The sequence below is a fragment of the Pleurodeles waltl genome, chromosome 2_2 (assembly GCF_031143425.1).
Source record: "Pleurodeles waltl isolate 20211129_DDA chromosome 2_2, aPleWal1.hap1.20221129, whole genome shotgun sequence".
NCBI classification, from domain to species: Eukaryota; Metazoa; Chordata; class Amphibia; order Caudata; family Salamandridae; genus Pleurodeles; species Pleurodeles waltl.
In genome coordinates, this window is record NC_090439.1 from 1,153,329,371 (window position 1) to 1,153,401,459 (window position 72,089).

A 72,089-nucleotide genomic window follows, 5' to 3' on the forward strand; every position below is an offset into this window, starting at 1 on the left:
AGAGCAGCCCCCCTAGAAACATAATCCATCCATCCGACTGTGTTCTATCTCCCTGTTTATCAAAGAACCAGTATGGTATTCCTGAACAGAAAGCGGAGTTAGCTTTACTGTTCTGGAACATTGCAGATCTGACCAACAACATAGGCAATGAGACCTGGGTGAACTTCATAGAAGAATATTAATGCATCTGTCTCCAAGAGACATGGTTATTAAGTCCTCTCCATATTAATGGCTATAAAACATTTCACTTGCCAGCCGCTCAGTCCAGATACGGTAGACCAAAAGGGGGTCTATGTATATTTATTTCTAACAAGTTACGAGTACAGAATCTAGAGATGAAATTTACAAGCTCGTTCTATCAAATGATAGAGGGTAACTTGGATCATAAGACCCATCTAGTCATTATTAACTTTTATAATAACGCAGCCCCTGGTGAGCTCTCCAATATTCTAACGGAGATGGGAGATAATCTAAAAAAAATAAGTGCAAATAATAACCGTGAGATCTTCATGATCTGGGGGCGACGATTTTAACGTCCACCCCTGTAAAGAAACCTCAGATAAGGTATGTGGCTGGGATCCTGAAGGTGTTGGTTTAAGACTTCATTTTGCTCATAACACCCAAGGAGATGCAATGAATTCACTGGCTCAAATCCATAGCCTATCCTTTGTAAACAAACTATATTCTGATGAAACACATTTTAAACCAACTTACAATGGAAGGGGTGCGAATACTGTGATTGATTATGTTTTAATGTCAACTCACTTTGCATACTACCTCATGAATTATGCTATGCACGACATCGCAATTAGCGACCATTATCCCCAGAGTCTGAACCTCTCATTAACTTCCCTCAAACCAGACAGGGATGACAGGGCCACTCTGGTAGATGACATTGAATTAGCACCGCGCAATGGATATACCCTGAAATGGTCTCAGACAGACTCCAAGTCTCTGTTGAAACAGTTATTATGTGACTGCAAGCTCGCTTTTGAAGACTGTTTAAGTGAGAATCTAGATACAGGGCGATGCATAAGTGCTTTTACATTGATCATGCAAACCATAAAAGAAGCCCTTAGTATCAGAGGTGGTAAGCCGGGACAAGCACATAGGAATCTGAAAAAGGCTCTAACAGCCCCAAATAAATCTACAACAGACATACACCGGTGCAGACAAGAATACAAAACAGCAATGAAGGAAAGGAAATTGACCCTAAAAAAATCTCTGTTGGAGAATCTACACACAGCTAGCCGTACAAAAGATAACATCCTCTTTTGGAAAACAATCAATTCTCCCGTGTTTGGGGACAGAGATTCACCAAGGATGGAAATAGCTATTTCAGAAGAGGATTGGATTGCATATTTTCCTAAAATATATTCGCTAAATAGCGATTTGAGGCCTACAGTTCCTGTACACAATCAAGGTCTCCAGGAAGGTACACGTCTGACCATAATCCCGCAATTTAGCCTTGAGGAGGTAGAGGAAGCCATAACTCTAAGTAAATCAGGGAAAGCTCCGGGCCCCAATGGCGTTCCGATTGATTTATACAAGCCAAATATCCAGCTATGGGGGCCCGTATTGACGCGGATATCGAGGGCTATCTGCATACGAGGTCCCTTACCATCCTGGCGAGACTCCAATATCATTCCAATATATAAAAAAGGTGATCGTTTTAACCCAGCCTGTTACAGGCCAATCTCCTTGTTGGACACAACGGCTAAACTAGTAGGGAGAATTATCTTGAACAGGTTGCAAATATGGGCGGAAGAAAAGAATGCTTTATCTTCTGTCCAGTATGGTTTCCGGAAAGGAATTGGGACAGTGGAGCAAAGCCTGAACTTAAGTATTATTATTGGAAAGTATACAAGGATTAGAGAAGGCAACCTGCATCTGGCTTTTATTGACCTAACATCGGCATTTGACTCTGTACTACATGATAAGTTCTGGGATATCTTCAGCAACATGGGGGTAGAACCAGACATAATTCAGTTTATATGTGAAATGTACACCGGGTGTCGAGCAAGAGTGAGGTATGGGCTAAAAGGGGAATGTACTCGCCCTTTTGCCATACCTAGAGGCGTGCACCAAGGTTGTGTTCTTGCCCCGTTCTTGTTCTCAATGTATATAAATAATTTGGAAAAAGTATTGGCTAGTGACTGCAAAGATCTCCCCCAAATAGGTAATTGCGCTGTCCCGGTACTACTCTACGCAGATGACGCAGTTTTAATGGCCAGAACCCCGCTAGCTCTTCAAAAACCTTTAACTACTTGCATCACATTTATGTCACAATTGGGACTCACCGTCAATCGCTCAAAAACGTTTATTTTGAACTGTGGCGGGAAACGCGGCAAGTCTTATAATATTACTACCGCGGATGGGAGGGTAGAAACCGCGCAAACCTTCTCATATCTTGGCATAATGTTTGACAAACAGGGCTCCTGGCCTAACTGTAGGAAAATGAAACAAGCCCAGCTTATCAAAACAACGGTGGCCTTAAGGCTTTTTTCTAAAAGGATAGGGGGTTACCCCACCGAACATGATAAAAATGTATAAAGCTAAGTGCACCCCGTCCGTTATGTACGGGTCTGGAATTTGGGGATATACTAATTGTACCCAAGTGCAGACGGTGGAAAATGATTTTATAAGACAGCTATTGATGGTACCAAACGGTTCATCATCATACATTGTCCACTCTGAACTGGGGCTCCCCTTCATCACAGACTTGATAAAGATTCAACCATTACTGTTATGGCATAAAGTTTGGACCTCGGAATATACTGATCTAAATAAGGCCATCCTGACTGACTGCATGAAGTCCACATACGCAGCAAGGGTGCCTTGGTTAAGATATATTATGACATTCTTGGAAAATATGGGAAACAAAGTTTTTTATACAATCCCAGCTTCGCTGGGGAAAATCTCTAGGGAGGACCTGAGTGCTCTGGTACTAAAATATCTAGAAGATTCACGATGGGAGGCTGAATCAAAAAAGCCCACCGTCATTCACAATCAAATAATTTTGTCGACGGAGGGCATACAGCCTTATTTGTCGAATGTGGTAAACCCCCGCCACCGTTTTGTTCTCACCAGACTGAGGTTAGATATATTTCATCGCCTAGTAACCTTCCCTACTATGAACAATTGGAGTACCACGCTGAAGCCCTGTCCATGTGATGCAAAGTCACCTCAAACTACAATTCACGTGGTCCTATTTTGTAAATTTTATGCTAAGCAGAGAAAACGCCTAGTAGTCCCCCTCTTAAGGATAATCAACACGCCTCAGTGTCGCGCCGCGTATGCCAGTCTCCAGGTGCTATCCTCTATTGAGATGTGCGGAACCTTGGCTAAATTTTTATGCTCCGTATTAAATACAAGGAAGCTTATGGGGGTAGCGTTGTAATTTTATATCTAGTTTATTAATGGATTGCAACTATGTTTTTTTTTTTAAGATATCTTAATTTCGCTGATTGTATGTATCCTTTTATTATTTTAATTTTAATTTTATCTTATTTATTGCATACTGAAATGTATAATATTTGATACTTTTATGACTTGTTGAAAGTCGAATAAAGTTTGTACTACAACTATTAACTGACAATTTGTCTGCTTGAAGCTTAAATACGCTAATTATCATTAGCCGGCCTGTTGTTTCCTTTCCATTCAGCACTGTATTCTTGATGAGAAGTGAAACTGCTCTTAGAACAGAAAGAATGGTTTGAGCCTTTTGGTATGAAAACCTGTTATAAGGTATGTTACTCATGCTCTTCAAGAAAGGAGAGCTGGGAAAGGTTCAGGATCTTCAATAACTTGTAAAGGATCAGGGTGAAGTTTACAAGTTGAAAGTAACATGTCCACTGGCACCGGAGGAAAAGATGTCCTTGGATCCCGAAACCAATATAGCCAACCTGGTTCCAATCCAGTGAGGTGAAGAGATGGTCCCAGATCCAATTTTGTTTGGTTGAGAAAGAGCCAACCGCCCATTTTCCTATACACACTCCTGGCTCAGGAGCCTATTCCTGTGACAGAGTAATTCTGCCATGCTGGAATTAACTAGGAATAGTACAATGTGGGATAGCGCAAACAAGATGTACTGAAAAATAGGGAATGTTTGCCCTTGGAACTTATTACCCACTGGTCAGGGACTATTGATGAGTCAACCTACCCAATGTCTCTTAGTTTCAACAAGGTGGCTCTTGACTGACTGCAAATGAGAATTTTTTTAGACCTGTGGAAGTAGAAAATCATACTGCACATCGTATTTGTGACCTGCCAGGACCGCTGAATGACTCTACTTGTTTTCCTTTACACGCATGACTAAGAAGTAGATTGCATTTCTCAGATGTCTGACCTCTTGTATGCCTGGAGGGACATCAACATTTGCAAATGATCTTTTCCTCAAGTGACCAGCTGAGCACTGTGCACAAAACCTCAGAAAAACGGCGTACACATTTGAAAGTTTCAAACGGCCAAATTGGGTTGAGTATTTCCAAGAAGTAATGGGAAAGGTTGCAATTGGATGTCCAACAAGTAGTTATTAAACTTAAAATGTATCTTAACAGGCTTTTAATGGCATGAGCTAGTCTACTACAAATAAAAAAGCACCCAATGTCATTTGCATGCAGTTTGCACTGCCACATACTGCCCACTGATACCTCAAGTTTAAAGACATTTGAAAAAGGAATGGAAAGGAATGGAAGTCCGATGACCTCAAGACTGTAGTGACTTTTAGTTAAAGTCCTACATTTGGTGACAACACATGTTATTAATAAGTCTTCGAGGAACATGATACAACATCATTAGAGCTTAGACAGCAGACTGTGGAGTGCATAGGGATAGAGACACTGATTTGCACTAAACAATATAGATACACTTATGATATAAAGATAATTTCAAGGACCTCTTGAAAAAAAAAAAATGGATAGGATGTTAGTTGACCTACAGTTAACTTTCTTCCAAGGTGGGGTTCAGCAGTCGTGCTCTATGGACAAAACTGGAACATTGCTTTTCATATTGAAGGTCATCTTAGAGGCTAAGTAGATAGTTTGCTGGCATTCAACCATATCCCATACAAGGAAAAATCAGAATCAAAGAGGATCCCTAACATCAGACAGGTTGTATTTTCTTGGAGTCATCATATTAAGATTTTTATATACGTAGTGTGTCAAAATTGAAGAAAATCCCTGCATGTTTGTAAACTAGCAGGGAGATATCAAAAATAGCTGTCCCGCCACACCTAAAACTACTGCAGCAATCCACTATGATATTCTGGTCTCTGGCAGACTTTGCAGTATTTGCTCAGGTACTTTAATTCTTTGCCTGAGAGAGAAACACACTAAGGGCAGAACAAGAATTTGTTTTTTTTCTAAAAAGTCCATACTCTAAGTCTGAATGTTGTAGTGTTTGATATAAAAAAACTTACAAAGTAGCAAATGGTGATACATATACAATAAACACAATATTTTATATGAATACTGTTAAGTAGTTATTTCTAATTCACGCTAGATAACTTCTGAGCTGTCCCATCAGGATATTCGGTAAGCAAACAATGGAGGGGACTAGATGCACAATTTTGCAAAGGACATCTGGAAAAGGCTAGCTGTAAACTTATTCAGGACAATCAGACACATTACATGCCATATGATTCTATGTCGCTGTGTAATATAAAACATTCATCCCTTTATTTACTCTGAGATGCAGTAGTTACCTGCTTTCTGCACTGTTGCTACTTTTCTAGTAGTTGGAACAACTAGATCACCCGCAAAGAGGGAAACAGAAATTTAATGCAAGATGTTGAGATTCCAAGCAATGTATTTAGATGAAAATATTTTATTTTTTTCAACTATTTCCAGGCCAGTCTAGAATGGATTTTAGGTTGAGTAGAAAAACATAGATGGTTCTAAAATACTCCGTCTATAATCAGAACTGATGATAATACAATGATTAATGCTGTTATTACTTTAAAACGAATGTGGCAAAGATCATAGAGCAACAGAGAATGTGGAACGTTACAAAGTTTTTGGACAACCTTTGGACACTGTTTAATTTTGTTGGAGACAATCTTTGTAATGTCTACAATGCATTTAAATCATCAAAAATGCAATCTACTAATAAAGAGACCGGGAAAGCATGAAATATGTACATGTAGTTATGGGCATATATTTATACATCTATTTGTATATACACATGCATACTACTATATAGACTTATTACAAATAGAGCCTCTGTCTCTCTGTATTAAGGTGGGCACAACACTTCATAGGAAAGCTAAACTTGAAATTTCATAAACTTTTACCTCAATTGACCAATTTGCACAAATTATCTGCTGAACTGTATTTAAAATTACTACTTTGAAAGTGCTAAATTTGTAGTATGTTCTCCATGGTGAAAGTTTAAACTTTGACGTGGGATGTTAGGCAAGGGAGCAGTTAGAATTCACACGTGAAATTGCATGGGTACATTCTTGGAAAACATAGCAAGTGTTTTATGAAAGTGTACCAGCTTTCATATGCATGTGGTTCTCTATGCCACAAAGAGCCTGCTTACATTTTTGGATTTAACCTCTGTAATGAGAGAACATGATGGTAATTGCCCACAGCACTGTGGCCTGAAGTTGTTTTCCTGTACTTGGTAAAAACAGTGATTATAGAACAAGTTTTGGGGATATCAAACAGGATTATGTGAGCAAGCACAGCAGGTGGCTGTGTGCATCTTAACATTGGATCCAACCATGCACAAAACAATGGTACTGCATGGATGTCCTAATGGCAATACCAAATACTACTTAAAAGTGGAACATAGGAAAGGAGTTAGCCTTTCCTGCAGTTTCTTTTTTCTAAAGTACTCAGTATGAATCCTGTGCTACTAAGAAATTTGGAACATTATGCCACTTTTCCAACACTGTTTGAAAATTCATTTTTTGTGTGGTCACCAGTTCATTTGCTGACTGGTATTTCTTATTCTTCTTCACTGCACACGCAGGCACTGCTGGTCATGTCTCAATGTATGTGCTTTGACCCTTAAATATGACAAAATTGGCTAATAACCAATTTGCCCATTTGACTTACCAGTAAGGTCTTATTATATGGTGCAGGAGATACACCAGTGACATGGACGTTATTAATGACTGGTGAACGAAAGCACACACATTGTCATTCACTAGGCTGATAAGCAGAATATGGGTTCAGGCCTACATGGGTAGGTTGACTGGTGCTGCATTTAAACCTGCTGGTGAATCTGTCAAAATAAACTTTTTTGACAGAAAGAGGTCTTCTTTGATATATTCAGTAACGCTACATGTGCGTTTTAGACTATATTTTAGGTTGCTATAATTCAAACGACGGAGATGTAAACATTTCCAATTAATTTCAGTAGTTGGATTTTATATAAATACACAGGAAAGAACCATTTATTAACTGACAATTTGTCTGCTTGAAGCTTAAATACGCTAATTATCATTATCCAGCCTGTTGTTTCCTTTCCATTCAGCGCTGTATTCTTGATGAGAAGTGAAACTGCTCTTAGAACAGAAAGAATGGCTTGAGCATTTTGGTAGAAAAACCTGTTATAAGGTATGTTACTCATGTTTTTAAAGAAAGGAGAGCTGGGGAAGGTTCAGGATCTTCAATAACTTGTAAAGGATCAGGGTGAAGCTTACAAGTTGAAAGTAACATGTCCCCTGGCACCAGAGGAAAAGGTGTCCTTGGATCCCGAAACCAATATAGCCAACCTGGTTCCAATCCGGTGAGGTGAAGAGATGGTCCCAGATCCAATTTTGTTTGGTTGAGGAAGAGCCAACCGCCCATTTTCCTATACACACTCCTGGCTCAGGAGCATATTCCTGTGACACAGTAATTCTGCCATGCTGGAATTAACTAAGAATAGAACACTGTGGGATAGCGCAAACAAGATGTGCTGAAAAATAGGGAATGTTTGCCCTTGGAACTTATTACCCACTGGTCAGGGACTATTGATGAGTCAACCTACCCACTGTCTCTTAGTTTCAACAAGGTGGCTCTTGACTGACTGCAAATGAGAATTTATTTAGACCTGTGCAAGTAGAAAATCAGACTGCACCTCGTATTTGTGACCTGCCAGGACCACTGAATGACTCTACTTGTTTTCCTTTACACGCAAAACTAAGAAGTAGATTGCATTTCTCAGATGTCTGACCTCTTGTATGCCTGGAGGGACATCAAAAGTTGCAAATGATCTTTTCCTCTAGTGACCAGCTGAGCACTTTGCACAAAACCTCAGAGTAACGGCGTACACATTTGAAAGTTTGAAATGGCCAAATTGGGTTGAGTATTTCTAAGAAGTAATAGGAAAGGTTGCAATTGGATGTCAAACAAGTAGTTATTAAACTTCAAATGTATCTTAATAGTCTTATAATGGCATGAGCTAATCTACTGCAAATAAAAAAGCACCCAATGTCATTTGCTTGCAGTTTGCACTGCCACATACCGCCCACTGATACCTGAAGTTTAAAGGCATTTAAAATATGAATGGAAAGGAACGGAAGTCCGATGACCTCAAGACTGTAGTGACTTTTAGTTAAAGTCCTGCATTTGGTGACAACATATGTCATTAATAAGCCTTCGAGGATCATGATACAACATCATTAGAGCTTAGACAGCAGACTTTGGAGTGCATTGGGGCAGACACACTGATTTGCACTAAACAATATAGATACACTTATGATATAAAGATAATTTCAAGGACCTCTTGAAAACAAAAAAAAATGGATAGGATGTTAGTTGGCCTAAAGTTCCTTTCTTCCAAGGTGGGGTTCAGCAGTCGTGCACTGTAGACAAAACTGGACCATTGCTTTTCATATTGAAGGTCATCTTAGAGGCTAACTTGATAATTTTCTGGCATTCATCCATATCCCATACAAGGAAAAAACAGAATCAAAGAGGATCCCTAACATCAGACAGGTTGTATTTTCTTGGAGTCATCATATTAAGATTTTTATATACGTAGAGTGTCAAAATTCAAGAAAATCCCTGCATGTTTGTGTCCTAGCTTGGAGATATCAAAAATAGCGGTCCCTCCACACCTAAAACTACCGCAGCAATCCAGTATGGTATTTCTGGTCTCTGGCAGACTTTGCAGTATTTGCTCAGGTAGTTTAAATCTTTGCCTGAGAAAGAAACACACTAAGGGCAGAGCAAGAATTTGTTTTTTTTCTAAAAAGTACATACTCTAAGTCTGAATGTTGTAGTGTTTGATATCCAAAAACTTACAAAGTAGCAACTGGTGATACATATACAATAAACACAATATTTTATATGAATACTGTTAAGTAGTTATTTCTAATTTACTCTAGATACCTTCTGAGCGGTCCCATCAGGATATCGGTAAGCAAACAATAGACGGGACTAGATGCACAATTGTGCAAAGGATATCTAGAAAAAGCTAGCTGTAAAATTCTTCAGGACAATTAGAGAGCATTACACGCCATATGACTCTGTGTCGCTGTATAACATAAAACATTCATCCCTTTATTTACACTGAGATGCAGTAGTTACCTGCTTTCTGCACTGTTGCCACTTTTCTGGTAGTTGGAACAACTAGATCGCGCACAAAGAGCAAAACAGAAAATTAATGCCAGATGTTGAGATTCCAAGCAATGTATTTAGATGAAATTTTTTATTTTTTTTTAACTATTTCCAGGCCCGTCTAGAATGGATTTTGGGTTTTGTAGAAAAAACATAGATGGTTCTAAAATTCTCCGTCTATAATCAGAACTGATGATAATACAATGATTAATGCTGTTATTACTTTGATACAAATGTGGCAAAGATCATAGAGCAACAGAGAATGTGGAACTTTACAAAGTTTTTGGACAACCTTTGGATACTGTTTAATTTTGTTGGAGACAATCTTTGTAATGTTTACAATGCATATGAATCATCAAAAATGCAATCTACTAAAAAAGAGAGCAAGAAAGCATGAAATATGTACATGTAGTTATGGGCATACATTTATATATCTATTTGTATATACACATGCATACTACTATATAGACTTATTACAAATTGAGCCTCTGTCTCTCTGTATTAAGGGAGGCAAACACTTCGTAGGAAAGCTAAACTTGAAATTTCATAAACTTTTACCTCAATTGACCAATTTGCACAAATTATCTGCTGAACTGTATTTAAAATTACTACTTTGAAACCGGTAAATTTGTAGTATGTTCTACATTGTGAAAGCGTAAACTTTGACGTGGGATGTTAGGCAAGGGAGCGGGTAGGATTCACACGTGAAATTGCATGGGTACATTTTTGGAAAACATAACAAGTGTTTTATGAAAGTGTACCAGCTTTCATATCCATGTAATTCTCCATGCCACAAAGAGCCTACTGACATTTTTGGATTTGACCTCTGTAATGAGAGAACATGATGGTAATTGCCCACAGCACTGTGGCCTGAAGTTGTTTTCCTGTACTTGGTCAAAACAGTGATTATAGAACACGTTTTGAGGATAAGAAAACAGCATTATGTGAGCAAGCACAGCAGGTGGCTGTGTGTATCTTAACATTGGATCCAACTTTGCACAAACCAATGGTACTGCATGGATGTCCTAATGGCAATACCAAATACTACTTAAAAGTGGAACATAGGAAAGGAGTTATCCTTTCCTGTAGTTCCTTTTTTCTAAAGTACTCAGTATGAATCCTGTGCTACTAAGAAATTTGTAACATTATGCCACTTTTCCAACACTGTTTGAAAATCCATTTTTTGTGTGGTCACCTGTTCATCTGCTGACTGGTATTTCTGATTCTTCTTCTCTGCACACGCAGACACTGCTGGTCATGTCTCAATGTATGTGCTTTGACCCTTAAATGTGACAAAACTGGCTAATAACCAATTTGCCCACTTGACTTACCAGTAAGGTCTTATTATATGGTACAGGAGATATACCAGTGACATGAAAGTTATTAATGAGTGGTGAACGAAAGCACACACATTGTCATTCACTAGACTGATAAGCAGAATATGGGTTCAGGCCTACATGGGTAGGTTGACTGGTGGTGCATTTAAACCTGCTAGTGAATCTGTCATAATAAACTTTTTTGACAGAAAGAGGTCTGCTTTGATATATTCAGTCACGCTACATGTACGTTTTAGAGTATATTTTAGGTTGCTATAATTCAAACGACGGAGATGTAAACATTTCCAATTAATTGCAGTAGTTGGATTTTATATAAATACACAGGAAAGTACCATTTATTAACTGACAATTTGTCTGCTTGAAGCTTAAATACGCTAATTATCATTAGCCGGCCTGTTGTTTCCTTTCCATTCAGCGCTGTATTCTTGATGAGAAGTGAAACTGGTCTTATAACAGAAAGAATGGTTTGAGCCTTTTGGTAGGAAAACCTGTTATAAGGTATGTTACTCATGCTCTTCCAGAAAGGAGAGCTGGGGAGGGTTCAGGATCTTCAATAACTTGTAAAGGATCAGGGTGAAGCTTACAAGTTGAAAGTAACATGTCCCCTGGCACCGGAGGAAAAGGTGTCCTTGGATCCTGAAACCAATATAGCCAACCTGGTTCCAATCCAGTGAGGTGAAGAGATGGTCCCAGATCTAATTTTGTTTGGTTGAGAAAGAGCCAACCACCCATTTTCCTATACACACTCCTGGCTCAGGAACCCATTCCTGTGACAGAGTAATTCTGCCATGCTGGAATTAACTAAGAATAGTACACTGTGGGATAGCGCAAACAAGATGTGCTGAAAAATAGGAAATGTTTGCCCTTGGAACTTATTACCCAAAAGTCAGGGAATATTGATGAGTCAACCTACCCACTGTCTCTTAGTTTCAGCAAGGTGGCTCTTGACTGACTGCAAATGAGAATTTATTTAGACCTGTGCAAATAGAAAATCAGACTGCACCTCATATTTGTGACCTGCCAGGACCACAGAATGACTCTACTTGTTTTCCCCTACACGCAATACTAAGAAGTAGATTGTATTTCTCAGATGTCTGACCTCTTGTATGGCTGGAGGGACATTAAAAGTTGCAAGTGATCTTTTCCTCAAGTGACCAGCTGAGCACTTTGCACAAAACCTCAGAATAAAGGCGCACACATTTGAAAGTTTAAAATGGCCAAATTGGGTTGAGTTTTTCCAAAAAGCAATAGGAAAGGTTGCAATTGGATGTCAAACAAATAGTTATTAAACTTAAAATGTATCTTAATAGGCTTTTAATGGCATGAGCTAATCTACTGCAAATAAAAAAGCAACCAATGTCATTTGCATGCACTTTGCTCTGCCACATACTGCCCACTGATACCTCAAGTTTAAAGAGATTTAAAATATGAATGGAAAGGAAAGGAAGTCCGATGCCCTCAAGACTGTAGTGACTTTTAGTTCAAGTCCTACATTTGGTGACAACATATGTTATCAATAAGCCTTCGAGGAACATGATAGAACATCATTAGACCTTAGACAGCAGACTATGGAGTGCATAGGGACAGAGACACTGATTTGCACTAAACAATATAGATACACTTATGATATAAAGATAATTTCAAGGACCTCTTGAAAACAAAAAAAAATGGATAGGATGTTAGTTGACCTAAAGTTCCTTTCTTCCAAGGTGGGATTCAGCAGTCGTGCATTGTAGACAAAACTGGACCATTGCTTTTCATATTGAAGGTCATCTTAGAGGTTAAGTTGATAATTTGCTGGCATTCTACCATATCCCATACAAAGAAAAAACAGAATCAAAGAGGATCCCTAACATCAGACAGGTTGTATTTTCTTGGAGTCATCATATTAAGATTTTTATATACGTAGAGTGTCAAAATTCAAGAAAATCCCTGCATGTTTGTGTCCTAGCAGGAAGATATCAAAAATAGCTGTCCCTCCACACCTAAAAGTACCGCAGCAATCCAGTATGATATTCTGGTCTCTGGCAGACTTTGCAGTATTTGTTCAGGTACTTTAATTCTTTGCCTGAGAAAGAAACACACTAAGGGCAGAGCAAGAATTTGTTTTTTTTCAACAAGTACATACTCTACGTCTGAATGTTGTAGTGTTTGATATAAAAAAACTTACAAAGTAGCAACTAGTGATACATATACAATAAACACAATATTTTCTATGAATACTGTTAAGTAGTTATTTCTAATTTACTCTAGATACCTTCTGAGCGGTCCCCTCAGGATATCGGTAAGCAAACAATAGAGGGAACTAGATGCACAATTGTGCAAAGGACATCTGGAAAAGGCTAGCTGTAAAATTCTTCAGGACAATCAGATGCATTACAAGTCATATGATTCTATGTCGCTGTATAACATAAAACATTCATCCCTTTATTTACACTGAGATGCAGTAGTTACCTGCTTTCTGCACTGTTGCCACTTTTCTGGTAGTTGGAACAACTAGATAGCCCGCAAAGAGGAAAACAGAAAATGAATGCCAGATGTTGAGATTTGAAGCAATGTATTTAGATGGAACTATTTTATTTTTTTCAACTATTTCCAGGCCAGTCTAGAATGGATTTTGGGTTTTGAAGAAAAACATAGATGGTTCTAAAAGGCTCCGTCTACAATCAGAACTGATGACAATAAAATGATTAATGCTGTTATTACTTTGAAACGAATGCGGCAAAGATCATAGAGCAACAGAGAATGTGGAACTTTACAAAGTTTTTGGACAAACTTTGGACACTGTTTAATTTTGTTGGAGACAATCTTTGTAATGTTTACAATGCATAAAAATCATCAAAAATGCACTCTACTGATAAAGAGAGCGGGAAAGCATGAAATATGTACATGTAGTTATGGGCATATATTTATATATCTAATTGTATATACATATGCATACTACTATGTAGACTTTATACAAATAGAGCTACTGTCTCTCTGTATTAAGGTGGGAACAACACTTCATAGGAAAGCTAAACTTGAAATTTCATAAACTTTTACCTCAATTGACCAATTTGCACAAATTATCTGCTGAACTGTATTTAAAATTACTACTTAAAAACTGGTAAATTTGTAGTATGTTCTACATGGTGAAAGGTTAAACTTTGACGTGGGATGTTAGGCAAGTGAGTGGGTAGAATTCACACGTGAAATTGCATGGTTACATTCTTGGAAAACATAGCAAGTGTTTTATGAAAGTGCACCAGCTTTCATATGCATGTAGTTCTCTATGCCACAAAGAGCCTACTGACATTTTTTGATTTGACCTCTGTAATGAGAGAACATGATGGTAATTGCCCTCAGCACTGTGGCCTGAAGTTGTTTCCCTGTACTTGGTAAAAACAGTGATTATAGAAAAAGTTTTGAGGATAACAAAACAGCATTATGTGAGCAAGCACAGCAGGTGGCTGTGTGCATCTTAACATTGGATCCAACCTTGCACAAAACACGGGTACTACATGGATGTCCTAATGGCAATACCAAATACTACTTAAAAGTGGAACATAGGAAAGGAGTTATCCTTTCCTGCAGTTCCTTTTGTCTAAAGTACTCAGTATGAATCCTGTGCTACTAAGAAATTTGTAACATTATGCCACTTTTCCAACACTGTTTGAAAATCCATTTTTTGTGTGGTCACCTGTTCATCTGCTGACTGGTATTTCTGATTCTTCTTATCTGCACACGCAGGCACTGCTGGTCATGTCTCAATGTATGTGCTTTGACTCTTAAATATGACAAAATTTGCTAATAACCAATTTGCCCATTTGACTTACCAGTAAGGTCTTATTATATGGTGCAGGAGATATACCAGTGACATGGAAGTTATTAATGACTGGTGAACGAAAGCACACACATTGTCATTCACTAGGCTGATATGCAGAATATGGGTTCAGGCCTACATGGGTAGGTTGACTGGTGCTGCATTTAAACCTGCTGGTGAATCTGTCAATAAACTTTTTTGACAGAAAGAGGTCTGCTTTGATATATTCAGTCACGCTACATGTACGTTTTAGACTATATTTAAGGTTGCCATAATTCAAACGACGGAGATGTAAACATTTCCAATTAATTGCAGTAGTTGGATTTTATATAAATACACAGGAAAGTACCATTTATTAACTGACAACTTGTCTGCTTGAAGCTTAAATACGCTAATTATTATTAGCCGGCCTGTTGTTTCCTTTCCATTCAGCGCTGTATTCTTCATGAGAAGTGAAACTGCTCTTAGAACAGAAAGAATGGTTTGAGCATTTTGGTAGAAAAACCTGTTATAAGGTATGTTACTCATGCTCTTAAAGAAAGGAGAGCTGGGGAGGGCTCAGGATCTTCAATAACTTGTAAAGGATCAGGGTGAAGCTTACAAGTTGAAAGTAACAGGTCAACGGGCACCGGAGGAAAAGGTGTCCTTGGATCCCGAAACCAATATAGCCAACCTGGTTCCAATCCGGCGAGGTGAAGAGATGGTCCCAGATCCAATTTTGTTTGGTTGAGAAAGAGCCAACCGCCCATTTTCCTATCCACACTCCTGGCTCAGGAGCATATTCCTGTGACACAGTAATTCTGCCATGCTGGAATTAACTAAGAATAGTACACTGTGGGATAGCGCAAACAAGATGTGCTGAAAAATAGGGAATGTTTGCCCTTCTAACTTATTACCCACTGGTCAGGGACTATTGTTGAGTCAACCTACCCACTGTCTCTTAGTTTCAACAAGGTGGCTCTTGACTGACTGCAAATGACAATTTATTTAGACCTGTGCAAGTAGAAAATCAGACTGCACCTCGTATTTGTGACCTGCCAGGACCACTGAATGACTCTACTTGTTTTCCCTTACACGCAAGACTAAGAAGTAGATTGCATTTCTCAGATGTCTGACCTCTTGTATGCCTGGAGGGACATCAAAAGTTGCAAATGATCTTTTCCTCTAGTGACCAGCTGAGCACTTTGCACAAAACCTCAGAGTAACGGCGTACACATTTGAAAGTTTGAAATGGCCAAATTGGGTTGAGTATTTCTAAGAAGTAATAGGAAAGGTTGCAATTGGATGTCAAACAAGTAGTTATTAAACTTCAAATGTATCTTAATAGTCTTATAATGGCATGAGCTAATCTACTGCAAATAAAAAAGCACCCAATGTCATTTGCTTGCAGTTTGCACTGCCACATACCGCCCACTGATACCTGAAGTTTAAAGGCATATAAAATATGAATGGAAAGGAACGGAAGTCCGATGACCTCAAGACTGTAGTGACTTTTAGTTAAAGTCCTGCATTTGGTGACAACATATGTCATTAATAAGCTTCGAGGAACATGATACAACATCATTAGAGCTTAGACAGCAGACTGTGGAGTGCATAGAGACAGAGACACTGATTTGCACTAAACAATATAGATACAATTATGATAAAAGATAATTTCAAGGACCTCTTGAAAACGAAAAAAATGGATAGGATGTTAGTTGACCTAAAGTTCCTTTCTTCCAAGGTGGGGTTCAGCAGTCGTGCACTGTAGACAAAACTGGAATATTGCTTGTCATATTGAAGGTCATTTTAGAGGCTTATGGCCATATTTATACTTTTTGACGCAAAGCTGCACCGCCGCAGTGTTGTGTCAAAAATGTTACCGCCGGCTAACGCCATTTCGATGCGCCGTGCGGGCGTCAAATTTATACTTTGACGCACGGCGGTGCAATCAACAGGTGGGAGTCATTTTTTTTTACGCACATCGCGGCGTCAAGTCGTAAAGGAAAACTACGTTAGCGCGACGTAAATGACTGTGGGTCGATTTACGACACCGCAACCCGGATATGCGCCGTTTCTTTTGACGCAATAGCGTCAAAAATACCCGCGAACACTGCCCTTTCATTTTGAGAGCCAAAATGGATCCCAGATGCCACTACAGACCCCAGGAAGATGACAGCAGACCAGGAACCAGCCAGGATGATCCATACAAGAACCAGGACATATATAGAAAAAAAAGAAAGTGTCGCTTCAGTGCAGAGGAGCAGGAAATCCTGGTTAAAGAGGTGACGGAACACCAGCACCAACTGTTCATCACCTCTAAGTTGCCAATCAGTAGGAGAGAGGCCATATGGCAACAAATTGTTGACAAGATCAACAGTGTGGCTGAAGTACGCAGGACAGTCACTGAGTGTAAGAAACGCTGGCATGACTGCAAACGTAGGACAAAGGAAAAAATGGCCAGGAACAGGAAGGCTGCACTGCAGACTGGAGGTGGGAGTCCAGCACACCAGGAGGCCCTGGACCACATGAAGGAGATGGTCGCAGCCATCATCCCTGAGGAGATCGTCAGAGGGATTCAAGGACAGGACAGCGCAGACTACCAGGAGACAACGCACATGCAGGGTAAGTTGCATGGGGATTTAAAATACAATAATGTTGACTGTAAGCAGGGGGAAATACCTACTACACATTGCATGTAAGTCAGCATATACATGGAGTGGCATGGGTAAAGGGGTATGGCAGGGGGGCATGCCCTGCACATACAGAAGTTGGGGCACAACATAACACAACACCAACAACAGTCCCATGGGGGCATCCTGTCATGACAACAATGGAGCTAAGGGAAAGCCTCGACAGAAGGGAAGGCCACTACGTCAAACATCCTGACACTCGTCAGCCAAAATATCTCCTACATTAACTAGGGCCCTATCAGCAATCCACTAGCCAAAACAACAACTGCAATGTAACTGCAACAACAGTTGCCACTAACACCTCTGATCTCTGTGCAGCTATAGTAGCCAATGGCAGTAACCTCTCCATGGAACATACATAGCTAAATTAGGGGGTGAGGATGACATCTGCAACAATCTCCTGAAACAAGACAAAGGCCCCAGTACACTCATATGTCAATGCCCATAGTTGTCACAGACATCAGCCAAAGTAAACAGGAATAGGAGGGACACAGCACTAAGGACACACACATGCTGCATATGTCAGGGTCCTTCACGTGCCTGGCTAACAAGGCAACATCACAAATGTCATACTGCTCAGACAACAGCATTGAGGAGGGGACACATGCAACTGGTCACTGAAATACACCTGCACAGTCAGAGGACCAAATAGGACATTGATACGATAAACAGGGCAATCCAATGTAACACACATTACCCAACATCAGCAGGACACATTAACAATGTCTACATCCATATCACATCATAACATTGCCATGCATAGGATATGCCACATGTCAATTACAATTAAGTCAATGTGAACAATCAGGGATTGGGGCAGGTCCTGAGAGGCAAGTGTGCTGCCAGGCAATCAGAACAACCACAGCCAGTGAAAGGTCTCACCATAAGAATAGATATACACGGAGGGTCGAGTAGGACAAAAAGATGGCTATTCCCTATTTGGTACAAAGCAACACCTAGAGGCGATTAGGCAGACAAGTCTGATAACTCAATATCATACATGTGACACACAGGTGGGCCATAGGCCTATAACAATGCCCAAATAAAGGACAGCAGGTACCAATACCAAACAAGATCACAAAGTAAATTCATCAAAAGGCTGGCATGTTACGTAAAAATTGTCACAACACAGACACACTAATTGTACCCTGTTTCATTGCAGAGGAACATGGATCTCCTGCCGATATGCCTGTCCCTGATTTCCCTGATGACATGGATGACGAGCCCATAAACATTCCCCAGGAGACCATCCAAAAGGTCCTTGAAACCCTCCAGACCCCACCTTCAGTCACAAGGAGGAGCACAGAACAAGCAGCCATCACAGAAGAACCACCCACCACCCCAATTGCAAGACCTGCCAGCTCCTACACAGCTGAGGACTCTGACGACACTGGCACCAGCTTTGAAAGAACTGTAGTTGGAGTACAGCGGGAGCTGGCCAAGGAGGTGCGGATGGCAATGCAAAATATGGCAGCCAGCCTTGAGGGGGTGCGCTCGTGCATGATGTCATCTGCAGATCAGGCAGCAGCTATGCAAGCCCTAACATCCATACTGCAAGGACTACAAGAAACTATAAAGGAATTCACCACTGCAGTAAGGGAGTTGCCACAACACCTCGCACCCCAAACTTTCCACTGCATGCCCGAATGCAATCATGACTCCCTCAGGGCCGGCCTCGCTGCCTACCATCGTGATGTAGCTGCTATTCTCAAAAACCAGCAGTCCCTCCTTGCTGCAGTACTGCCCTTAAGATCTTCACAGGGAGCAGCCACCGGGATGTCTGACTCCACATCTTCTAACACTGAGGTGTGTGTTGCCCCTTCACAACCAACAACAACAAGGACAAAGCAGGCAACACACACCTCAGAAGAAGAAGACATGGAACAGATCACATTCACACGGAAGAGTACCCGGAAGCACTAGTCCCTGCACCATGGCCTACTTTGACCAAGGTCCTACGTTTTGTCAATTTGCCAGTCTCACTATAACTATACTCAATGACTGTTCTGCTTACCACTGTATGATTTGTCAGCATTGCCAGTGAATGTCTCTCTCCTACTAATCGGCAAATCCTGTCCCTCTCCACTGTTGGTAACATCACCCCAGCATGTCAGGAGCATCATCCACACCCACTTCTGTAGGATCACCATGTAACAATGCACTAGAACAGACTCAGCAAACATTGACAATGTACATTTTGCACTACAGCACCTATCAATAAATAGCACTTGCACACCTAATATGTCTCTGTGTAATTTGACACATCAACTGTGCAGTAGATAACTCAAAAGTGCCCATGTAGCTTGTCAATACAACTGTCCTGACATCATGTAGTATGATACATCTGTGCAGTGGCCAGGATTGCATCATAGCCTGACCATCCTGAGGAGAATAACTGATGAAGGGAGAAACCACACACAATCATGCTGTGTTGGACAGAATAATGCTCCATCAATAGCAATCAAAGTCAACTAATGGTGGCTGATAAATGTGGGCACCATGCAATACTAAAACATTAAATTATGCAGTCTAATATAAGCAAACACAACTAAACACAGCATCAATCACCCTTTCTGAGTATACTTCCAAGAGGGAAGTCATGCTAAATTGTTGCACACATGATCTATGTCAGTAATGAAGACAAGAAGACAAGAGTGTTAACAACACCTCATCTACAAAGATGTCCCTGAACATCACACTGCAGTCCGACCTAATAAATTACCCACAATACCAAGTCTGGAAGCATACTTTGTGATGTAGAAAACATACTCATCAACACAAATCCTTTCTGATCCATGTAAACTCCAAATGGTGGTTCTATCAAATGGTGGATACTTACCAAGTTAGCACAGGTGTAGCTGCCATTTTAAACCTCTTTTTTCTTCGGTGTGTAGCATAGGACACAAATGTCATAGAACAGCAATCACCTACACTGATGGCAAGGCCATGATCAAGTAGCAGTTAACACATAATGCAAAGGGTTAACTATATATTTATTCATAAGTATTCACACCAGAGGCAACTAAAGGAAAAGTCATACCTACACTAATCTAACCTGACTACTCCTAACCCACAACTGTCCCTAACTAACCTAAGCTAAACTTACTCTACACAAATAACAAATCGATCTAAACATCAACCCCCCACCCACCATTATGAGACAGGACACATGCAGGGCAACACATACTAACCTACACACATACTATACTATCCTAAACAATCATATATTTGTTTGTATTTTTTAATGATTTTTTTAATTTTTTTGTTATTTTTTTTTTCTAAACAGACAGGAATCCTAACATTGACCCCCACCCACACACTCAAAAATGAAAAATAGAAAGAATAAGGACCCCCCACCCTCCTACCCTAACACTAACTAAGCTAACAACCTATACTAACCTAGCACTAATCCCCAAAACCCACCTATCATGATAAAAAGGAAAGAGGAGAGAGGGGAGGGATAAATTAAAATAGACCATATAAGTCCTAGAGGTTGGCCCTCCGTAGGGTCCGCCTGATGGACCTGACCCGCTTCTTTATGTACGCCACATCCTGGCTCAGCTTGTCCACCTTCCGAATGAACTTGTCCATTTTGCGGTCTAAAGCCTGGAGTGCCACAGGGTCAATTGGAGGTGCTGCTGCTGTCTGTGTGCTGGCAGAGGTGCTCTGTGTGGGAGTTGTTTGTAGCCTACTGGACTGTCCTGCAGCTCTGATATTGCTGGGTCCAGGTCGTGCTGCAGAGGCAGGGACAACTGTCCCTGCCGTTGCTGTGGCCACTTGGGGAGAACTGGTGGTTGTGGTGGTGGTGGCTGTACTGGGCAACGTTGAGCCACCCTGTGGTGAGGCCCACCATGCTCCGGAGGCCCGATCAGCCTGGTATTTTCGGGCCATCCGTCGGAACCCCGACTGTACCTGCAGGATATGCCGGTATCTCATGGCCCGCCTCTCAAATTCATTCTTCTGTGTGGCACTCATGTTTGCAGCTGTGAAGAGAAAGGGCAACTATTTACCATAGGAAATGCATTGGGTGGAATAGCACAATGGGTCAATTCGAAATTACTTTTACTGTAGTTGTAACAGCTCATATCACCACATAGATCATTGAAAGTCTCAGAGGAAGTACATGGGAAGCATGCATACAAAGGGCATCTCACACCTAGCATACACATGTCTCTACATGATGGGTGACATCAGCCTAAACTTATCATCAAAATAATTAGTAATGCAGCTGACATTATGGCTGCACCTCCTCCGCCTATTGCCTGGACTACATATGTCAGTGTATGTGATAACAATCACAACCCTCAATATCTGCGATTTGTAATTGGATTTGCTAGTATAGAACTCATGTGCCATAACCGAGTGTGTACACCAGGTTCAAAACAAAGTTTCAAATGGTCACAAGTATGTGTAACATACTGGTTGCTACAGTCCTAGGTACCCTATTCCCAAACACATGGCTGACTTTGAGGGGGGGTGGGAAGAACATCCAACAATCCCATAATCAATGCACACCCAGGAGTGTATAGAAAGCTCAACAAGTTTTTGCCTCCACACACACACCACCAGTGAAGGGTTATCAACAAATCGGAGTCAGCTAAACCTTGTCCTATCCAAGGTCCACACATGTAAAAATGTACTGACTTAGGCCAACATCACATACTACCAGTGAGGCATATTTTTCTACAGACACAGAGGAGCAAGAACACCCATGATCATGAGTAGAATGTACACCTAGGCCATTGCACTCTAGTCCCACACACTTCTAGTACAACTTGCGGAAGTACATGCCCCCGGAAGATACAACCTACAGTGTACTCAGTCCATCGTTAACTAGGGAAGCAGCAGATTTCAGACAAGCCATTTGCAGAAGCTATCTGGGAGAATGTCAGTCTGACATGCAGACTCAGTCCGAAACAAGTCCCAGAGCAACTCTTACATTAACCAGTGTATTCCACATGACTCACCCCATTCCCCATAGCGGGCCCTACTAAAATGGCCTACAGTCCCAAAATCTGAGAAATGGATAAGCATAGGTCAACTCAAAATGAAGTGATAACTGAAATCCCACTAATGGAACAATACTAATGAATGGGCAGCGCATCAAACCTTGAATTCTGTTGAACACACAGTAGTCCATCATGCATCGCCAGCAAACATTAATAATAGCACACATGCAACACTCACTGTAGGTGTCGGGGTCCTCAAAATGAGCCACCTCTTCCACTGTGTACGGTGCAGGTCCACCTGTAAAGCATGGAAGGAAGAATATACTCAGAATCAGTGCACTGACAAACAATTGCAATTACAAAGACAATGTGAGAATATGACATGAGTAATGAAACCCTTTCACACATTCTCATACTGCATGGAATTATTCATGAGCAACATTTACATTGGATGAGTCTCCTGCTACAGTTATACACCCTACTACACACATGCAGTGGCCTGGACAGTCGAATATAGGGGTGCATTCATCACATCATGTGCATCCAAGAGAGACATCCAAAAGCTGGTTACTTGAGGCCTGCATGACCTCTCAAACTCAAACAGCCTATGTGGTAATTTTCCATACACACCAACCAGACAGACATGTGACATATGTGTGGACAACATTGCTAACTTCAATTGACGTGAAGGCAGCACTCATTTATAGCATCATGTAGGGTTTACAAATGTCAGTCTAGCTATGGCGTCTACATATGTAGGTATGATGTTTCAACATCCATTTTTCACTGGATATTGTGACCTGTAGAGTCCTAGTTGCGTCATTAATGTGTCGCTTGTCTGACACAAAGGCAGCACTACATTACATACTGCTACAGGCAACCGGTATGTGTAGAAAACATGAGCTAACTGACTGCTAGCATTTGTCTTCCTTCACATTGTGCACCAATTACCCAGTAGGTTTCCCTAGCATTACACACAGTCAGCTACTTATCTGGCAGATTGGGTAACAATCATCACATGTCGCCACACAGCTTTAAATTGTGCACATGTAATTGATCTGTACTCACCAACATGGCCACCAATCCTGATTCCCAGGTGGTCCAGCAGATCTTGCTCCCTGGATATCAGATCAGCCCAGCGGTGCTTCAGTTGATGGTCATTCCTTTGGCTACCATATACACGGACCAAGTGATGGCACACCTTCCCCCACCGGACTTTACGGGCCTCTGTGTGATACCCCTGTATCACCCTACCCCCAGCCTCCAGCATGAGTGGGATGAAATGGCAAACAAGCCATATAAATCCCCCCAATTCCTCCTCACCCATCCTGGAAAGCCATGGCCTACCAGACATGTCAGCACTGCCAAGGGTGAAAAAGTTGTAGAAAAAGGAAAAGGGGGAAATGGGGAAAGGTAGAGTGGTGAAAGACAACTTAAGAAGAAGAGCCCAACTAACCCCTATATTACAGTACCCACAACAGACTCCCACAGACAATAAATAAAACACTGGACTTGACAAAATAATACAACACAGACTCAGACAGTATTCAACAACAAGACATTGATGACAAAAGCACAATTGAGATGGTACACTGGACACAAAAGCACTAATACACAGGACAACACTTTCCACACAGCCACACAGTCTAGAATAATCTGAGACTGCAAAGTGAAAGTGAAAGTACACCCACTGTACAGATTCTGTAAACAGGATATCATATTACATCACATCCTGCATAAGATGGCTGCGGTTTTTTTTCCCGCTATGCGTAATTTTTTCACGCATACAGCTTGTGCGTCATATTTGTTGATGCATAGGAGTGCAAATAATACAGAGTCAAAAAAAAAATCTTCATTGGTCTATTATATTTGTTTGAGGCATATTTGACAGTTCTAGAGTTGAAAATTAAGCCGCTGGAAAATATGATATCTAAATATGAAAAATATTTTTAACTCTGCATTATCTGTACTCCTGTGCGTCAAAAATTATGACGCACAAGCTGTATGCATGGAAATATGACGCATTATGGAAAAAAATTAGGCCATGTTATGCAGGATATTATGATATCTATTTTTGTAATAATTTTTTGACTCTATATTATCTGCACTCCTGTGCGTCAAAAATTATGACGCACAAGCTGTATGCGTGGAAATATGACGCATTATGACAAATATGTCTTTCATTTGTCAAATTGAGAAATGAATTTTGTCATGACCAAACGGTGCTAAGTGATACACATTTGGGGTTAGCTATGGCATATGTCCCTTATAGGATGTATAGAAGGTATTCACAGTGCAATGGTAATGATTGGTCAGAATGGATATTACTCATAATTGTACACATATGTGGGTAATTGCTGATGTCTATTTTCAAAATATGAATGGGATACCAGGATGTATTCCTTAGCAAAAATGTGTCCACATTTATCACGGTAATCAAAATTATATAAAGGCCAAATAGGTAGTGCAATTGTCGCCTACACTTTTTTAGGGGGTAACCATGTCCTAATTACGAGTTAATGTATCTTAAATGTGTTTTACTTTTGACACGTAGGGCACACATGCGCCTTATGCATGTGTGTGCTTCACATGTGCATAAATAATGTATATTTGGGGGGCAGTAGAGGTGGACTTAGGCAACCAGCACCATAGGGTTTGCTCTTCCAGACTTGCAAATTTATCCAAGGGTTTCCCAAATTCAGTAATGCTAAACCTTCAGCAGCAGGCTCATGGAAGCAAATAGGGTATGATTCACTGTTTGCCATTCTGTAATCCCATTTGCCCATTTTACATTTGCCCTATTGATTCTTTGGAGAAATCTGACATACCATTTTGCATTGATATTTTTTGCAAAATCTCAACGTTCCTCATGTCATGATAGCAAATAGGTTGTTGATGTATGTGGCCCTTTATGCATTATCTGGTTTAGTGGCATGTTTCATTCTTCCTGCTAGGTTACAACTGGGACACTACTGTGATCGGCTGCTTGCAAATATTTTGTTGATTGGATGGTACATGTACATGTGTGTGGTCCAATATTGATCCAGTATCAACTGTCAGGGTGTATGTTGTTACTGTAACTTCCAGGTCTCCGCATGAGTTAGTGGCAGCTAATCTTGTTTCTATTGGGTATTGTTTGTAGCAAAATTTGAGAGAAGCCATAGAGGACATGGTCACCTACACATGGATGGTCCCACCCTGTCACTGAAAACGTGTAATGAGACTTTCAACTGGGCAACCTTGGTGTGCTGAGTGAGAGAATGTCTCAGGTGTCTGGATCCGGCATGTGTCATTGCAACATTTGTACTCCAGTTGGCCTCTGTGGATGGTAATGTATCAGGAAACATCATAGCCTCTGTGCAGAAGTAAATGGCTGGTATTCGACACACACGACTCATCTTTATCATTTGAACAATGTTACTCAGCGTTTGAACAGTCAGGGTCCTCATATCTGTTGACTTTTCATGGATATTATCTGAGGTTGCTGGTTTTGATGGAGGCCATTTACACCATCATACACTATGGTCCTGGTCCACTGTCACACTTTGTAGTTTAGGCATTAATGAGGGCCAGACAACGGAAGGGCCAAGATTTGGCTATTCAAGGGTACTGTCACAAATCGGATGCAAATAACAGTCAGATGATGCAATACTATGTATTTGAGTATACATTGATGAGACTAATGACAAATTAGTGTCTGAGGTACAAGAGGTTTTGGACAGCACGTGTGGTCCATAGGTGGACCCCAGGTATCTGTAGAGTGACCCACGGACAGGTGCCAGTCAGGCTGACAGGATGTTGGGTCAATCAGGAGCAAGTTCTTTCAGTAATTACATGATCAAGTGTTCTGACTAGGACTGGTCAGAGGGAGCAGTAGACAGTTGAGATGTCACACTGTTTATGTCCTGTGTTGTTTTGAAGGTGACAAGTGAACCCTGATAAAGTTTTCTACGGCAACATTAGTGTCAAAGCTTAATGATGTAATAGCTCAAATTCAAACATGTATGCAGTAGGAGGCATCAGCAGGGACGGGCATGTACATTTGGGTGGTGTGCATGGAGGGGATCACTGGTGTGGCCTCCATCAGTGGCTCACTAGTCCTGTCAGATGGGATTTGCTGATAATTAGCCTGCAGTACCTTTCACAGAAGAATCAATCTACAGGTGATTCCAGGCCTCAAAAAATCCAAGCCAGTGTATTATATGACCTGAGTTCCATGCAGTGAGATGGTACTATGACAATGATAGGCATAGGAAAGGATGTGGCACACTGGATGACTCTTGTGAGTGTGTGTGTGTGTAGATGAGGGAATCTCAGTGTACACAAATCGGCATTCCAGGGTCCTCTTCAGACAGGTGGGGTGTGAGCATCTGAAAGTGTGTGTAATGTTTTTAGAAAAGGGCTGACATGTAGATGGGATGTGATGTGCTGGATGCTTGTCATAGGTGTAGCACTTGTGCTGTGTATGTTCTGCTTATGTGTAACTCTAGTGACAGATAGTCATTGCAATGATAGTAAGTATTTGGAATTACTGTTGGCAAGAGTCTAGTACTACATTCCTGTTCCTGAAGCATTAGCATGTGAACTGCCTGATGTATGAGGCCTGTTTTCCCCTAGTTGAGTGATGGTGTTTTAGTTGTGTGCCATCTGCTGCGATGATCCATGTTTACTACATGTATGTGAGTCTTATGTGTGGTCCTCAGCTATTGCCCTTCAAAGGTGAACTGTACAGGATGTCTGTCATTTACATTGTGTGTGTATTTGACCATTGTATGGTGGCCATTACATGTGTGGTGTATTTGTTTTGTGTGATGATTGTTATATCATTATTGCTCAATGAGACGACATTCTTCTTCTGATATTTCAAGCTAAAGGTGGGCAGAAATGAATAGGCCAAACCATGATGTGGTGTTTATTTACAATAGTGCATTAAGTGGTGATGGTGATAATTATGCAAAGAAATTATTTACAATGTGTTGGTGCCTACGCACTCCAGCAGCCGTGTTTGCCCTCCGGTTGCAGGCCAGCATCCTCCTCTTCTTCGTCTTCAGACATGTATGGGTCTGGTTCGAGGAGGGGAATGTTCCTTTTTACACAAATGTTGTGCAATATTGCACATGTGAGTATGATCCTACAGACCATCTCAGGGAAATATAGTAGGCTACCGCCAGTGATGTCAAGGCAGCGGAACCTTGACTTGAGGATCCCAAAGGTCCGCTCGACAATGCTGCGTGTCCTCTTATGGGCCTCTTTGTATGCCCGCTCTGCAGCAGTACTCGGGTTCCCAAATGGTGTTATTAGCCATGGCTGGATGCCATAACCCTGATAAGCTGAAAGAATAACACAGAATGGGATCATGTAGATGTAGCTGGCACTATTGAAAAGACCTTTAATGGCAGTAGTTGTCTTGTGTTGTCTCTGACTCTTCTGTGTACTAATGTGACATCCTATACTTGTAGGCTATACCATCTGCATTGTTTTGTTTCCTTGGCTGAGCAAGTGTTTGTCTGCTAACCGTTTGTCAGCAGTATGTTTTGGGATTTGCAGTACAGTGTGCCCTCCCTAGCATTGTGACTTGTGATACAGGTGTCCGTGTGTCTTCACTGAGGGTGAGATGATAGTTCCATGCACATTTAAAATTGTAAGTGTTGTTAACACGTTCATATCAAAGTACCCTGTACATCCCATACCTTGAAACGTATGCAATGTATTAATGTAAAGGTCATTGGGACACTTACAATTTGCAAGGTGACATATAGGCAACCACACTCATTAATGTCTTCACATTAGCCTGTACAGTAAATTCCGATGTGTGACAGGTTCAATGGTGAGTTAAGAAACATGGCTAGTGATGTCAGGACCTCAGTGTGTTCCTGTCTAGATGTTGCTGTTGTGGTGTATGTGTTGTGTGTCCTAGAGGGTTGATGTGCAGTGTGTATATAAGTAGGTTTCTGTACTTACCAACAAGTAGCCCATTGCCATACCGTCCATCCTGGAAGTGTTGGTTGATGGTGCAGTGACGGAAGATGAATGAGTCATGTACACTCCCAGGATATTTTGCCACGATGTTGGTGATCAATCCCTGGTGATCGACTATGGCCTGCACGTTGATTGAATGTGTGTGCTTCCTGTTGCGGTGGAGGTGTTCTGTTGCAGCAGGTGGCACAAGGCGTACGTGTGTGCAGTCGATTGCACCAAGGACGTGTGGGAAGAAACTGATGAGGTAGAACCCCTGTTTTGTTTCCTGCTGCTTCTGCAGTGTGTTAGGGAAGCAGATGGGAAGGGGTGTCAGGCGAATGATGGCATCCAGTACTTTTGGCAGAAATGCAGAGAATGATGGTTGTGATATTCCGCCAACCAGGGCACCAGTTGTTTGAAATGAGCCACTTGCCAGCAGGTGAAGTACGGCAAGCAGCTTTGTTTCTGTTGGGATGGTGTGGGGTGTCACTAAAGTGGGGGCCAACTGCGGTTCAATGTTGCGCAGCAGCTGCTGAATGGCCTGCCAGTTCAACGGGTACCTCTGTATGATGTCGTGTTCCCTGAGGCCATGCAGGGTTGTTCTTGGGCGGAATATCCTCTCCTGCCTTCTACGCTGCCTTTGGGGTCCCTGCTGGTGTTGTGGTAGCTGCTGTTGTTGCTGCTGGGCTCTGCGTCTACGTGCACGCTGGATAAGAATCACCTCCATTTCTCCCTGTTGCTGCTCTGCTGTTTGTTCTGTGTGTTCTGATTAAATACAGGTGTGTTTGCCCCATTTAAACGCCTGCTCTGACCCAGGCGTTAAATTTTGACGCACATCGGGCTGTGCGTCATTATTTTGCTCCGCCTCCCTGCCGGGAGTCATTTTTGCCCGGAAGCATAAATAAGACGCACAGCAGTTTACGTTGTTTTTTGGACGGGAATGCCTACCCTGCAAATCATTAATGCAGGGCGGGTTGCCGCATCCAAGAAATGACGCACACGGCGGAATTTTGTCGTCCGCGGGCTCAGGCGTCAGAGTTTAAATATGGGGCAACGTTTGCACTGATTGTGGTGCAAACGGAGCATAAATATGCCCCTAAGTTGATGGTTTGATAGTTTGCTGGCATTCAACCATATCCCACACAAGGAAAAAACAGAATCAAAGAGGATCCCTAACATCAGACAGGTTGTATTTTCTTGGAGTCATCATATTAAGATTTTTATATACGTAGTGTGTCAAAATTCAAGAAAATCCCTGCATGTTTGTGTCCTGGCAGGGATATATATAAAATAGCTGTCCATCCACACCTAAAACTACCGCAGCAATCCAGTATGATATTCTGGTCTCGGGATGACTTTGCAGTATTTGCTCAGGTACTTTAATTCTTTGCCTGAGAAAGAAACACACTAAGGACAGAGCAATAATTTGTTTTTTTTTCTAAAAAGTCCATACTCTAAGTCTGAATGTTGTAGTGTTTGATATCAAAAGACTTACAAAGTAGCAACTGCTGATACATATACAATAAACACAATATTTTATATGAATACTGTTATTTCTAATTTACTCTAGATACCTTCTGAGCGGTCCCATCAGGATATCGGTAAGCAAACACTACAGGGGACTAGATGCACAATTGTGCAAAGGACATCTGGGAAAGGCTAGCTGTAAACTTCTTCAGGACAATCAGAGACATTACATGCCATATTATTCTACGTCGCTGTATAATATAAAACATTCATCCCTTTATTTACACTGAGATGCAGTAGTTACCTGCTTTCTGCACTGTTGACACTTTTCTGGTAGTTGGAACAACTAGATCACCCGCAAAGAGGAAAACAGAAAATTAATGCCAGATGTAGAGATTCCAAGCAATGCATTTAGATAAAAATATTTTACTTTTTTCAACTATTTCCTGGCCAGTCTAGAATGGATTTTGGGTTTTGTAGAAAAACAAAGATGGTTCTAAAATGCGCCGTCTATAATCAGAACTGATGATAATACAATGATTAATGCTGTTATTACTTTGAAACAAATGTGGCAAAGATCATAGAGCAACATAGAATGTGGAACTTTACAAAGTTTTTGGACAACCTTTGGACACTGTTTAATTTTGTTGGAGACAATCTTTGTAACGTCTACAATGCATATAAATCATCAAAAATGCACTCTACTAATAAAGAGAGCGGGAAAGCATGAAATATGTACATGTAGTTATGGGCATACATTTATATATCTATTTGTATATTCACATGCATACTACTATATAGGCTTATTACAAATAGAGCCTCTGTCTCTCTGCAGTAAGGTGGGCACAACACTTCATAGGAAAGCTAAACTTGAAATTTCATAAACTTTTACCTCAATTTACCAATTTGCACAAATTATCTGCTGAACTGTATTTAAAATTACTACTTTCAAACTGGCAAAGTTGTAGTATGTTCTAAACGGTGAAAGTGTAAACTTTGACCTGGGATGTTAGGCAAGGGAGCAGGTAGAATTCACACGTGAAATTGCATGGGTACATTCTTGGAAAACATAGCAAGTGTTTTATGAAAGTGTACCAGCTTTCATATGCATGTAGTTCTCTATGCCACAAAGAGCTTGCTGACATTTTTGGATTTGACCTCTGTAATGAGAGAACATGATGGTAATCGCCCACAACACTATAGCCTGAAGTTGTTTTCCTGTACTTGGTAAAAACAGTGATTATAGAATAAGGTTTGAGTTTAACAAAACAGCATTATGTGAGCAAGCACAGCAGGTGGCTGTATGCATCTTAACATTGGATCCAACCTTGCACAAAACAATGGTACTGCATGGATGTCCTAATGGCAATACCAAATACTACTTAAAAGTGGAACATAGGAAAGGAGTTATCCTTTCCTGCAGTTCCATTTTTCTAAAGTACTCAGTATGAATCCTGTGCTACTAAGAAATTTGTAACATTATGACACTTTTCCAACACTGTTTGAAAATCCATTTTTTGTGTGGTCACCTGTTCATCTGCTGACTGGTATTTCTGTTTTTTCTTCTCTGCACACGCAGGAACTGCTGGTCATGTCTCAATGTATGTGCTTTGACCCTTAAATATGACAAAATTGGCTAATAACCAATTTGCCCATTTGACATACCAGTAAGGTCATATTATATGGTGCAGAAGATATACCAGTGACATGGACGTTATTCATGACTGGTGAACGATAGCACACACATTGTCATTCACTAGGCTGATAAGCAGAATATGGGTTCAGGCCTACATGGGTAGGTTGACTGGTGCTGCATTTAAACCGGCTGGTGAATCTGTCAAAATAAACTTTTTTGACAGAAAGAGGTCTGCTTTGATATATTCAGTCATGCTACATGTACGTTTTAGACTATATTTTAGGTTGCTATAATTCAAACGACGGAGATGTAAACATTTCCAATTAATTGCAGTAGTTGGATTTTATATAAATACACAGAAGAGAACCATTTATTAACGGACGAGGAGGAAGGCGTCACTGGTTGCCGGGTGCAGGAGCTCTTTAAACAAAACTTCGCACTCCTGTTGTCGCGGGAAGCGCATTGGCCGCGAGGAGGAAGGCGTCACTGGTTGCCGGGGCAGGAGCCCTTTAAACAAAACTTCGCGCTCGCGCTATCGCGGGAGGCGCGCCGGCGGCGCCCAGGCCAAGGGCGGGCCCGTCATGCGCCCGTCATCGCCAGGAGGAGACTGGACTGGGCCACCCCTCTTTAATCTTTGGTATTTGGGACCAATACCTCTTAACCCTGCGGTCTAAGGCTAAAGGGCAAAAGGACTGTAAGAAGCCTCACTCTTTCAGGGCTGCCTAGGACCCCTCCTCCCCTGCCTAGCCTGCCCAACTTGATAGGGTGCGCAAGGCCCTAGGGTATCCTAAGTGACTTGAGCAAGAGAGGTCATACCATTATATACGACAAACAGTCCTTTTGAGCAAGCTATGACTCTTGTGAATATCTGCTGAACTAGGGCAGCGCAGCGCAGTGACTTGAGGCTGGCTAATCTATCTGATTTCCCCCTCCGTTATTACCTAAACAGGAATCCTGTCACCAGATATAATATGGGTAAAAGGAAGCATTTTAAATCAAATAATTCAGCAAACCTATAAGATGGTACTTCTATATTAAAATATATTTCAGTGTCGATGGGCTTGATAGATAAACAAATTGCCAATGTCGAAGAGAAAATGTTGCGGTCTAAAGATCAATCCCATGAACCACCAGAAACTCCAGAACTACTTAATAAGCCCCTATCTAATGAACATGGGGACGAGTATACAGAAGCAAAATACACTAACGGATGTATCAGAGATACCTCTAATATAATTTACTCCCTGGATGAATTCTCTCCTGTTGCTAAACGACCAAGAAAACCGGAGGTGGGCCTGGAAGACAGGAATAAAAAAAAAAAACAGTGATAGATATAACAACCACTCCGGTTATAAAACATCCCAAGAAACCACTCCGGAAGAAATCGTCAAATAGTGTAGGAGATCTGACTAGATCACTCCTTATAAATCTCCACGAGTTAGTAAATACCCTGAAATCATCCATTAGGGCCACCCTCAACTCCATGCTGGAGCGTTTAAAGGGGGTGGAGAATAATCTTGAGGCAGGCCTAGGATTAATAAAGACTTTACACCGGGAAGATTCATACCCAGTACTAAAGGATCCTAATACATCATCACTGATCCCAGAGCGAGAAAATAACACTCAACTTCCCCTTCAAAATAGGAGAAACGGTACATACTCGAATCTAAACCCCCTAAGAAAAACATTAATACAACCATCAATATCCAACTTGAATCAAACTTCCCGGCCTTCACCCTCCGTTACTACAGCTTATAATTTTCCTCCTGAACAAATAACCTCAAACCCTAGACTATTCAAGAGAGTAGGCATCAGTCCATCTAGGACAATGACCACTCAGTCCCATGTAAACTCTGGGAGGAACACCTTTAGTAGGACCAAATCCTCGAATTTACTACATCTGCCAAGTGACTAACTACATCTCCCCCCAGAGGCTACACCTTACGTAGTGGTCTTGGCTAATGTCCCACCCCTAAACGATCAGCAGCAAGAGTCATGGACGGCCCTGAGAAATAAGGCCCTAAACTGGACAGGAGTTCGTCTGAGTTCGGGAATGGTCGGGCCCCTTTTCAAAGACATAAAACTGGTTAGAAGAATTAAGTGGATAGGAAGCAGTAAGAAAGTGCTGGAAGGAGATTGTGTGGTCCTCTCATTCAGCTCACCAAACTTAGTGGACAGAATTATCTCTGAGCTAGGAGCCAGACAAGTCACTTCCCAAGGTATCTCGCTACTACCCTTAGGTCTCTTTTTATCAAAGACCAGTGGGGTATAACCTTATAAATCCACAACATGTAAGAGCATCTCTAAATACACCAGACCCCCTTACAGGGTGTAACAGATTCCACCCTCTTACGACTCTAGAAGATATAGATTGACTTGACAAGAATCAGACAGTTTCCTCAGATGAGCTAGCCCAGGTAGCATATAAATCAGGGCGGGTTTTAAATAAAGAACACACATCTCACACAACGGACACTATAAGAAATAGGATTCAATCCTACTTAAATCAGAGGAGCCCCCTTAGAAACATAATCCATCCACCCGACTGTGTTCTATCTCCCTGTTTATCAAAGAACCAGTATGGTATTCCTAAACAGAAAGCAGAGTTAGCTTTACTGTTCTGGAACATTGCAGGTCTAACGAACAAGATAGGCAATGAGACCTAGGTGAACTTCATAGAAGAATATTCATGCATCTGTCTCCAAGAGGCATGGTTATTAAGTCCTCTCCATATTAATGGCTATAAAACATTTCACTTGCCAGCCGCTCAGTCCAGATACGGTAGACCAAAAGGGGGTCTATGTATATATATTTCTAACAAGTTACGAGTACAGAATCTAGAGATTAAATTTACGAGCTCGTTCTATCAAATGATAGAGGGTAACTTGGATCATAAGACCCATCTAGTCATTATTAACTTTTATAATAACGCAGCCCCTGGTGAGCTCTCCAATATTCTAACGGAGATGGGAGATAATCTAAAAAAAATAAGTGCAAATAATAACCGTGAGATCTTCATGATCTGGGGCGGCGATTTTAACATCCACCCCTGTAAAGAAACCTCAGATAAGGTATGTGGCTTGGATCCTGAAGGTGTTGGTTTAAGACTTCATTTTGCTCATAACACCCAAGGAGATGCAATGAATTCACTGGCTTAAATCCATAACCTATCCTTTGTAAACGAACTATATTCTGATGAAACACAGTTTAAACCAACTTACAATGGAAGGGGTGCGAATACTGTGATTGATTATGTTTTAATGTCAACTCACTTTGCATACTACCTCATGAATTATGCTATGCACGACATAGCAATTAGTGACCATTATCCCCAGACTCTGAACCTCTCATTAACTCCCCTCAAACCAGGTAGGGATGACAGGGCCACTCTGGTAGATGATATTGAATTAGCACCACGCAATGGATATACCCTGAAATGGTCTCAGACAGACTCCAAGTCTCTGTTGAAACAGTTATTATGTAACTGCAAGCTCGCTTTTGAAGACTGTTTAAGTGAGAATCTAGATCCAGGGCGATGCTTAAGTGCTTTTACATTGATCATGCAAACCATAAAAGAAGCCCTTAGTATCAGAGGTGGTAAGCCGGGACAAGCACATAGGAATCTGAAAAAGGCTCTAACAGCCCCAAATAAATCTACAACAGACATACACCAGTGCAGACAAGAATACAAAACAGCAATGAAGGAAAGGAAATTGACCCTAAAAATATCTCCGTGGGAGACTCTACACACAGCTAGCCGTACAAAAGATAACATCCTCTTTTGGAAAACAATCAATTCTCCTGTGTTTGGGGACAGAGATTCACCCAGGATGGAAATAGCAATTTCCAAAGAGGATTGGATTGCATATTTTTCTAAAATATATTCGCTGGATAGCGATTTGAGGCCTACAGTTCCTGTACACAATCAAGGTCTCCAGGAAGGTAAACGTCTGACCATAATCCCGCAATTTAGCCTTGAGGAGGTAGAGGAAGCCATAACTCTAAGTAAATCAGGGAAAGCTCCGGGCCCCGATGGCGTTCCGATTGATTTATACAAGGCAAATATCCAGCTATGGGGGCCCGTATTGATGCAGACATTGAGGGCTATCTGCATACGAGGTCCCTTACCATCCTGGCGAGACTCCAATATCATTCCAATATAACAAAGGTGATCGTCTTAACCCAGCCTGTTACAGGCCAATCTCCTTGTTCGACACAGCGGCTAAACTAGTAGGGAGAATTATCTTGAACAGGTTGCAAATACGGGCGGAAGAAAAGAATGCTTTATCTTCTGTCCGGTATGGTTTCCGGAAAGGAATTGGGACAGTGGAGCAAAGCCTGAACTTAAGTATTATTATTGGAAAGTATACAAGGATTAGAGAAAGCAACCTGCATCTGGCTTTTATTGACCTAACATCGGCATTTGACTGTGTACTACATGATAAGTTATGGGATATCTTAAGCAACATGGGGGTAGAACCAGCCATAATTCAGTTTATACGTGAAATGTACACAGGGTGTCGAGCAAGAGTGAGCTAAAAGGGGAATGTACTCACCCTTTTGGCATACATAGAGGCGTGCGCCAAGGTTGTGTTCTTGCCCCGTTCTTGTTCTCAATGTATATAAATAATTTGGAAAAAGTATTGGCTAGTGACTGCAAAGATCTCCCCCCAATAGGTAATCGCGCTGTCCCGGTACTACTCTACGCAGATGACGCAGTTTTAATGGTCAGAACCCCGCTAGCTCTTCAAAAACTTTTAACTACTTGCATCACATTTATGTCACAATTGGGACTCACCATCAATCGCTCAAAAACGTTTATTATGAACTGTGGCGGGAAACGCGGCAAGTCTTATAATATTACTACCGCGGATGGGAGGGTAGAAACCGCGCGAACCTTCTCATATCTTGGCATAATGTTTGACAAACAGGGCTCCTGGGCTAACTGTAGGAAAATGAAACAAGCCCAGCTTATCAAAACAACGGTGGCCTTAAGGCTTTTTTCTAAAAGGATAGGTGGTTACACCCGACGAACATGATAAAAATTTACAAAGCAAAGTGCACCCCGGCCGTTATGTACGGGTCTGGAATTTGGGGATATACTAATTGTACTCCAGTGCAGACGGTGGAAAATGATTTTATAAGACAGCTATTTATGGTACCAAACGGTTCTTCATCATACATTGTCCACTCTGAACTGGGGCTCCCCTTCATCACAGACTTGATAAAGATTCAACCATTACTGTTATGGCATAAAGTTTGGACCTCAGAATATACTGAAATAAATAAGGCCATCCTGACTCACTGCATGAAGTCCACATACGCAGCAAGGGTGCCTTGGTTAAGATATATTATGACATTCTTCAAAAATATGGGAAACAAAGTTTTTTATACAAACCTAGCTTCGCTGGGGAAAATCTCTAGGAAGGACCTGAGTGCTCTGGTACTAAGATATCTAGAAGATTCACGATGGTAGGCTGAATCAAAAAAGCCCACCGTCATTCACAATCAAATCATTTTGTCGACGGAGGGCATACAGCCTTATTTGTCGAATGTGGTAAACCCCCCCAACCATTTTGTTCTCACCAGACTGAGGTTAGATATATTTCATCGCCTAGGAACCTTCCCTACTATGAACGATTGGAGTACCACGCTGAAACCCTGTCCATGTGATGCAAAGTCACCTCAAACTACAATTCACGTGGTCCTATTTTGTAAATTTTATGCTAAGCAGAGAAAACGCCTAGTAGTCCCCCTCTTAAGGATAATCAACACACCTCAGTGTCACGCCGCGTATGCCAGCCTCCAGGTGCTATCCTCTATTGAGATGTGTGGAACCTTGGCTAAATTTTTATGCTCCGTATTCAATACAAGAAAGCGTGTGGAGGTAGCGTTGTAATTTTATATCTAGTTTATTATTGGACTGCAACTATGATTTTTTTTTAAAGATATCTTAATTTCGCTGATTGTATGTATCCTTTTATTATTTTAATTTAAATGTTATCTTATTTATTGCATACTGAAATGTATATTATTTGATACTTTTATGACTTGTTGAAAGTCGAATAAAGTTTGTACTACAACTATTAACTGACAATTTGTCTGCTTGAAGCTTAAATACGCTAATTATCATTAGCCGGCCTGTTGTTTCCTTTCCATTCAGCGCTGTATTCTTGATGAGAAGTGAAACTGCTATTAGACCAGAAAGAATGGTTTGAGCCTTTTGGTAGGAAAACCTGTTATAAAGTATGTTACTCATGCTCTTCAAGAAAGGAGAGCTGGGGAAGGTTCAGGATCTTCAATAACTTGTAAATGATCAGGGTGAAGCTTTCAAGTTGAAAGTAACATGTCCACTGGCACCGGAGGAAAAGGTGTCCTTGGATCCCGAAACCAATATAGCCAACCTGGTTCCAATCCAGTGAGGTGAAGCGATGGTCCCAGATCCAATTTTGTTTGGTTGAGAAAGAGCCAACCGCCCATTTTCCTATACACACTCTTGGCTCAGGAGCCTATTCCTTTGACAGAGTAATTCTGCCATGCTGGAATTAACTAAGAATAGTACACTGTGGGATAGCGCAAACAAAATGTGCTGAAAAATAGGGAATGTTTGCCCTTGGAACTTATTACCCACTGGTCAGGGACTATTGATGAGTCAACCTACCCACTGTCTCTTAGTTTCAACAAGGTGGCTCTTGACTGACTGCAAATTAGATTTTCTTAAGACCTGTGCAAGTACAAAATCAGACTGCACATCGTATTTGTGACCTGCCAGGACCACTGAATGACTCTACTTGTTTTCCCTTACACGCAAGACTAAGAAGTAGATTGCATTTCTCAGATGTCTGACCTCTCGTATGGCTGGAGGGACATCAAAAGTTGCAAGTGATATTTTCCTCAAGTGACCAGCTGAGCACTTTGCACAAAACCTCAGAATAACGGCGTACACATATGAAAGTTTGAAATGGCCAAATTGGGTTGAGTATTTCCAAGAAGTAATAGGAAAGGTTGCAATTGGATGTCAAACAAGTAGTTATTAAACCTAAAATGTATCTAAATAGGCTTTTAATGGCATGAGCTAAACTACTGCAAATAAAAAATCACCCAATGTCATTTACATGCAATTTGCACTGCCACATACTGCCCAGTGATACCTCAAGTTTAAAGACTTTTGAAATATGAATGGAAAGGAATGGAAGTCCGATGACCTCAAGACTGTAGTGACTTTTAGTTAAAGTCCTACATTTGATGACAACACATGTTATTAAAAAGCCTTTGAGGAACATGATACAATATCATTAAAGCTTAGACAGCAGACTGTGGAGTGCATAGGGACAGAGACACTGATTTGCACTAAACAATATAGATACACTTATGATATAAAGATAATTTCAATGACCTCTTGAAAACAAAAAAAAATGGATAGGATGTTAGTTGACCTAAAGTTCCTTTCTTCCAAGGTGGGGTTCAGCAGTTGTGCACTGTAGACAAAACTGAAACATTGCTTTTCATATTGAAGGTCATCTTAGAGGCTAAGTTGATAATTTGCTGGCATTCAACCATATCCCATACAAGGAAAAAACAGAATCAAAGAGGATCCCTAACATCAGACAGGTTGTATCTTCTTGGAGTCGTCATATTAAGATTTTTATATACGTAGTGTGTCAAAATTCAAGAAAATCCCTGCATGTTTTTGTCCTAGCAGGGCGATATCAAAAATAGCTGTCCCTGCACACCTAAAACTACCGCAGAAATCCAGTATGATATTCTGGTCTCTGGCAGACTTTGCAGTATTTGCTCTGGCACTTTTATTCTTTGCCTGAGAAAGAAACACACTAAGGGCAGAGCAAAATTTTTTTTTTTTTCTTAAAAGTCCACACTCTAAGTCTGAATGTTGTAGTGTTTGATATAAAAAAACTTACAAAGTAGCAACTGGTGATACAAATACAATAAACACAATATTTTATATGAATACTGTTAAGTAGTTATTTCTAATTTACTCTAGATACCTTCTGAGTGGTCCCATCAGGATATCGGTAAGCAAACAATAGAGGGGACTAGGGGCCAGATGTACCAAGAAAGCAATTTGCGACTTGCAAATTGCGAGTCCCTGCGACTCGCAATTTGCAAGTCGCAAATTTCTATGCAGTACGGTGTCTCAGACACCGACTGCAACTCGCAATGGGGTCGCAATGACCCACCTCATGAATATTCATGAGGTGGGTCGCAAATTGCGGCCCCATTGCGAGTATAGGCACTCGCTAACATGGAGGCCTGCTGACGTCAGCAGACCTCCATGTTAGCGACCTGCTTTTAAATAAAGCAGTTTTTTTTTTTTTAAGTGTAGCCCGTTTTCCCTAAGGGAAAACGAGCTGCACTTTAAAAAAAAACGAAACTTTTACTTTCGGTTTTTTTCAGGGCAGGGAGTGGTCCCTTGGACCACTCCCTGCCCTGAAAAAATATTTTGGGCTCCAGTCACAAACTGGAAGGGGTCCCATGGGGACCCCTTCCAATTTGCGATTGGGTTACCATCCACTTCAAGTGGATGGTAACTGCGATGCCATTTGCGACCGCATATACGGTCGCAAATGGTAGTGCATCCCAATGCGACTCGCAAATAGGAAGGGAACACCCCTTCCTATTTGCGAGTCTGAAATGCATTTTGCGAGTCGGTAACGACCCGCAAAATGCATTTCTGCATTGGGATACGCGTTTTGCGACTCGCAAACAGCAAATTTTGCCGTTTGCGAGTCGCAAAACGTTTGCTACATCTGGCCCTAGATGCACAATTGTGCAAAGGACATCTGGAAAAGGCTAGCTGTAAACTTCTTCAGGACAATCAGAGACATTACATGCCATATGATTCTATGTCGCTGTATAATATAAAACATTCATCCCTTTATTTACACTGAGATGCAGTAGTTACCTGCTTTCTGCACTGTTGACACTTTTCTGGTAGTTGGAACAACTAGATCACCCGCAAAGAGGAAAACAGAAAATTAATGCCAGATGTTGAGATTCCAAGTGTGAGAAAACAGGGCTGATTGCAGAGGCCCCCTAACTTTTTGCCCCCATTTTCCACTTTTTGCTGGTGTTTTCCTGACTCTGGTGGTGCCCTGGGTACTGCTAACCAGTCCCAGGGCCTGTGCTCTGTGTAAAATGGATATGCAAATTAGGCTAATTATAATTGGCTAAGTTAACCTACCTATAAGTCCCTAGTATATGGTAGGGAATGTAGGTTTAGGCACCACAGCATAGGTAGTGCACCCATATGTGCACTGCTGAGGTGCCCAGTGTCATTTTAAAGGCAGGCCTGCCTTGTTGGCTGCTTTTAAATTAAAGTTATATGCAAATTCGACTTTGGAATTAAAAGTAGTTCCAAAGTCTTAAACTACCTTATTTTTACATATAAGTCACCCCTAAGGTGTGCCCTATGTGCCTCTAGGGCTGGGTGCCATGTAACTATAAGCTGGGACTTTATAAAAATAGTTTTATAAACCCTGGTGAGGTAAAAACAGCCAAATTCGTTTTTCCCTCATTGTAGTAAATGGCCTTCATAGGCTAAAATGGGGAGACTTTATTTTAATTTTTAAAGTCTCCTTAAATGATGCATACCAAGAGTTTGGTATCAAATTAATTGTTGTAATAAATCCTACAACTTCCAGTTGTTGGATTTAATATAACTTTTTCAGGTAAAGAGTTTTAAACTTTACCTGAAAAGTTGCCAATTTCAGCCCTGCATTGTTTTTGCTGCTGTGCTCTGATTGGCCAGCCTGAGCAGCTTGGCCAAGCTGCCTTGATGAGGTGTGAAGTGGCCTGGCTTCACACAAAGGAATGTGACTGTGGAAAGGAATCTCCCCTTAGCAGATGGTGAGGCAGGAAGGGAGAGGGCTGCCAAACTGGTCTTCAAAGGCAGAGAAGGACTTTTGGAGCAAACAGCAACACCCCCACATCCTGCAACCCCAGACAACTAGGTGCCCCCTTGATTAGATTAGGAGAGGGCAGGAGAGGGGTGTGTTTATGATTTTTAGCCACACCAGTGGGTGGGCTCAGCCAAATGTAACCTCCAAAAATCAGATTCAGCCATGATGGATTTTTAGAGAATGTTGCCTCCTGGGATTGATTTTTGCCACACTTCCCAGGAAGTGGTCATCACAGGGGGAATGACCCTGCACCTGATTGGAGAACCAGGACCCCCCTGCTTTTCACCCAGGAGCAAGGATAAAACTGGCAGACCTGCACCCACACCTCAGTTCCCTACCACATCCAACAAGGAAGAACAACAGAAGAAGAAGGACTGCCCTGCTGGACCCCTGGCCTGCACCTGGAACCTGCACTCAGAAGGACTGCACCAGCTGCACACTTGGGCTTCACCACAAGAAGGACTTTGCCTGGCTTCAACTGGTTCAAGGAGGGACTCCCTGTTTGCTACAGGTGAAAAATTGCTAACCAGAGACCCCTGCACCAACTCCTGAAGAAAGCGACCAGCTGACCACTGTCCAGTGGCCAAAAAAGAGTTTGCGCCAGGTGCATTCTGGGAGTTGTAGTCCGCACCCCCCAAGGACCATCTCAGAACTGCTGGACTCTTGGGGTGAGCTGTGGACCCCAAAAGAACCTTAAAAGGACATCTGGGAGAAGCACCAGAAGTTTGGAGAAGTTTGGAGAATTTTTGTAAAAAAGCTCCATAGAGGGACCGACCCGCCGCAGCAACTCTAGCCGGTTTGCCTCAACCGCGACCCGGCCTGATTTGCTGGTTCGTCCCGGTAAAGAAAAATCTCTGAAAAAGAGACTAAGTCCGAAGGTAAAAAGTTGACCGGGACCTTCCAGCCAGCGTATCCGAGGAGGGCTCCATGGACGTCGGATCAAGATCCAGGTTTACCCCGGTCGAAGGATTTTCACCTCGAAAAAACGACTAAGTCCGAAGGTAAAAATCTCCACCGAGGATTCCAGCATCGCGTATTCGGAGAAGGGCTCCAGGAGGTCGGATTGGACTGGCAGGTTCGTCCCGCTGAAGAAAATCTTCGAAAAAAAGGCTAAGTATGAAGGTAAACTTTTAACCGAGGCCTCCCGCAGCCTGTAGCCGAGCAGGGCTCCATCGCGGTCGGCCTTAAACTTTGACTTTGCCCCGGTCGAGGTGCAACCAGATGACCCGATTGGCACTTTTTGTTTCTAGGCGCTAAAAAAATAATAATTCTTTAAAAATTCATATCTCCGGTTCCCCTCATCCGATTTTATTCGTTTTGGTGTCATTTTAAAGATAAAAATATATTCCATTTTTATAAATTGGTTTTGGATTTTTAAACTGTTTCCTGTGTTTTATTTAATTACTGTTTTGTGATATTTGAATGCTTTACACTCTGTCTCCTAAGTTAAGCCTTGACCCTCGTTGCCAAGCTACCAAGGGTTGAGCTGGGGTTAATTTACTGAGACCTAACTGGACCTTAGTGGAGGTTAGTGGCCTATTGCTAAGTGTAGGTACCTACCTGCCCTTACCAATAAACCATTTTCCAACACCAACCAATGTATTTAGATGAAAATATTTTATTTTTTTTAACTATTTCCAGGCCAGTCTAGAATGGATTTTGGGTTTTGCAGAAAAACATAGATGGTTCTAAAATGCTCCGTCTATAATCAGAACTGATGATAATACAATGATTAATGCTGTTATTACTTTGAAACGAATGTGGCAAAGATCATAGAGCAACAGAGTATGTGGAACTTTACAAAGTTTTTGAACAACCTTTGGACACTGTTTAATTTTGTTGGAGACAATCTTTGCAATGTCTACAATGCATATAAATCATCAAAAATGCAATCTACTAATAAAGAGAGCGGGAAAGTATGAAATATGTACATGTAGTTATGGGCATACATTTATATATGTATTTGTATATACACATGCGTACTACTCTATAGACTTATTACAAATAGAGCCTCTGTCTCTCTGTATTAAGGTGGGCACAACACTTCATAGGAAAGCTAAACTTGAAATGTCATAAACTTTTACCTCAATTGACCAATTTGCACAAATTATCTGCTGAACTGTATTTAAAATTACTACTTTGAAATCGGTAAATTTGTAGTATGTTCTACATTGTGAACGTGTAAACTTTGACGTGGGATGTTAGGCAAGTGAGTGGGTAGGATTCACACGTGAAATTGCATGGGTACATTTTTGGAAAACATAGCAAGTGTTTTATGAAAGTGTACCAGCTTTCATATCCATGTAATTCTCCATGCCACAAAGAGCCTACTGACATTTTTGGATTTGACCTCTGTAATGAGAGAACATGATGGTAATTGCCCACAGCACTGTGGCCTGAAGTTGTTTTCCTGTACTTGGTCAAAACAGTGATTATAGAACAACTTTTGAGGATAACAGAACAGCATTATGTGAGCAAGCACAGCAGGTGGCTGTTTGTATCTTAACATTGGATCCAACCTTGCACAAAATAATGGTACTGCATGGATGTACTAATGGCAATACCAAATACCACTTAAAAGTGGAACATAGGAAAGGAGTTATCCTTTCCTGTAGTTCCTTTTTTCTAAAGTACTCAGTATGAATCCTGTGCTACTAAGAAATTTGTAACATTATGCCACTTTTCCAACACTGTTTGAAAATCAATTTTTTGTGTGGTCACCTGTTCATCTGCTGACTGGTATTTCTGATTCTTCTTCTCTGCACACGCAGGCACTGCTGGTCATGTCTCAATGTATGTGCTTTGACACTTAAATGTGACAAAACTGGCTAATAACCAATTTGCCCACTTGACTTACCAGTAAGGTCTTATTATATGGTGCAGGAGATATACCAGTGACATGGAAGTTATTAATGATTGGTGAACGAACGTACACACATTGTCATTCACTAGGCTGATAAGCAGAATATGGGTTCAGGCCTACATGGGTAGGATGGCTGGTGCTGCATTTAAACCTGCTGGTGAATCTGTCAAAATAAACTTTTTTGACAGAAAGAGGTCTGCTTTGATATATTCAGTCACGCTACATGTGCGTTTTAGACTATATTTTAGGGTGCTATAATTCAAACGACAGAGATGTAAACATTTCCAATTAATTGCAGTAGTTGGATTTTATATAAATACACAGGAAAGTGCCATTTATTAACTGACAATTTGTCTGCTTGAAGCTTAAATACGCTAATTATCATTAGCCGGCCTGTTGTTTCCTTTCCATTCAGCGCTGTATTCTTCATGAGAAGTGAAACTGCTCTCAGAACAGAAAGAATGGTTTGAGCCTTTTGGTAGGAAAACCTGTTATAAGGTATGTTACTCATGCTCTTCCAGAAAGGAGAGCTGGGGAAGGTTCAGGATCTTCAATAACTTGTAAAGGATCAGGGTGAAGCTTACAAGTTGAAAGTAACATGTCAACTGGCACCGGAGGAAAAGGTGTCCTTGGATCCCGAAACCAATATAGCCAACCTGGTTCCAATCCGGTGAGGTGAAGAGATGGTCCCAGATCCAATTTTGTTTGGTTGAGAAAGAGCCAACCGCCCATTTTCCTATACACACTCCTGGCTCAGGAGCATATTCCTGTGACACAGTAATTCTGCCATGCTGGAATTAACTAAGAATAGTACACTGCGGGATAGCGCAAACAAGATGTGCTGAAAAATAGGGAATGTTTGCCCTTGGAACTTATTACCCACTGGTCAGGGACTATTGATGAGTCAACCTACCCACTGTCTCTTAGTTTCAACAAGGTGGCTCTTGACTGACTGCAAATGACAATTTATTTAGACCTGTGCAAGAAGAAAATCAGACTGCACCTCGTATTTGTGACCTGCCAGGACCACTGAATGACTCTACTTGTTTTCCCTTACACGCAAGACTAAGAAATAGATTGCATTGCTCAGATGTCTGACCTATTGTATGCCTGGAGGGACATCAAAAGTTGCAAGTGAACTTTTCCTCAAGTGACCAGCTGAGCACTTTGCACAAAACCTCAGAATAACGGCGTACACATTTGAAAGTTTGAAATGGCCAAATTGGGTTGAGTATTTCCAAGAAGTAATAGGAAAGGTTGCAATTGGATGTCAAACAAGTAGTTATTAAACTTAAAATGTATCTTAATAGGCTTATAATGGCATGAGCTAATCTACTGCAAATAAAAAAGCACCCGATGTCATTTGCATGCAGTTTGCACGGCCACATACTGCCCACTGATACCTTAAGTTTAAAGACATTTAAAATATGAATGGAAAGGAACGGAAGTCCGATGACCTCAAGACTTTAGTGACTTTTAGTTAAAGTCCTGCATTCGGTGACAACATATGTCATTAATAAGCCTTCGAGGAACATGATACAACATCATTAGAGCTTAGACAGCAGACTGTGGAATGCATAGGGACAGAGACACTGAATTTACTAAACAATATAGATACACTTATGATATAAAGATAATTTCAAGGACCTCTTGAAAACAAAACAAAAAATGGATAGGATGTTAGTTGACCTAAAGTTCCTTTCTTCCAAGGAGGGGTTCAGCAGTAGTGCACTGTAGACAAAACTGGACCATTGCTTTTCATATTGAAGGTCATCTTAGAGGCTAAGTTGATAATTTGCTGGCATTCAACCATATCCCATACAAGGAAAAAATAGAATCAAAGAGGATCCCTAACATCAGACAGGTTGTATTTTCTTGGAGTCATCATATTAAGATTTTTATATACGTAGAGTGTCAAAATTCAAGAAAATCCCCGCATGTTTGTGTCCTAGCAGGGAGATATCAAAAATAGCTGTCCCTCCACACCTAAAACTACCGCAGCAATCCAGTATGATATTCTGGTCTCTGGCAGACTTTGCAGTATTTGCTCAGGTACTTTAATTCTTTGTCAGAGAAAGAAACACACTAAGGGCAGAGCAAGAATTTGTTTTTTTTCTAAATAGTACATACTCTAAGTCTGAATGTTGTAGTGTTTGATATCAAAAAACTTACAAAGTAGCAACTGGTGATACATATACAATAAACACAATATTTTATATGAATACTGTTAAGTAGTTATTTCTAATTTACTCTAGATACCTTCTGAACGGTCCCATCAGGAAATCGGTAAGCAAACAATAGATGGGACTAGATGCACAATTGTGCAAAGGACATCTAGAAAAAGCTAGCTGTAAAATTCTTCAGGACAATCAGAGAGCATTACATGCCATATGATTCTATGTCGTTTTATAACATAAAACATTCATCCCTTTATTTACACTGAGATGCAGTAGTTACCTGCTTTCTGCACTGTTGCCACTTTTCTGGTAGTTGGAACGACTAGATCGCCCACAAAGAGGAAAACAGAAAATTAATGCCAGATGTTGATATTCCAAGCAATGTATTTAGATGAAAATGTTTCATTTTTTTCAACTATTTCCAGGCCTGTCTAGAATGGATTTTAGGTTTTGTAGAAAAACATAGATGGTTCTAAAATGCTCCGTCTATAATTATAACTGATGATAATACAATGATTAATACTGTTATTACTTTGAAACAAATGTGGCAAAGATCATAGAGCAACAGAGAATGTGGAACTTTACAAAGTTTTTGGACAACCTTTGGATACTGTTTAATTTTGTTGGAGACAATCTTTGTAATGTTTATAATGCATATAAATCATCAAAAATGCAATCTACTAAGAAAGAGAGCAGGAAAGCATGAAATATGTACATGTAGTTATGGGCATACATTTATATATCTATTTGTATATACACATGCATACTACTATATAGACTTATTACAAATAGATCCTATGTCTCTCTGTATTAAGGTGGGCACAACACTTCATAGGAAAGTTAAACTTGAAATTTCATAAACTTTTACCTCATTTGACCAATTTGCACAAATTATCTGCTGAACTGTATTTAAAATTACTACTTCGAAACCGGAAAATTTGTAGTATGTTATACATTGTGAAAGTGTAAACTTTGACGTGGGATGTTAGGCAAGGGAGCGGGTAGGATTCACACGTGAAATTGCATGGGTACATTTGTGGAAAACATAGCAAGTGTTTTATGAAAGTGTTCCAGCTTTCATATCCATGTAATTCTCTATGCCACAAAGAGCCTACTGAAATTTTTGGATTTGACCTCTGTACTGAGAGAACATGATGGTAATTGCCCACAGCACTGTGGCCTGAAGTTGTTTTCCTGTACTTGGTCAAAACAGTGATTATAGAACAAGTTTTGAGGATAACAAAACAGCATTATGTGAGTAAGCACAGCAGGTGGCTGTGTGTATTTAAACCCCTTAGCTGCTGGGCCGTTTTCCCCCCAGTGCTGAGCCCTTTTTTGGCTATTTGAGGTAGTTCGCGCTTAGGCCTTCATAACTTTTTGTCCACATAAGCTCTCAACGTCAAATTTGTGTCCTTTTTTTCCAACATCCTAGGGATTCTAATGGTACCCAGAGTTTGTGGTTTCCCCTGGAGGAGACCAAGAAAATAGCCAAAATACAGTGAAAATTTCGTTTTTTCCCAAAAAATGGGAAAAAAGGGCTGCGGACGAAGGCTTGTGGTTTTTTCCCTGAAAATGCCATCAACAAAGGGTTTCTGGTGCTGAAATCACTATCTTCCCACCTTTCAGGAACGGGCAGACTTGAACCAGAAAACCACATTTTCCAACACAAATTTGGCATTTTACTGGGACATACCCCATTTTTACTATTTTTGGTGCTTTCAACCTTCTTCCAGTTAGTGACAGGAATGGGTGTGAAACCAATGCTGGATTCCCAAAAGCTAAACATTTCTGAAAACTAGACACAATTCTGACTTCAGCAAGGGGTCATTTGTGTAGATCCTACAAGGTTTTCCTATAGAAAATAACAGCTGAAATAAAAAAATATTGAAATTGAGCTGAAAACAACAGCCATTTTTCTTTATGGTTTACTCTGTAACTTTTTCCTGCGATGTCAGATTTCTGAAAGCAATATACCGTTTTGTCTGCTGGACTCTTCTGGTTGCGGGGATATAAAGGGCTTGTAGTTTCATTAAGAACCCTAGGTACCCAGAGCCAATAAATGAGCTGCACCCTGCAGATGTTTTTCATTCTATACTGGGTATACAGCAATTCATTTGCTGAAATATGAAGAGTGAAAAAGAGGTATCAAGAAAACCTTTGCATTTCTAAAATGGGATCAAGACAAGGTTTTTAGGAGCAGTGGTTATTTGCACATCTCTGAATTCCGAGGTGCCCATACTAGCATGGGAATTGCAGGGCATTTCTCAAATAGACGTCTTGATTACACACTCTCTTATATTTGGAAGGAAAAAATGCAGAGAAAGATAAGGGGCAATAACACTTGTTTTGCTATTCTATGTTCCCCCAAGTCTCCCGATAAAAATGATACCTCACTTGTGTGGGTAGGCCTAGTGCCCGCAACAGGAAATGCCCCAAAACACAACATGGACACATCCCATTTTTTGATAGAAAACACAGCTGTTTTTTCCAAAGTGCCTACCTGTAGATTTTGGCCTCTAGCTCAGCCGGCACATAGCGAAACCTACCAAACCTGTGCATTTTTGAAAACTAGAGACCTAGGGGAATCTAAGATGGGGTGACTCGTGGGGCTCTGACCAGGTTCTGTTACCCAGAATCCTTTGCAAACCTCAAAAAGTGGCTAAAAAACAAGTTTTCCTCACATTTCGGTGACAGAAAGTTCTGGAATCTGAGACGAGCCACAAATGTCCTTCTACCCACCGTTCCCCCAAGTCTCCTGATAAAAATGATACCTCACTTGTGTGGGTAGGGCTAGCGCCCGCGACAGGAAATGCCCCAAAACACAACATGGACACATCCCATTTTTTGACAAAATACAGAGCTGTTTTTTGCAAAGTGCCTACCTGTAGATTTTGGCCTCTAGCTCAGCCGGCACATAGGGAAACCTACCAAACCTGTGCATTTTTGAAAACTAGAGTCCTAGGGGAATCCAAGATGGGTGACTCGTGGGGCTCTGACCAGGTTCTGTTATCCAGAATCCTTTGCAAACCTCAAAAAGTGGCTAAAAAAACAAGTTTTCCTCACATTTCGGTGACAGAAAGTTCTGGAATCTGAGAGGAGCCACAAATTTCCTTCCACCCAGCGTTCCCCCAAGTCTCCCGATAAAAATGATACCTCACTTGTGTGGGTAGGCCTAGCGCCCACGACAGGAAATGCCCCAAAAGACAACGTGGACACATATTCCATTTTTTGACAAAATACAGAGCTGTTTTTTGCAAAGTGCCTACCTGTGGATTTTGGCCTCTAGCTCAGCCGGCACATAGGGAAACCTATCAAACCTGTGCATTTTTGAAAACTAGAGACCTAGGGGAATCCAAGATGGGGTGACTCGTGGGGCTCTGACCAGGTTCTGTCACCCAGAATCCTTTGCAAACCTCAAAATTTGCCTAAAAAAACACATGTTCCTCACATTTCTGTGGCAGAAAGTTCTGGAATCAGAGAGGAGCCACAAATTTCCTTCCACCCAGCGTTCCCCCAAGTCTCCCAATAAAAATGATACCTCACTTGTGTGGGTAGGCCTAGCGCCCGCGACAGGAAATGCCCCAAAACACAACGTGGACACATCCCATTTTTTGACAAAATACAGAGCTGTTTTTTGCAAAGTGCCTACCTTTAGATTTTGGCCTAGCTCAGCCGGCACATAGGGAAACCTACCAATCCTGTGCATTTTTGAAAACTAAAGACCGAGGGGAATCCAAGATGGGGTGACTCGTGGGGCTCTGACCAGGTTCTGTTACCCAGAATCCTTTGCAAACCTCAAAAAGTGGCTAAAAAAACAAGTTTTCCTCACATTTCGGTGACAGAAAGTTCTGGAATCTGAGAGGAGCCACACATTTTTTTCCACCCACCGTTCCCCCAAGTCTCCCGATAAAAATGATACCTCACTTGTGTGGGTAGGCCTAGCGCCTGCGACAGGAAATGCCCCAAAACACAACGTGGACACATCCAATTTTTTGACAAAATACAGAGCTGTTTTTTGCAAAGTGCCTACCTGGAGATTTTGGCCTCTAGCTCATCCGGCACCTAGGGAAACCTACCAACCTGTGCATTTTTGAAAACTAGAGAACTAGGGGAATCCAAGATGGGGTGACTCGTGGGGCTCTGACCAGGTTCTGTTACCCAGAATCCTTTGCAAACCTCAAAATTTGGCTAACAAAACACATGTTCCTCACATTTCTGTGGCAGAAAGTTCTGGAATCAGAGAGGAGCCACAAATTTCCTTCCACCCAGCGTTCCCCCACGTCTCCCTATAAGAATGATACCTCACTTGTGTGGGTAGGCCTAGCGCCCGCGACAGGAAATGCCCCAAAACACAACGTGGACACATCACATTTTTTCATAGAAAACACTGCCTACCTGTGGATTTTGGCCTCTAGCTCAGCAACCACCTTTGGAAACGTAGCAAACCAGCACATTTTTGAAAACTAGAAACCCAGGGGAATCCAAGATGAGGTGACTTGTGGGGCTCTGACCAGGTTCTGTTACCTAGAATCCTTTGCAAACCTCAAAATGTGGCTAAAATAACACAATACCCTCACATTTCGGTGACAGAAAGTTCTGGAATCTGAGAGGAGCCACAAATTTCCTTCCACCCAGCGTTCCCCCAAGTCTCCCGATAAAAATGATACCTCACTTGTGTGGATAGGCCTGGTGCCTGCGACAGGAATAGATCACACAACGGTCAATGTTGGTCCTTACGTGAGGCAGCTGTTGACCCTGGGGTGATCCATTCCTGACACAGGCACTAGGTGTAGGTACTCAAGTGGGGTAGTATTTTTATCAGGACAGGTGAGGAGTCACTGGGTCGTAGGAATGTTGTGGATTCCAGCATATTCCTGTAGTTTGTGTGACAGAAATGCGAGAAAAATTGAGTTTTTTTTCAACATTTCAGCTTTGCAGGGTATTCTGGGTAAGAAAACTTTGGGGAATCCACACAAGTCACACCTCTGTGGACTCCCCCGAATGTCTAGTTTCCAGAAATGTTTGGGTTTAGTGTGTTTCTCTATATGGCCGCCGAATCCAGGACCAAAAACACAGGTGCCTGCCTTACAAAACCAGTTTGTTTTGCGATAGATAATTTTGATGTCTCCACAATACGATTTGGGCGGTGGAATTTGTGGCTGAACTAAATTGGGGAGCTCCCAAGAGAGCACTCTCTCTCTCTCTGCTTGCCGCCGCATTCACCTGCTCTCTGGGTTGGGCTAACCCACTATTACCCAGTTGCACAAACAGCTTGCGAAGGGACAGGAGGACTGTCCTCATCACCTTCCTCATAATGTACTGGAAGAGGAGTTATCGAATGGGACTCCTTCGACTGAAAAATCACTCCCAGAGTCTGCGCCATTGTCCTATCCCTCAGATGCTGTCTCAGTATCTGATATCTCAGTCTCTGATCCTATGTCAGAGCGGTCCTCTATAACCCGAGTGCAGGTAGCAGTCATCCATCAAGATGCCATCTCTGCTATTGGCTAAACTGTTGCTCTAAAACACCAGCCTACGTAGACAGTCACAAAATCGGTGGTGTGTGTGAGATACGTGCAACAGTAGAGGCCACCTTACCTGCGCTTCTTCCCTCAATCAGCACGTTCTTTCAAGACACTCAAAAAACACCTTGTCACATACCATTCGTCACAGTCTTTAGCACCTCCTGCACCCAGTCCAACAATCATTATTGTTGCTCCCACTCCCTCCTCCTAGGATTCCCTTATTACCACCCAGCAAAAGTGCCCTTCATCTCTCCATAGCCGCCCTCCACCCTGCACATACATTTCATTGGTATTATAGCGCAGGTAATGGCTGACTTTATTAATGTACTCAGCTATTTACATAAAATACAGATTTGCTCTTTGCAGTAGGCATATAAACCTTCTGCGCTTCTTTATGGCACTAAAACTGCCACTAGACAAGTCTGACCCTTTTCCCCCCAGGGAAACCACACACATATTGACAAAAGTGATATATATATGACAGCCAACCACCTGAAACTCAACTCAAGCAAAACCGAAATAATCCTCTTTGGCCCACACAAAAACACCTGGTACCCCTCATGGTGGCCCACCACGCTAGGCCCTGCACCCACCCCCGCCAACCACGCACGCAACCTCGTCATCATCCTAGACTCCTCCCTCTCGATGACCCAACAAATCAATGCTCTCACCTCCTCATGCTTTAACACACTCCATATACTGAAAAAAACATTCAAATGGATCCCCACAGAGACCAGAAAAACTGTCACTCATGCACTCATCAGCAGCAGACTTGATTACGGAAACGCCGTCTATGCCGGCACCACTCTAAAACTCAAGCGCAAACTACACGCATCCAGAACTCAGCAGCACGATTCATCCTCGACCTCCCCGGACACATCTCTCCACACCTCAAATCCCTCCACTGGCTCCCCATTGACAAAAGGATCACCTTCAAGATCCTCATCCTCGCACACAAATCACTCCACAACACAGGCCGTGCCTACAACAACGAGAGTCACCTTCCACACCCCTACAGGAAACCTCCGCTCAGCTGACCTCTCTCTCGCCTCTGTCCCCCGCATCAAACACACCACCACCGGGGGCAGATCCTTCTCCTACCTTGCACCCAAAACCTGGAACGCCCTCCCAACCCACCTTCGCAAGACCCAAAACCTACTTCTTTTCAGGAAGGGCCTCAAAACATGACTTTTCGAACAGTGAACCTCCCAGCCCCTTTCCCTCCCCCCCCAAAGCGCCTTGAGACCCTCACGGGTGAGTAACGCGCTTTATAAATCTCTTTGATTGATGTATATAGATCTATCTATATATATATCTACATAGATATATCTATAGATATATCCATGTACATAGATATATCTACATAGATATATCTATATATATAGATCTACATAAAGTTCTATTTTTTTTTTAGTTGTTGTATGGTTCTTTGGGAGCCAAAATGGCCACGGGCGACCCCCTGTCTTTTTATTTTATTCATTTTTATTTTTTAAAAAAAATACAATTTGCCCGGGGGGGGGGGGGGGGTGAGGGCACCTACCTTTCCCCTACCCTACCTACCTCTCCCCTTTCTTACGAGGCCTTCTGAAACTTTTTCCTGGCCCACGATCGCAGCTGTGCTGCACTCGAGGATTTATTAATACCCTTCCTGGTGTCACCCACTGGTCGTGACTGGCACCAGGGGGGGTATGTGGGCGTCGGCCAGTGGCCGACACCCGCACCAAAAAGGTTAACATTGGATCCAACCTTGCACAAAACAATGGTACTGCATGGATGTCCTAATGGCAATACCAAATACTACTTAAAAGTGGAACATAGGAAAAGAGACATCCTTTCCTGCAGTTTCTTTTTTCTAAAGTACTCAGTATGAATCCTGTGCTACTAAGAAATTTGCAACATTATGCCACTTTTCGAACACTGTTAGCAAATCCATTTTTTGTGTGGTCACCTGTTCATCTGCTGACTGGTATTTCTGATTCTTCTTCTCTGCACAGGCAGGCACTGCTGGTCATGTCTCAATGTATTTACTTTGACCCTTAAATATGACAAAACTGGCTAATAACCAATTTGCCCATTTGACTTACCAGTAAGGTCTTATTATATGGTGCAGGAGATATACCAGTGACATGGAAGTTATTAATGACTGGAGAACGAAAGCACACACATTTTCATTCACTAGGCTGATAAGCAGAATATGGGTTCAGGCCTACATGGGTAGGTTGACTGGTGCTGCATTTAAACCTGCTGGTGAATCTGTCAAAATAAACTTTTTTGACAGAAAGAGGTCTGCTTTGATATATTCAGTCACGCTACATGTGCATTTTAGACTATATTTTAGGTTGCTATAATTCAAACGACGGAGATGTAAACATTTCCAATTAATTTCAGTAGTTGGATTTTATATAAATACACAGGAAAGCACCATTTATTAACTGACAATTAGTCTGCTTGAAGCTTAACTACGCTAATTATCATTAGCCGGCCTGTTGTTTCCTTTCCATTCAGCGCTGTATTCTTGATGAGAAGTGAAACTGCTCTTAGAACAGAAAGAATGGTTTGAGCCTTTTGGTAGAAAATCCTGTTATAAGATATGTTACTCATGCTCTTCCAGAAAGGAGAGCTGGGGAGGGCACAGGATCTTCAATAACTTGTAAAGGATCAGGGTGAAGCTTACAAGTTGAAAGTAACACGTCCACTGGCACCAGAGGAAAAGGTGTCGTTGGATCCCAAAACCAATATAGCCAACCTGGTTCCAATCCAGTGAGGTGGAGAAATGGTCCCAGATCCAATTTTGTTTGGTTGAGAAAGAGCCAACCGCCCATTTTCCTATACACACTCCTGGCTCAGGAGCATATTCCTGTGACACAGTAATTCTGCCATGCTGGAATTAACTAAGAATAGTACACTGTGGGATAGCGCAAACAAGATGTGCTGAAAAATAGGGAATGTTTGCCCTTGGAACTTATTACCCACTGGTCAGGGACTATTGATGAGTCAACCTACCCACTGTCTCTTAGTTTCAACAAGGTGGCTCTTGACTGACTGCAAATGAGAATTTATTTAGACCTGTGCAAGTAGAAAATTAGACTGCACCTCGTATTTGTGACCTGCCAGGACCACTGAATGACTCTACTTGTTTTCCCTTACACGCAAGACCAAGAAGTAGATTGCATTTCTCAGATGTCTGACCTTTTGTATGCCTGGCGGGACATCAAAAGTTGGAAGTGATCTTTTCCTCAAGTGACCAGCTGAGCACTTTGCAGAAAACCTCAGAATAACGGCGTGCACATTTGAAAGTTTGAAATGGCCGAATTAGGTTGAGTATTTCCAAGAAGTAATAGGAAAGGTTGCAATTGGATGTCAAACAAGTAGTTATTAAACTTAAAATGTATCTTAATAGGCTTATAATGGCATGAGCTAATCTACTGCAAATAAAAAAGCACCCGATGTCATTTGCATGCAGTTTGCACTGCCACATACTGCCCACTGATACCTTAAGTTTAAAGACATTTAAAATATGAATGGAAAGGAACGGAAGTCTGATGACCTCCAGACTGTAGTGACTTTTAGTTAAAGTCCTGCATTCGGTGACAACATATGTCATTAATAAGCCTTCGAGGAACATGATGCAACATCATTAGAGCTTAGACAGCAGACTGTGGAGTGCATAGGTACAGAGACACTGATTTGCACTAAACAATATAGATACACATATGAAATAAAGATAATTTCAAGGACCTCTTGAAAACAAAAAAAATGGATAGGATGTTAGTTGACCTAAAGTTCCTTTCTTCCAAGGTGGGGTTCAGCAGTCGTGCACTGTAGACAAAACTGGACCATTGCTTTTCATATTGAAGGTCATCTTAGAGGCTAAGTTGATAATTTGCTGGCATTCAACCATATCCCATACAAGGAAAAAACAGAATCAAAGAGGATCCCTAACATCAGACAAGTTGTATTTTCTTGGAGTCATCATATTAAGATTTTTATATACGTAGAGTGTCAAAATTCAATAAAATCCCTGCATGTTTGGGTCCTAGCAGGGAGATATCAAAAATAGCTGTCCCTCCACACCTAAAACGACCACAGCAATCCAGTATGATATTCTGGTCTCTGGCAGACTTTGCAGTATTTGCTCAGGTACTTTAATTCTTTGCCTGAGAAAGAAACACACTAAGGGCAGAGCCAGAATTAGTTTTTTTTCTAAAAAGTACATACTCTAAGTCTGAATGTTGTAGTGTTTGATATAAAAAAACTTACAAAGTAGCAACTGGTGATTCATATACAATAAACACAATATTTTATATGAATACTGTTAAGTAGTTATTTCTAATTTACTCTAGATACCTTCTGAGCGGTCCCATCAGGATATCGGTAAGCAAACAATAGATGGGACTAGATGCACAATTGTGCAAAGGACATCTAGTAAAAGCTAGCTGTAAACTTCTTCAGGACAATCAGAGACATTACATGCCATATGATTCTATATCGGTGTATAATATAAAACATTCATCCCTTTATTTACACTGAGATGCAGTAGTTACCTGCTTTCTGCACTGTTGACACTTTTCTGGTAGTTGGAACAACTAGATCACCAGCAAAGAGGAAAACCGAAAATGAATGCCAGATGTTGAGATTCCAAGCAATGTATTTAGATGAAAATATTTTATATTTTTCAACTATTTCCAGGCCAATCTAGAATGGATTTTGGGTTTTGTAGAAAAAGATAGATGGTTCTAAGATGCTCCGTCTATAATCAGAACTGATGATAAAAGAATGATTAATGCTGTTATTCCTTTGAAATGAATGTGGCAAAGATCATAGAGCAACAGAGAATGTGGAACTTTACAAAGTTTTTGGACAATCTTTGGACACTCTTTAATTTTGTTGGAGACAATCTTTGTAATGTCTACAATGCATATAAATCATCAAAAATGCAATCTACTAATAAAGAGAGCAGGAAAGCATGAAATATGTACATGTAGTTATAGGCATACATTTATACATCTATTTGTATATACACAGGAATACTACTATACAGTATAGACTTTTTACAAATAGAGCCTCTGTCTCTCTGTATTAAGGTGGGCACAACACTTCATAGGAAAGCTAAACTTTAAATTTCATAAACTTTTACCTCAATTGACCAATTTGCACAAATTATCTGCTGAACTGTATTTAAAATTACTACTTTGAAACTTTTAAATTTGTAGTATGTTCTTCATGGTGAATGTGTAAACTTTGACGTGGGATGTTAGGCAAGGGAGCGGGTAGAATTCACACATGAAATTGCATGGGTACATTCTTGGAAAACATAGCAAGTGTTTTATGAAAGTGTACCAGCTTTCATATGCATGTAGTTCTCTATGCCACAAAGAGCCTGCTGACATTTTTGGATTTGACCTCTTTAATGAGAAAACATAATGGTAATTGCCAACAGCACTGTGGCATGAAGTTGTTTTCCTGTACTTGGTAAAAACAGTGATTATAGAACAAGTTTTGAGGATAACAAAACAGCATTATGTGAGCAAGCACAGCAGGTGGCTGTGTGTATCTTAACATTCGATCCAACCTTGCACAAAACAATGGTATTGCATGGATGTCCTAATGGCAGTACCAAATATTACTTAAAAGTGGAACATAGGAAAGGAGTTATCCTTTCCTGCAGTTCCTTTTTTCTAAAGTACTCAGTATGAATCCTGTGCTACTAAGAAATTTGTAGCATTATGCCACTTTTCCAAAACTGTTTGAAAATCCATTTTTTGTGTGGTCACCTGTTCATCTGCTGACTGCTATTTCTGATTCTTCTTCTCTGCGCACGCAGGCACTGCTGGTCATGTCTCAATGTATGTGCTTTGACCCTAAAATATGACAAAATTGGCTAACAACCAATTTGCCCATTTGACTTACCAGTAAGGTCTTATTATATGGTGCAGGAGATATACCAGTGACATGGACGTTATTAATGACTGGTGAACGAAAGCACACACATTGTCATTCACTAGGCTGATAAGCAGAATATGGGTTCAGGCCTACATGGGTAGGTTGGCTGGTGCTGCATTTAAACCTGCTGGTGAATCTGTCAAAATAAACTTTTTTGACAGGAAGAGGTCTGCTTTGATATATTCAATCATGCTACATGTACGTTTTAGACTATATTTCAGGTTGCTATAATTCAAACGACGGAGATGTAAACATTTCCAATTAATTTCAGTAGTTGGATTTTATATAAATACACAGGAAAGTACCATTTATTAACTGACAATTTGTCTGCTTGAAGCTTAAATACGCTAATTATCATTAGCCGGCCTGTTGTTTCCTTTCCATTCAGCGCTGTATTCTTGATGAGAAGTGAAACTGCTCTTAGAACCGAAAGAATGGTTTGAGCCTTTTGGTAGGAAAACCTGTTATAAGGTATGTTACTCATGTTCTTCCATAAAGGAGAGCTGGGGAAGGTTCAGGATCTTCAATAACTTGTAAAGGATCAGGGTGAAGCTTACCAGTTGAAAGTAACATGTCCCCTGGCACCGGAGGAAAAGGTGTCCTTGGATCCCAAAACCAATATAGCCAACCTGGTTCCAATCCGGTGAGGTGAAGAGATGGTCCCAGATCCAATTTTGTTTGGTTGAGAAAGAGCCAACCGCCCATTTTCCTATACACACTCCTGGCTCAGGAGCCTATTCCTGTGACAAAGTAATTCTGCCATGCTGGAATTAACTAAGAATAGTACACTGTGGGATAGCGCAAACAAGATGTGCTGAAAAATAGGGAATGTTTGCCCTTGGAACTTATTACCCACTGGTCAGGGACTATTGATGAGTCAACCTACCCACTGTCCCTAAGTATCAACAAGGTGGCTCTTGACTGACAGCAAATGAGAATTTGTTTAGACCTATGCAAGTAGAAAATCAGACTGCACCTCGTATTTGTTACCTGCCAGGACCACTGAATGACTCTACTTGTTTTCCTTTACACGCAAGACTAAGAAGTAGATTGCATTTCTCAGATGTCTGACCTCTTGTATGGCTGGAGGGACATCAAAAGTTGCAAGTGATCTTTTCCTCAAGTGACCAGCTGAGCACTTTGCACACAACCTCAGAATAACGGCGTACACATTTGAAAGTTTGAAGTGGCCAAATTGGGTCGAGTATTTCCAAGAAGAAATAGGAAAGGTTACAATTGGATGTCAAACAAGTAGTTATTAAACTTAAAATGTATCTTAATAGGCATTTAATGGCATGAGCAAATCTACTGCAAATAAAAAAGCACCCAATGTCATTTGCATGCAGTTTGCACAGCCACATACTGCCCACTGATACCTCAAGTTTAAAGACATTTGAAATATGAATGGAAAGGAACGGAAGTCCGATGACCTCAAGACTGTAGTGACTTTTAGTTAAAGTCCTACATTTGGTGACAACACATGTTATTAATAAGCCTTCGAGGAACATGATACAACATCATTAGAGCTTAGACAGCAGACTGTGGAGTGCATAGGGACAGAGACACTGGTTTGCACTAAACAATATAAATAAACTTATGATATAAAGATAATTTCAAGGACCTCTTGAAAACAAAAAAAATGGATAGGATGTTAGTTGACCTAAAGTTCCTTTCTTCCAAGGTGGGGTTCAGCAGTCGTGCACTGTAGACAAAACTGGACCATTGCTTTTCATATTGAAGGTCATCTTAGAGGCTAAGTTGATAGTTTGCTGGCATTCAACCATATCCCATACAAGGAAAAAACAGGATCAAAGAGGATCCCTAACATCAGACAGGTTGTATTTTCTTGGAGTCATCATATTAAGATTTTTAAATACGTAGAGAGTCAAAATTCAAGAAAATCCCTGCATATTTGTGTCCTAGCAGGGAGATATAAAAAATAGCTGCCCCTCCACACCTAAAACTACCGCAGCAATCCAGTATTATATTCTGGTCTCTGGCAGACTTTGCAGTATTTGCTCAGGTACTTTAATTCTTTGCCTGAGAAAGAAACACACTAAGGGCAGAACAAGAATTTGTTTTTTTTCTAAAAAGTACATACTCTAAATCTGAATATTGTAGTGTTTGATATCAAAAAACTTACAAAGTAGCAACTGGTGATACATATACAATAAACACAATATTTTAAGTGAATACTGTTAAGTAGTTATTTCTAATTTACTCTAGATACCTTCTGAGCGGTCCCATCAGGATATCGGTAAGCAAACAATAGAGGGGACTAGATGCACAATTGTGCAAAAGACATCTGGAAAAGGCTAGCTGTAAACTTCTTCAGGACAATCAGAGACATTACATGCCATATGATTCTATATCGCTGTATAATATAAAACATTGATCCCTTTATTTACACTGAGATGCAGTAGTTACCTGCTTTCTGCACTGTTGACACTTTTCTGGTAGTTGGAACAACTAGATCACCTGCAAAGAGGAAAACAGAAAATTAATGCCAGATGTTGAGATTCTAAGTGTGAGAAAACAGGGCTGATTGCAGAGGCCCCCTAACTTTTTGCCCTCATTTTCCACTTTTTGCTGGTGTTTTCCTGACTCTGGTGGTGCCCTGGGTACTGCTAACCAGTCCCAGGGCCTGTGCTCTGTGTAAAATGGATATGCAAATTAGGCTAATTATAATTGGCTAAGTTAACCTACCTATAAGTCCCTAGTATATGGTAGGGAATGTAGGTTTAGGCACCACAGCATAGGTAGTGCACCCATATGTGCACTGCTGAGGTGCCCAGTGTCATTTTAAAGGCAGGCCTGCTTTTAAATTAAAGTTATATGCAAATTCGACTTTGGAATTAAAAGTAGTTCCAAAGTCATAAACAACCTTATTTGCAAGTTTGGTATCAAATTAATTGTTGTAATAATTCCTACAACTTCCAGTTGTTGGATTTAATATAACTTTTTCAGGTAAAGAGTTTTAAACTTTACCTGAAAAGTTGCCAATTTCAGCCCTGCATTGTTTTTGCTGCTGTGCTCTGATTGGCCAGCCTGAGCAGCTTGGCCAAGCTGCCTTGATGAGGTGTGAAGTGGCCTGGCTTCACACAAAGGAATGTGCCTGTGGGAAGGAATCTCCCCTCAGCAGATGGTGAGGCAGGAAGGGGGAGGGCTGCCAAACTGGTCTTCAAAGGCAGAGAAGGACATTTGGAGCAACCAGCAACACCCCCACATCCTGCAACCCCAGACAACTAGGTGCCCCCTGATTAGATTAGGAGAGGGCAGGAGAGGGGTGTGTTCATGATTTTTAGCCACACCAGTGGGTGGGCTCAGCCAGATGTAACCTCCAAAAATCAGATTCAGCCATGATGGATTTTTAGAATATGTTGCCTCCTGGGATTGATTTTTGCCACACTTCCCAGGAAGTGGTCATCACAGGGGGAATGACCCTGCACCTGATTGGAGAACCAGGACCCCCTGCTTTTCACCCAGGAGCAAGGATAAAACTGGCAGACCTGCACCCACACCTCAGTTCCCTACCACACCCAACAAGGAAGAACAACAGAAGAAAAAGGACTGCCCTGCTGGACCCCTGGCCTGCACCTGGAACCTGCACTCAGAAGGACTGCACCAGCTGCACACTTGGGCTTCACCACAAGAAGGACTTTGCCTGGCTTCAACTGGTTCAAGGAGGGACTCCCTGTTTGCTACAGGTGAAAAATTGCTAACCAGAGTCCCCTGCACCAACTCCTGAAGAAAGCGACCAGCTGACCACTGTCCAGTGTCCAAAAAGGAGTTTGCACCAGGTGCATTCTGGGAGTTGTAGTCCGCACCCCCCAAGGACCATCTCAGAACTTCTGGACTCTTGGGGTGAGCTGTGGACCCCAAAAGAACCTTAAAAGGACATCTGGGAGAAGCCCCAGAAGTTTGGAGAAGTTTGGAGAATTTTTGTAAAAAAGCTCCATAGAGGGACCGACCCGCCGCAGCAACTCTAGCCGGCTTGCCTCAACCGCGACCCGGCCTGATTTGCTGGTTCGTCCAGGTAAAGAAAAATCTCTGAAAAAGAGACTATGTCCGAAGGTAAAAAGTTGACTTGGACCTCCCAGCCAGCGTATCCGAGGAGGGCTCCATGGACGTCGGATCAAGATCCAGGTTTACCCCGGTCGAAGGATTTTCACCTCGAAAAAACGACTAAGTCCGAAAGTAAAAATCTCCACTGAGGATTCCAGCATCGCGTATCCGGAGAAGGGCTCCAGGAGGTCGGATTGGACTGGCAGGTTCGTCCCGCTGAAGAAAATCTTCGAAAAAAAGACTAAGTATGAAGGTAAACTTTTAACCGAGGCCTCCCGCAGCCTGTAGCCGAGCAGGGCTCCATCGCGGTCGGCCTTAAACTTTGACTTTGCCCCGGTCGAGGTGCAACCAGATGACCCGATTGGCGCTTTTTGTTTCTAGGCGCTAAAAAAAAAAAAAATCTTAAAAAATTCATATCTCCGGTTCCCCTTATCCGATTTTATTTGTTTTGGTGTCATTTCAAAGATAAAAATATATTCAATTTTTATAAATTGGTTTTGGATTTTTAAACTGTTTCCTGTGTTTTATTTAATTACTGTTTTGTGATATTTGAATGCTTTACACTCTGTCTCCTAAGTTAAGCCTTGACACTCGTTGCCAAGCTACCAAGGGTTGAGCTGGGGTTAATTTACTGAGACCTAACTGGACCTTAGTGGAGGTTAGTGGCCTATTGCTAAGTGTAGGTACCTACCTGCCCTTACCAATAACCCATTTTCCAACACCAACCAATGTATTTAGATGAAAATATTTTAGTTTTTTCAACTATTTCCAGGCCAGTCTAGAATGGATTTTGGTTTTTGTAGAAAAACATAGATGGTTCTAAGATGCTCCGTCTATAATCAGAACTGATGATATTACAATGATTAATGCTGTTATTACTTTGAAACGAATGTGGCAAAGATCAAAGAGCAACAGAGAATGTGGAACTTTACAAAGTTTTTGGACAACCTTTGGACACTGTTTAATTTTGTTGGAGACAATCTTTGTAATGTCTACAATGCATATAAATCATCAAAAATGCAATATAATAATAAAGAGAGCGGGAAAGCATGAAATATGTACATGTAGTTATGGGCATACATTTATATATCTATTTGTATATACACATGCATACTACTATATAGACTTATTACAACTAGAGCCTCTGTCTCTCTGTATTAAGGTGGGCACAACACTTCATAGGAAAGCTAAACTTGAAATTTCATAAACTTTTACCTCAATTGACCAATTTGCACAAATTATCTGCTGAAATGTATTTAAAATTACTACTTTGAAACTCGTAAATTTGTACTATGTTCTACATGGTGAAAGTGTAATTTTTGACGTGGGATGTTAGGCAAGGGAGCGCGTAGAATTCACACGGGAAATTGCAAGGGTACATTCTTGGAAAACATAGCAAGTTTTTTATGAAGTGTACCAGCTTTCATATGCATGTAGTTCTCTATTCCACAAAGATCCTGCTGACAGTTTTGGATTTGACCTCTGTAATGAGAGAACATGATGGTAATTGCCCACAGCACTGGGGCCTGAAGTTGTTTTCCTGTACTTGGTAAAAACAGTGATTATAGAACAGGTTTTGAGGATAACAAAACAGCATTATGTGAGCAAGCACAGCAGGTGGCTGTGTGTATCTTAACATTGGATCCAACCTTGCACAAAACAATGGTACTACATGGATGTCCTAATTGCAATACCAAATACTACTTAAAAGTGGAACATAGGAAAGGAGTTCTCCTTTCCTGCAGTTCCTTTTTTCTAAAGTACTCAGTATGAATCCTGTGCTACTAAGAAATTTGTAACATATACCACTTTTCCAACACTGTTTGAAAATCCATTTTTTGTGTGGTCATCAGTTCATCTGCTGACTGGTATTTCTGATTCTTCTTCTCTGCACACGCAGGCACTGCTGGTCATGTCTCAATGTATGTGCTTTGACCCTTAAATATGACAAAATTGGCTAATAACCAATTTGCCCATTTGACTTAGCAGTAAGGTCTTATTATATGGTGCAGGAGATATACCAGTGACAGGGACGTTATTAATGACTGGTGAACGAAAGCACACACATTGTCATTCACTAGGCTGATAAGCAGAATATGGGTTCAGGCCTACATGGGTAGGTTGACTGGTGCTTCATTTAATCCTGCTGGTGAATCTGTCAAAATAAACTTTTTTGACAGAAAGAGGTCTGCTTTGATGTATTTGGTCAAGCTACATGTGCGTGTTAGACTATATTTTAGGTTGCTATAATTCAAACGACGGACATGTAAACATTTCCAATTAATTGCAGCAGTTGTATTTTATATAAATACACAGGAAAGTGCCATTTATTAACTGACAATTTGTGTGCTTAAAGTTTAAATGTGCTAATTATCATTAGCCTTATCATTATTCCTTTCCATTCAGCGCTGTATTCTTGATGAGAAGTGAAACTGCTCTTAGAACAGAAAGAATGGTTTGAGCCTTTTGGTAGGAAAACCTGTTATAAGGTATGTTACTCATGCTCTTCCAGAAAGGAGAGCTGGGGAAGGTTCAGGATCTTCAATAATTTGTAAAGGATCAGGGTGAAGCTTACCAGTTGAAAGTAACATGTCCACTGGCACCAGAGGAAAAGGTGTCCTTGGATCCCAAAACCAATATAGACAACCTTGGTCAAAACAGTGATTATAGAACAACTTTTGAGGATAACAAAACAGCATTATGTGAGCAAGCACAGCAGGTGGCTGTGTGTATCTTAATATTGGATCCAACCTTGCACAAAACAATGGTACTGCATGGATGTCCTAATGGCAATACCAAATACTACTTAAAAGTGGACCATAGGAAAGGAGTTATCCTTTCCTGTAGTTCCTTTTTTCTAAAGTACTCAGTATGAATCCTGTGCTACTAAGAAATTTGTAACATTATGCCACTTTTCCAAAACTGTTTGAAAATCAATTTTTTGTGTGGTCACCTGTTCATCTGCTGACTGGTATTTCTGATTCTTCTTCTCTGCACACGCAGGCACTGCTGGTCATGTCTCAATGTATGTGCTTTGACCCTTAAATATGACAAAACTGGCTAATAACCAATTTGCCCACTTGACTTACCAGTAAGGTATTATTATATGGTGCAGGAGATTTAACAGTAACATGGAAGTTATTAATGACTGGTGAACGAACGCACACACATTGTCATTCACTAGGCTGATAAGCAGAATATGGGTTCAGGCCTACATGGGTAGGTTGGCTGGTGCTGCATTTAAACCTGCTGGTTAATCTGTCAAAATAAACTTTTCGGACAGAAAGAGGTCTGCTTTGACATATTCAGTCACGCTACATGTGCGTTTTAGACTATATTTTAGGTTGCTATAATTCAAAGGACGGAGATGTAAACATTTCCAATTAATTGCAGTAGTTGGATTTGATATAAATACACAGGAAAGTACCATTTATTAACTGACAATTTGTCTGCTTGAAGCTTAAATACGGTAATTATCATTAGCCGGCCTGTTGTTTCCTTTCCATTCAGCGCTGTATTCTTGATGAGAAATAAAACTGCTCTTAGAACAGAAAGAATGGTTTGAGCATTTTTTTGTAGAAAAACCTTTTATAAGGTATGTTACTCATGTTTTTAAAGAAAGGAGAGCTGGGGAGGGCACAGGATCTTCAATAACTTGTAAAGGATCAGGGTGAAGGTTACAAGTTGAAAGTAACATGTCAACTGGCACTGGAGGAAAAGGTGTCCTTGGATCCCGAAACCAATATAGCCAACCTGGTTCCAATCCGGTGAGGTGAAGAGATGGTCCCAGATCCAATTTTGTTTGGTTGAGAAAGAGCCAAAAGCCCATTTTCCTATACACACTCCTGGCTCAGGAGCATATTCCTGTGACACAGTAATTCTGCCATGCTGGAATTAACTAAGAATAGTACACTGTGGGATAGTGCAAACAAGATGTGCTGAAAAATAGGGAATGTTTGCCCTTGGAACTTATTACCCACTGGTCAGGGACTATTGATGAGTCAACCTACCCACTGTCTCTTAGTTTCAACAAGGTGGCTCTTGGCTGACTGCAAATGACAATTTATTTAGACCTGTGCAAGTAGAAAATCAGACTGCACCTCGTATTTGTGACCTGCCAGGACCACTGAATGACTCTACTTGTTTTCCCTTACACGCAAGACTAAGAAGTAGATTGCATTTCTCAGATGTCTGACCTCTTGTATGCCTGGCGGGACATCAAAAGTTGCAAGTGATCTTTTCCTCAAGTGACCAGATGAGCACTTTGCACAAAAACTCAGAATAACGGCGTGCACATTTGAAAGTTTGAAATGGCCGAATTGGGTTGAGTATTTCCAAGAAGTAATAGGAAAGGTTGCAATTGGATGTCAAACAAGTAGTTATTAAACTTAAAATGTATCTTAATAGGCTTATAATGGCATGAGCTAATCTACGGCAAATAAAAAAGCACCCGATGTCATTTGCATGCAGTTTGCACTGCCACATACTGCCCACTGATACCTTAAGTTTAAAGACATTTGAAATATGAATGGAAAGGAACGGAAGTCCGATGACCTCAAGACTGTAGTGACTTCTAGTTAAAGTCCTGCATTCGGTGACAACATATGTCATTAATAAGCCTTCGAGGAACATAATGCAACATCATTAGAGCTTAGACAGCAGACTATGGAGTGCATAGGGACAGAGACACTGATTTGCACTAAACAATATAGATACACTTATGATATAAAGATAATTTTAAGGACCTCTTGAAAACAAACAAAATGGATAGGATGTTAGTTGACCTAAAGTTCCTTTCTTCCAAGGAGGGGTTCAGCAGCCGTGCACTGTAGACAAAACTGGACCATCGCTTTTCATATTGAAGGTCATCTAAGAGGCTAAATTGATAATTTGCTGGCATTCAACCATATCCCATACAAGGAAAAAACAGAATCAAAGAGGATCCCTAACATCAGACAATTTGTATTTTCTTGGAGTCATCATATTAAGATTTTTATATACGTAGAGTGTCAAAATTCAAGAAAATCCCTGCATGTTTGTGTCCTAGCAGGGAGATATCAAAAATAGCTGTCCCTCCACACCTAAAAGTACCACAGCAATCCAGTATGATATTCTGGTCTCTGGCAGACTTTGCATTATTTGCTCAGGTACTTTAATTCTTTGCCTGAGAAAGAAACACACTAAGGGCAGAGCCAGAATTTGTTTTTTTCTTCTAAAAAGTACATACTCTAAGTCTGAATGTTGTAGTGTTTGATATCAAAAAACTTACAAAGTAGCAACTGGTGATACATATACAATAAACACAATAATTTATATGAATACTGTTAAGTAGTTATTTATAATTTACTCTAGATACCTTCTGAGCGGTCCCATCAGGATATCAGTAATCAAACAATAGATGGGACTAGATGCACAATTGTGCAAAGGACATCTAGAAAAAGCTAGCTGTAAAATTCTTCAGGACAATCAGAGAGCATTACATGCCATATGATTCTATGTCGCTGTATAACATAAAACATTGATCCCTTTATTTACACTGAGATGCAGTAGTTACCTGCTATCTGCACTGTTGCCACTTTTCTGGTAGTTGGAACAACTAGATCGCCCGCAAAGAGGAAAACAGAAAATTAATGCCAGATGTTGAGATTCCAAGCAATGTATTTAGAGGAACATATTTTATTTTTTTCAACTATTTCCAGGCCTGTCTTGAATGGATTTTGGGCTTTGTAGAAAAACATAGATGGTTCTAAAATTCTCAGTCTATAATTAGAACTGGTCATAATACAATGATTAATGCTGTTATTCCTTTGAAACGAATGTGGCAAAGATCATAGAGCAACAGAGAATGTGGAACTTTACAAAGTTTTTGGACAATCTTTGGACACTCTTTAATTTTGTTGGAGACAATCTTTGTAATGTCTACAATGCATATAAATCATCAAAAATGCAATCTACTAATAAAGAGAGCGGGAAAGCATGAAATATGTACCTGTAGTTATGGGCATACATTTATATATCTATTTGTATATACACATGCATACTACTATATAGACTTTTTACAAATAGAGCCTCTGTCTCTCTGTATTAAGGTGGGCACAACACTTCATAGGAAAGCTAAACTTGAAATTTCATAAACCTTTACCTCAATTGACCAATTTGCACAAATTATCTGCTGAACTGTATTTAAAATTACTACTTTGAAACTTGTAAATTTGTAGTATGTTCTACATGGTGAAAGTGTAAACTTTGACGTGGGATGTTAGGCAAGGGAGCGGGTAGAATTCACACATGAAATTGCATGGGTACATTCTTGGAAAACATAGCAAGTGTTTTATGAAAGTGTACCAGCTTTCATATGCATGTAGTTCTCTATGCCACAAAGAGCCTGCTGACATTTTTGGATTTGACCTCATTAATGAGAAAACATAATGGTAATTGCCCACCGCACTGTGGCATGAAGTTGTTTTCCTGTACTTGGTAAAAACTGTGATTATAGAACAAGTTTTGAGGATAACAAAACAGCATTATATGAGCAAGCACAGCAGGTGGCTGTGTGTATCTTAACATTCGATCCAACCTTGCACAAAACAATGGTATTGCATGGATGTCCTAATGGCAGTACCAAATATTACTTAAAAGTGGAACATAGGAAAGGAGTTATCCTTTCCTGCAGTTCCTTTTTTCTAAAGTACTCAGTATGAATCCTGTGCTACTAAGAAATTTGTAACATTATGCCACTTTTCCAACACTGTTTGAAAATCAATTTTTTGTGTGGTCACATGTTCATCTGCTGACTGGTATTTCTGATTCTTCTTCTCTGCACACGCAGGCACTGCTGGTCATGTCTCAATGTATTTGCTTTGACCCTTAAATATGACAAAATTGGCTAACAACCAATTTGCCCATTTGACTTACCAGTAAGGTCTTATTATATGGTGCAGGAGATATACCAGTGACATGGACGTTATTAATGACTGGTGAAGGAAAGCACACACATTGTCATTCACTAGGCTGATAAGCAGAATATGGGTTCAGGCCTACATGGGTAGGTTGACTGGTGCTGCATTTAAACCTGCTGGTGAATCTGTCAAAATAAACTTTTTTGACAGAAAGAGGTCTGCTTTGATATATTCAGTCACGCTACATGTGCGTTTTAGACTATATTTTAGGTTGCTATAATTCAAACGACGGAGATGTAAACATTTCCAATTAATTGCAGTAGTTGGATTGTATATAAATACACAGGAAAGTGCCATTTATTAGCTGACAATTTGTCTGCTTGAAGCTTAAATACGCTAATTATCATTAGCCGGCCTGTTGTTTCCTTTCCACTCAGCGCTGTATTCTTGATGAGAAGTGAAACTGCTCTTAGAACAGAAAGAATGGTTTGAGCCTTTTGGTAGGAAACCCTGTTATAAGGTATGTTACTCATGTTCTTCCATAAAGGAGAGCTGGGGAAGGTTCAGGATCTTCAATAACTTGTAAAGGATCAGGGTGAAGCTTACAAGTTGAAAGTAACATGTCCCCTGGCACCGGAGGAAAAGGTGTCCTTGGATCCCGAAACCAATATAGCCAACCTGGTTCCAATCCAGTGAGGTGAAGAGATGGTCCCAGATCCAATTTTGTTTGGTTGAGAAAGAGCCAACCACCCATTTTCCTATACACACTCCTGGCTCAGGAGCCTATTCCTGTGACACAGTAATTCTGCCATGCTGGAATTAACTAAGAATAGTACACTGTGGGATAGCGCAAACAAGATGTGCTGAAAAATAGGGAATGTTTGCCCTTGGAACTTATTACCCACTGGTCAGGGACTATTGATGAGTCAACCTACCCACTGTCCCTTAGTTTCAACAAGGTGGCTCTTGATTGACAGCAAATGAGAATTTGTTTAGACCTGTGCAAGTAGAAAATCAGACTGCACCTCGTATTTGTTACCTGCCAGGACCACTGAATGACTTTACTTGTTTTCCTTTACACGCAAGACTAAGAAGTAGATTGCATTTCTCAGATGTCTGACCTCTTGTATGGCTGGAGGGACATCAAAAGTTGCAAGTGATCTTTTCCTCAAGTGACCAGCTGAGCACTTTGCACAAAACCTCAGAACAACGGCGTACACATTTGAAAGTTTGAAGTGGCCAAATTGGGTTGAGTATTTCCAAGAAGTAATAGGAAAGGTTGCAATTGGATGTCAAACAAGTAGTTATTAAACTTAAAATGTATCTTAATAGGCATTTAATGGCATGAGCAAATATACTGCAAATAAAAAAGCACCCGATGTCATTTGCATGCAGTTTGCACTGCCACATACTGCCCACTGATACCTCAAGTTTAAAGACATTAGAAATATGAATGGAAAGGAACGGAAGTCCGATGACCTCAAGACTGTAGTGACTTTTAGTTAAAGTCCTACATTTGGTGACAACACATGTTATTAATAAGCCTTCGAGGAACATGATACAACATCATTAGAGTTTAGACAGCAGACTGTGGAGTGCATAGGGACAGAGACACTGGTTTGCACTAAACAATATAGATACACTTATGATATAAAGATAATTTCAAGGACCTCTTGAAAACAAAAAAAATGGATAGGATGTTAATTGACCTAAAGTTCCTTTCTTCCAAGGTGGGGTTCAACAGTCGTGCACTGTAGACAAAACTGGACCATTGCTTTTCATATTGAAGGTCATCTTAGAGGCTAAGTTGATAGTTTGCTGGGATTCAACCATATCCATACAAGGAAAAAACAGGATCAAAGAGGATCCCTAATATAAGACAGGTTGTATTTTCTTGGAGTCATCATATTAAGATTTTTAAATACGTAGAGAGTCAAAATTCAAGAAAATCCCTGCATATTTGTGTACTAGCAGGGAGATATAAAAAATAGCTGCCCCTCCACACCTAAAACTACCGCAGCAATCCAGTATTATATTCTGGTCTCTGGCAGACTTTGCAGTATTTGCTCAGGTACTTTAATTCTTTGCCTGAGAAAGAAACACACTAAGGGCAGAACAAGAATTAGTTTTTTTTCTAAAAAGTACATACTCTAAATCTGAATATTGTAGTGTTTGATATAAAAAAACTTACAAAGTAGCAACTGGTGATACATATACAATAAACACAATATTTTAAGTGAATACTGTTAAGTAGTTATTTCTAATTTACTCTAGATACCTTCTGAGCGGTCCCATCAGGATATCGGTAAGCAAACAATAGAGGGGACTAGATGCACAATTGTGCAAAAGACATCTGGAAAAGGCTAGCTGTAAACTTCTTCAGGACAATCAGAGACATTACATGCCATATGATTCTATATCGCTGTATAATATAAAACATTCATCCCTTTATTTACACTGAGATGCAGTAGTTACCTGCTTTCTGCACTGTTGACACTTTTCTGGTAGTTGGAACAACTAGATCACCCACAAAGAGGAAAAAAGAAAATTAATGCCAGATGTTGAGATTCTAAGTGTGAGAAAACAGGGCTGATTGCAGAGGCCCCCTAACTTTTTGCCCCCATTTTCCACTTTTTGCTGGTGTTTTCCTGACTCTGGTGGTGCCCTGGGTACTGCTAACCAGTCCAAGGGCCTGTGCTCTGTGTAAAATGGATATGCAAATTAGGCTAATTATAATTGGCTAAGTTAACCTACCTATAAGTCCCTAATATATGGTAGGGCATGTAGGTTTGGGGACCACAGCATAGGTAGTGCACCCATAGGTGCACTGCCGAGGTGCCCAGTGTCATTTTAAAGGCAGGCCTGCCTTGTTGGCTGCTTTTAAATTAAAGTTATATGCAAATTCGACTTTGGAATTAAAAGTAGTTCCAAAGTCTTAAACTACCTTATTTTTACATATAAGTCACCCCTAAGGTGTGCCCTATGTGCCCCTAGGGCTGGGTGCCATGTAACTATAAGCAGGGACTTTATACAAATAGTTTTATAAACCCTGGTGAGGTAAAAACAGCCAAATTTGTTTTTCCCTCATTGTAGTAAATGGCCTTCATAGGCTAAAATGGGGAGACTTTATTTTAATTTTTAAAGTCTCCTTAAATGATGCATACCAAGAGTTTGGTATCAAATTAATTGTTGTAATAAATCCTACAACTTCCAGTTGTTGGATTTAATGTAACTTTTTCAGGTAAAGAGTTTTAAACTTTACCTGAAAAGTTGCCAATTTCAGCCCTGCATTGTTTTTGCTGCTGTGCTCTGATTGGCC